This window comes from Zalophus californianus, chromosome 10, assembly GCF_009762305.2.
Source record: "Zalophus californianus isolate mZalCal1 chromosome 10, mZalCal1.pri.v2, whole genome shotgun sequence".
Classification (NCBI taxonomy): domain Eukaryota; kingdom Metazoa; phylum Chordata; class Mammalia; order Carnivora; family Otariidae; genus Zalophus; species Zalophus californianus.
The window spans coordinates 77,795,424-77,865,467 of NC_045604.1; the positions used below are offsets into that span (position 1 = coordinate 77,795,424).

The 70,044-nt window shown below is 39.2% G+C and overlaps 1 protein-coding gene across 3 annotated transcripts; it reads left to right on the top strand.

Moving 5' to 3' along the window:
- Positions 1-705: 705 nt before the first annotated feature.
- ATF7IP2 (activating transcription factor 7 interacting protein 2) lies at positions 706-59,750 on the top strand. 3 transcript variants are annotated; one of them, XM_027613673.2, is made up of 11 exons: positions 706-793; positions 15,331-16,187; positions 17,243-17,367; positions 21,294-21,428; positions 21,903-22,001; positions 26,097-26,257; positions 43,059-43,132; positions 44,231-44,301; positions 44,730-44,799; positions 57,348-57,433; positions 58,232-59,750. In XM_027613673.2, exons 2-11 carry the CDS (start codon positions 15,341-15,343, stop codon positions 58,643-58,645), a joined length of 2,082 nt encoding a protein of 693 aa, XP_027469474.2. In that variant the 5' UTR covers positions 706-793; positions 15,331-15,340; the 3' UTR covers positions 58,646-59,750. The 3 variants fall into 3 exon arrangements, with proteins under 3 accessions (XP_027469474.2, XP_027469473.2, XP_027469475.2); XM_027613672.2 differs by having other exon boundaries at positions 712-1,119; XM_027613674.2 differs by lacking the exon at positions 21,294-21,428 and having other exon boundaries at positions 712-1,119.
- The last annotated feature ends 10,294 nt before the right edge of the window (positions 59,751-70,044 follow it).

Consider the following 70,044-nt stretch of genomic DNA (forward strand, 5'->3'; position numbering starts at 1 on the left):
GTAGTTATTGTGTTCATGACCCAGCTTTCTGGAAGGTCTGGCCTTGTCTCGTTTCTTTTGCAGCCAGTAGCTATTACAAGGCCAGTAGCTCTCCCTTCAGCGATGAGAGGAGCTTTATCGCACAAATGACAGTTAAGTTCGTTCCCTGCCGTGAGCATAGAGGGGGCACTCAGAACTGACTGAACACACAGCAACCACAAGAAGGGCCATTATGTGCCTCACGAAATCTGACGCAGCCTAAAGGTGGCAGGATCCCAGGACAATATAAGAAACTTAAGAAAACACAGCTGGGCTCGGCCCACTTGCCTGGGTCGCAAAATTTAGGAGTCGTCCCAAAACTCCGTAATCCAGGTGAATGAGATTTTAAAGGCAATATTCTGAAAATTCAAGTCGGTTTCTGTAAACAAAGTTTCCCTGGTCACGACTTTCGGAAAACTTTCCACCGCGTCGCGTGAGTCCCTCAGAGCAACGGCCTGGCGTCCGGCGCCGCCACTCGGCGGCCACGGACGACAGCCAGACAGAGAGGCAGCGGCGCGGCGGGAGAGCTCTCGGCACCCCGCAGCCGACTTCCACTTCCCGGCCGCTTTTCCCCGCCCCCGCCCGGCCCACTCCAGCAGGGCGCCCCTGATTGGCTGGATCGCCGCATGTTCGCGCTGCCATTGGCCGGGAGTCCGGCTGGGGCGGGCGCGGGCAGACTTACCTCCACAGGTCCTGGCGGGAGCGTTATTGTGCTCGGCGGTTGCTGTTCGTTGAGCTTCTGTTGAGAGAAGCGGCCGGTGCGGCGCCGCCGGAGGTACGTTGGGGCCGGGCGAGAGCGCCGCGCGAGCGGCGGTTGGCCGAGTCGGCGGTTGCGCGGCGCCGCGCGTCTCTCTGAGGGCTGGCGCCGAAGCCCGGGGACGCCGCGCGAGCAGGGCGGTCGCAGTGGCGGGGCCGACCGAAAGGCGCCCGCAGAGTGGCCCCGGGGTTCCGGCCGGGAGGACAGCCGCGACGGGCGAGAGCACGCGTCCGCGGCGCTTCCCGAGGGGGCGGTGCGGGGAGCGGCGGCGGCTGCGTGCGCCCCGCGTGGGGGTCGTGGCTACGGACGGACACGGCGGCGGCCTCAGGGTTTTATCCTTCCGAGTAAGTACGGGATCGCGGCCCGGCCGGACTACTTTTAGCGGCGCCGGGGCAACTGGGGTCCCGCGCGGCGCTGGCTGGCTGGCTGAAGAAGCGGGGGGCCGGCGCGGCCGCACGGAGGCTCCCCGGGGGCGAGGAGGCTGTCATCGAGAAGTGTCGTGGCGCGGGGGGCCCGGGGACAGAGGGGCCCCCTGAAGTCCCGCGGCCCAGGTCTGGGGGGTCGGCGCGCACACGTGTGCCGGACACCTGTTGCGCTGAGCCGCGCTGGGGATGCTGTAGCCCAGTCGTCCTGGAGATGGCTTTTCCGCTGGCGCACAAGCTTGAAAATACGGGCGTATCTACTTATCAGAGACCATTTTCTCCTTCCGGCCCCCACCTGGCCGGCTTTCCCTCCCGTTTTGGCAAAGTTGGAGGATGTGTAGGGTGGACAGAGGAAGCATATTGTTTGCTTTTGTGTCTCTGACTCCAGTCCGACTGTTCTTGGAAAACTTGACTTCTTCCAGCTTTGCCTGATACGGGGCCTGAAGATGAAGCTGCTGACGTGGCGAGCCGGCATCTGTTGTGGGATCCAGGACGAACTAGCTTTCACTGCCCTAAAGACTTATGTGTGGTCAAGATCTAGAAGCAGTGTGCTCAGTAGCCCCTTGGAAGGAACACGTTGGACCGCTTTGCGTCCTGTCCACTTTAAACGGACTTTGGTTACTCCAGCCTGGGATCTCATACTCTTCCCATGAGGATTTTGTGTTGTGTTTATTTGTAGCCAGGAAACGATCCGCGACACAGGTATTTGCAAAAACATGATGAAGAACAGTCAAGACCAAGATAACATGTCACAGGAGAGCTACTGAAAATGCAAAAATGAAGCCTCTGAATCAAGGTTTAATTACATCAAGTCCAGCTTTTGTGAAGTATGCCTTCGTAGTTATCCTTCAGTTCGGTTTTTAGAGATGTTGAGTCTGACCCTAATCGAATTAATCTACTTAACTCTCAGTCTGATCTGCAGATTTGTACAGACCACATCCTAAGATTGACTTCTGCCTCAACAGAAATGCATGAAGAGTGTCGTATTGGAAATGATTTACGTCTTTTAAGAGCTGGTGTGTCTAGGTACATCTTGAATCTTCTGCTCTTTTTCTTAACGACTCTTGTACATCACCTCAGCTTTCAGTCCACTGTATTTCCTTGCTACTTAATATCTTGAATTCTGGTGTGAAAATAACGGTGTGACCCTCACATCTTTGTGCATATCCTGTAATTCTGTTTTAGTGGGTGTTTACAGATGTATTTCATTTCATGTAATCAAATTTTAAGTAATATATTGGGTAGTTGTTTACAAATAAAAATAAACTTTATAACTTTGAATGTGCAAGAGTGTTCTCATTAAGTTGAGTGAGATTATATTAAATATGAAAAAGGACTATCTTATTTCATCTCATATTATCATTTAAATACTCTGTTCTCTGAGCCATTTTTTTTTTAAAGATTTTAATTTTCAGAGAGAGAGCACGAGCAGGGGGAGGAGGAGGAAAGAGGGGGAGGGACAAGCAGACTCTCCACCTACCACTCCATCCCATGACCCTGAGATCATGACCTGAGCCAAACTCAGACACTTAACTGACTGAGCCACCCAGGCGCGCCTGTTCTCTGAGTCTTAAACCTTGACAGATACCTTTAAAATGCATTACTATAGACCCAGGTACCTAACTTCTCATCACTTTTCAGCTTTACCAATCTCATTAGGACAGAAAGTTTGTAGTCAGGTAATATTTGGAGAGAAATAACTGACTTTCTGGGTAGGGGAGATAATCAGATGTAGTTTGAATTTTTGAACTCCTGATTAAATTTCTTAGGATATAAGGGATGTTCATAGACAGATCTTACCACATTTAACCATTAATTATGTAGACACAGTCTACTAAATGCAGTACCATTAATGTACCTCCGTGTCATAAGTGTGTATAATGGCAAAAGTTGCTGAGGCCTGTTTTGGTACTTTAAGGAAAGAATGACCCTGGCTGGCTTTCCAGAACTTAATTTTTATAAGTTGAGTATACATTTAAGCCGGCATTTTATAAAGCGGCTTTATAAAGAAACTCCTCTTCCTGGGGTTGTAAAAGTAAAGACACATCTCTGCTCTCAAAGCTCATGACTAAAAATATATATTTGTAATGGGATATTCAGATAAGGAAGTCCTTTTCTTGGGGGAAGGCTTTTTTGAAGAGGTGATCTTTAAACATGACCTTGAAGGAGTTGGGAAAAAGGGGAAACATTGATAGATGACAAGTTGTGATGAATTTGAAAACAGTGAAAGATAGGTTTATAGGAAGTCAGTAGATTAAATTCATTATCTTCACGAAAAACAAAATATAGGAAAGATAATACAGTCATGATAGTCTGATTATGTAGAAAATACTTGCCTATAACAACTTTATTGATTTAGCTACTGATGTGATTAAAAGGTGCATAGGTATAGAAAAGAGCTAAATCTCATCTGTTAAGTATAGGAATTTGATAATGGTCAGAATTTGTAACAAGAAATAACTAGTGTGAACGTATTAAAAATACTGAGATATAAAAAAACAAATGGTTAGTTAAAATTAACTGTCACTGGGTGTTAAGGAGTGCTGACAGGCAACTACTTCATTTCATTATGAGCACTTTATACTGTTTCATTTTATGGTATTACATTGATAAGTTTTTAAAGTAAAAGCAAAATTGTACTAGCACTTAGAAGTTGGCTGATGCAGCTGGTCCATGGACCACACTTAGAGGAGTAAGGATTAGTTCATGCTCATGAGATTGTCACCTGGCACAAGTCGATCAAGTTTTGTCATTTTGTTGACCATTATATACCCCTGAAGATAACCCTGTCTCTTCATATTTGGAGAGAAATAACTGACTTTCTGGGTAGGGGAGGATTTGTACTTGTGATACAAGATTTCTTTGTGTCTTAAGATCCTGGATTTAAATGCTGGCTCCAAACTGTTTCCTGGAACAAGTTATATAACCTAGCTCAGGTTGGTTGGTTTTCAAGTTTCACTTTTTAGTAAAGGGAAGGTAAAGATTTGGTTCAGTGGATTTTTAAAAAATATAACAAGAATTGCCATTTATTTAGTGCTTACATGTATTAAGATACTGTCTCAACAAGAAGCATTATGAGAGATTTCATAATGAAGAAAACCAGTCCATCACCAGGAATAGAGAAACTCAAATCAGTATCTACGTGAAGCTTCAAACTATATAAAGAAAAAAGCAAAATGATTAAATAAGAAAAAAATAGACAAACCTACAATCAGTGTTTTTAATAGCTGGAAGATTGTGAACAGCACAACTAAAAAAATCTGAACTAGTAGGCATTTACGTATAATAACACCACACCCAACAGTGTTGGAAGACATGTTCTGCTCAAATATATCTGGAGCTTTTGGAAAAACTGACCATGAAGCTAGCCTCAACAAATAAAAGATTGAAATAATTTTGGAGAATATTCTCTGATTACAGTGTAATTAAGCTAACTTTCAACAAAAATATAAATAGGGAATCTGCAATTGCCTGGAAATTAATCAGTGTTTTAAATAATCCACAGATCATAGAAGTATGGAGATTGGAAAATATTTTGAACCAAGTATTAAAATTGAGGTAGGGTTTATCAAAATGTGTAGAATTCAACTAAAGCAGAACTAGAGGAAAATTTTATAGCTTTAAATGCAAAGTGAGAAGGGAAAGGAACTGAAAGTTAAAAATCTGAGTTTTCATCTCAAGCTAGAAAAAGAACAACAAATCAAGCCTGAAGAAAATGAAATTAATGCCAACAGGAAATGGTGAACACTACGTACAATAGAAAGTCAGAAAAGCCAGAAGTCAGTGCTTTGAAAATAGTGATTAAATGGATAAATTTTAGTAAGAATGATGAAGAAAAAAGAACTGTCACTAATATCAGAAACAGAATAAAAAGAGCATTACACCAGACTCAGTGAAGCCTGGCTGGCTACCAGGGCAAAGAAGGAGCAGTGGCAGAAACAACAGCTGACACAGTCCCTGTGCCAGGCAGCCATGGGCCAGAGTGAGTTCAGCCTGCTGGACCAGTGGGGCCAGGCTTGCTGCAAAACCAATCTCCAGGGCCAGTGGGTGTCAATATACTTAACTCACTGTCCTGACATCTGCCCAGATGCGCTAAGAAGCTGGTACAGGAGGCAAGACAGCGGGAGGCTGAGCCTGAGTGGAGCTGCCACCACCCCCATCCATTTTTTAAAAAAGAGAAGTACTACAGATCTTGCAAATGTTACAAATATAATTAGAATATAATGAATAACTTTATAAATTTGAAATTCTGTTGAAAGAGAAAAACAACTAAAGTTAACAAACAGATGTAGAAAATATGAATGGTCTTGTGTCTATTTTTAAAAATTCAGTTATAATTGAAAAGCTTTATCACTAAGTTAACTCCAAGTCCAGATGGCATTATGGTGAATTATTTCTAACATTTAAGGAAGAAGTAATGCCATTTGCAAACACAAACTAAAAATCGAAAAGACCTTGCAGTGTTATGAGGCCGCCGTATATACTCTCGCTGTCAAAACATGATAAAGGAAAATTACACTCTTCTCTTTCATAATATTGATAACAAGATTCCTGAGCAAAATGTTAGCAAACTTAATCCAGAACATGGGAGAATATCTAGGAATAAGCTAGATAAAATATTTTAAAATATCAACGTGATGCAAATTAATTGAAGAAATGAGATTATGTAATCCTCTAAATAGATATGAAAAGACATTTGATTAACTTGAAAACATACTCATGGTAAAATCTTAACTAGGAATGGAAGAGTAATTATTAAACCAATAAAGCATATCTCCAAAAATTATTACAAAAATCGTTTTTAGCGGTGATATAATGAAATGCCACACTTTGTCCAAGTTTGGTAATAAGAGAAGCATGTGCACTAACAGCATACCTATCACATCATACCGGAGGTTCTAAATGTAGGAAGACAAGAAAAGAAAAAAATAAGGATTAGCCAGAAAAAAATCATGACATTACCTACATAGAAAATTCAAACAAGTGAATCTAATGAATTGGGAGATGTGATCAAACACTGCTTATATTTCTCTGTAATAGGCAGAAATGTGAAATTTCAAAGACGTTTTTATTCATTTGAGAGAGCAAGTGAGAGTTCAAGTAGGGAGGGTCAGAGGGAGAGGAAGAAGCAGACTCTGTGCTGAGCAGGAATCTCAATGTGGTCCTCGATCCCAGGACCCCAGAATCATGACCTGAACCCAAAGCAGATGCTCAACCAACTGAGCCACCCAGGTACCCCATAAATGTGAAATTTTAAAATGCCACTTATAAAGCCTTTTAAGCTGATACCTAGGGCATTAAAGGAAGGAATAGAGAAGCAAAAGATGTGAGACATGTAAAATGGACACAAATTGAACTATTAATAATGTAAAATTGAATGGATTAAACAATCTAGTCATATAGAGATTTTCAGATTGGAGGAGAAACAGCATCCAAGTATATGCTGTCTACAGGAGATAACATCTTAGTTTGAAAGATACAAATATGTTGAAAGTAAAAGGATAGAAAAAGATCTATTGTACAAAGAGCAACTGTAGGAGTGGTTATACTGATTTCAGACAAAATAGACTTTAGAACAAAAATTTTACTAAAGGTAAAGAAGGATGTTTTATAAGAAAAGGACTAGTCCCTCAGGAAGTTATAACAATTATATATACATATGTGTGTATGTATGTATTATATACACCTAATAACAGCACCAAAATACATAAAACAAATATTGACAAGAATTGAAGGGAGAAGTAGACAATTCAATAATAATGATTGGTGACTTCAATACAGCACTTTCATAATGAATAGAAAACTAGGCAGGAGATCAATAAGACTTGAATAACACTACGAACCAAGTAGACCTTAGAGACCTCTTGTAAACAGTCAAAATAACAGCAGAAAGCACATTCTCATGTACCTAGAACATTCTCCAGTATAGACATACTGAGCCATAAAACAAACCTCAGCAAAGTTAAAAGAATTAAAATCAATGAAGTACACTCTGATTACAGTGGAATGAAATTAGGATTCAGTGCCGAGAAGAAATTTGAGAAATTCACAACTGTATGGTAATTAAACAACTCCTAATAACCTCTGGGTCAAAGAACTCCTCAAGGGAAATTAGAAAATACTTTCAAATGAATGAAAATGACGTAACATTCCAAAACTTTGAAGTGAAGTTAAAGCAATTCTTCGAATGAAATTTGTAGTCAGGGAGCCACGGTAGCTCAGTCAGTTGAACGTCCGACTCTTGGTTTCAGCTCAAGTCTTGATCTCAGGATCGTGAGATAGGGGCCTCACATCAGTCTCCACATTCAGCAGGGAGTCCGCTTGAGATGCTCTTTCTCCCTCTCCCCCACTTGTGCTCACTCACTCTCTCTCTCTCAGATATATATATATATTTTAAAGGAAATTTGTAGTGATGGACACCTATATTTAAAAAAAAGGGGGCGCCTGGGTGGCTCAGTCGGTTGGGCGGCTGCCTTCGGCTCAGATCATGATCCTGGAGTCCCCGGATCGAGTCCCGCATCGGGCTCCCTGCTCAGCGGGAAGTCTGCTTCTCTCTCTGACCCTCTTCCCTCTCCTGCTCTCTATCTCTCATTCTCTCTCTCTCTCTCTAATAAATAAATAAAATCTTTAAAAAAAATAAATTAAAAAAAAGTCTCGGGGCACCTGGGTGGTCAGTCGATTGAGTGTCCAACTCAATCTCAGCTCTGGTATTGACCTCACGGTTGTGAATTCAAGCCCCACATTGGGCTCCATGCTGGGTGTGGAGCCTTTTTTTTTTTTAAGGCAAAAAAAATAAAAAAGATCTCAAGTCAATAACCTGACTTTTACTCTTAATACAAAAAGAAGAGCAAACTAGACCTAAGTCAGAAGAATGAAGGAAATAATAAAGATTACAGCAGAAAGTAATAAAATTAAGAAAGAAAAAATAGAGAAAATCAAGGAAACCAAAAGTTATTTTTCAAAAAGACCAAAATGACAAACCTTTACCTAGACTGAAAAAGAGACTCAAATAACTGAAATCAGGAATGAAAGAGGGAGCATAAGTACCGACTTCCAGAAATTACAAAAAATGATGAGAATACTATAGAACAATTCACTTCTATGCCAATCAATTAAATGGTTGAAATAGACAAATTCCTAAAGAGACCCAAATGAACAAAACTGACTCAAGAAGAAATAGAAAATCTGAACAGGCCTATAACAAGTACAGGGACTGAATTAGAACACAGAAGAGGCCAGTATGAGATGGCTTTATTGTTGAATTCTATAAAACATATAAAAATACCAATTCTTTTCAAATTTTCTTAAGAAATAGAAGAGGAAGAAACACTTCCCTAATCATTCTGTGAGGCCAGGAGGCCAGTATTCTTCTGATAACAAAATCAGACAAAGACCTCACAAGAAAACTACAGAACGGTATCTCTTATGAATATAGATGCGAGAATCCTCAGCAAAATACTAAAAAATTCAATACAAAAAATTCAACCCAGAGAAAGGATTATACACCATGATCAAGTGCTAGTTATCCCAGGAATGCAAGGCTGGTTTCACATCCAAAAATATATTAATGTAATCTACCATATCAATATAATGGAAAACAAAGCCATACGATTATGTTAATAGATGCTAAAATATTTTCTAACAAAATACAATGCTCCTTTACAATAAAGCATTCAACAAAGTAGAGATAGTTGGGAAATTCCTTATCCTGATAAAGGGCATCTGAGAAAAATCCACAGCTAATGCCATATAGAATCTGGTTCAAGACTGAAGATTTTTCCCCTAAGTCAGACAAGACAAGGAGGTTAACTTTTGCAACTTCTGTTATTGTACTGGAGTTTCTAGTCGGAATAGGCAAGAAAATGAAATAGAAAGCATCAAGACCAGGAAAGAAGAAATAAAACTACCAACATAAGATAGGATCTTGTTTGTAGAAAAAACTAGAGATAAAAACAAGGTCAACAGTGTTGCAGGCAAAATCAATATACAGTATTCTGTTGAATTTCCACATACTTACAACGAATAATCCAAAAATGAAATTAAGAAAAATAGTTTCATTTAGAGCAGTATCAAAAGGAAGTGCAAAACTCTAAAAACTACAATATACCTTTGAATGAAATTAAATATCTAAGTAAATGGAAAGACTATCATGTTCATGGATCAGAGTACTTGATAAAATTGAGGTTGCCATACTCCCTAAATTGATCTGTCTAGGTTCACCACAATCCCTATCAAAGTCCAGTAAACTTCTTTGCAGAAATTGTTAATCTGATCCTGAAATTCATATACATATTCAAGGAACTCAGAATAGCGCAGACAATCCTCAAAAACAAAGATGAGGGCTCATATCTTAAATTTAAAACTTAACAGAAAACTACAGTAATTGAGACCTATATATCAGTGGGATAAAACTGAGAATCCTTAAATAAACCTTAAGATTTAAATTAATTGGTCTTGACAAGAGTGCCATAACAATTCGTTGGAGGAAAGAATGGCCTTTTCAAATGGTGCTGGAACAATAAGCAGCATCATTAACCGTCAAGGAAATGCAAATCAAAATGACAATGAGGTACCACATTACTCTCACCAAGATGACTCTACTGGAGAAGAGATAATGGTTGATGAAGAGATACTGAAACAAAATCCCTCATACACTACTGTTGTGAATGTAAATTGGTCCAGATGGTTTTGAAAACAGTCTGTTCCTCAGAAGGTTAAATATGGAGTTACAGTATGATTCAGCAGTTCCATATAGACATATAACCAAGAGAAATGAAAACGTGTCCGCACAGGAACTTACACATGAATGTTTATAGCAGATTTATTAATAATAGCCAGTTTTGGCTCTGAAGCAGAATGTAAATATCCAAAATTATTGTTGAAAGTATATATACCATAAAAGTAAGGTAAAATCTGGGATGTAAAGTTCGAATACTTTTTAAGTTTTGTTTATTTAAGTAATCTCTACACCCAATGTGGGGCTCCAACTCATGACCCAGAGATCGAGTCACATGCTTTTCCAATTGAACTAGCCAGGCACCCCTTGAATACTTTTAAGATAATATATATTTAAATAATATTGTTTTACTCTTTACTTCAATAGTTACTGAAACACTGGCTGAAATGCTTTTAGAGAACTTTTAAATATACTAGAATCCATGGAATCATGAAGCATGTGTAGACCTTATAAAATAAAAAGGACCTTTTCATGTTTGAGTATAATATGGAGATATCAAACAATAGAAAGTAAAATATAACAGCAAAAAGCTATGAAAATCAGAAGGCATAACACCAAGTGTAAGTTAAAGCTTTAGTGGCAATATTAAACGTAAATGGATTAAATTCTATTAAAAGATTCATTAGGCTAAATATTTTCAATAAGTTTTACAAAAGACATCTAAAACAAATTGATGGGATGTTCAGCAAGAGTTATATCATCAGATGAATGAAAGGTAACATTTTTAAAAGTTCAAAATTAACAGGATACTGTCCAATAATTAATTATACACCTGAGGACAAAATGAAATTAGATCCCTTCCTCTCAGTATATTCTAAAATCAATTCTAGATGGATTTAGGACTTAAATAATGAAAGACAGATCTTTAAAACTTGAGAAAATATAGATGACTTCTCTTTCCTACCTTGTCCTGCTGCTGCTGGACAGTACCATGATTTTAAAGATCTGTGTGAAATGTTGCTTATTTGACAGCAAAGGAGCTGGTTGCAGAGAGAAGTCCTGATGATGGCAGGGATCCCCAACTAGACTGTCTTTTATTTTTATTCTCCCAATAATAAATTTCACTAAACTTCTCTACAATATGTAAATTGTCATTTATCTTTTAGGCAGTCCCCAGTACTTAATTTCCCTGAGCCTTTTATTGGCAGTTTTACTTATTTTTCCCTAAGCATACTGATGCAGAGGTTTTCCAAGTGAAGTACGTCTCCACAGTGCCCTGAGTTTTATCGGCTAACAAGTTGCACACTGTTATGACCAATTTTCTCATGTTTATAAACTTTAAAAATAATTGTCTCTAAAGACAAGTATCATATGATCACACTGATATGAGGAATTCTTAATCTCAGGAAACAAACTGAGGGTTGCTGGAGTGGTTGGGGGTGGGATGGATGCGGTGGCTGGATGATGGACATTAGGGAGGGTAGGTGCTATGGTGAGTGCTATGAATTGTGCAAGACTGATGAATCACAGACCTGTACCTCTGAAACAAATAATACATTATATGTTTTTAAAAAAGAAGAAGATAGTAGGAAGGGAAAAATGAAGGGGGGAAAATTGGAGGGGGAGACGAACCATGAGAGACTATGGACTCTGAGAAACAAACTGAGGGTTCTAGAGGGGAGGGGGGTGGGGGGATGGGTTAGCCCAGTGATGGGCATTAAGGAGGGCACATACTGAATGGAGCGCTGGGTGTTATACGCAAACGATGAATCATGGAACACTACATCAAAAATTAATGATGTAATGTATGGTGACTAACATAATAAAATAAAATAAAATAAAAATAATTCTCTCTGAGCAGGTATTCCTGTTATATATTCACTCAGGTCTGCTTTTATATTATGTATTTTTATAATTGCACAGCCATGGTGCAGGTCTGTGTCCTGAGATAACTTAGATCAGAAGGCTTCTATACCACCAGTAGGCCTCACTGTTTCATGTATTACCTAGAGGTGGGGAAGGATTTCTCAAGAGAGATTAAACTTCAGCCATTAAAGAAAAAAAAGAAATGTGTATTAAAATTAGGAAGATCCAAAGACAAACCACAATTGAGAGAACATACTTGTAACTCATAAAACAAATGATTGACAGAGGATGATTATTCATAATATATTAAGTTCTCTTAAAAAACAAATGAGAAAAGACAGCCCAGTCAAAAACAAAATAAGCAAGATATAACCAGGAATTTTGCAGATAAGGAAATATGTATAGCCAATAAACATAGGAAGATGCTACTAATTAGGGAAATGCAAATTAAGACCATGAGATATATATCCATATCCAAGTAGACTGGTAAAAATTAAGTCTGGCAATACCAAAGGCTTGAGAGGATGTGGGTAGTGGTAACTCATACATTGCCTGTAGGGGTGTATATTGGTATACCTGCTTTGGAAAATAATTTGACTATCTTGAGAATTTGAACATTTGTATATCTTACTGCTACCCAACAAATCCACTCAAAAAATGTTTATAGACATGCACCTTGAAACAGTAGTCGTAGCAATAATGTTAGTAAGAAAAAGAAAACTGGAAATGACTCAAATATCCCTCATAGAGAACTAGATAAAGAAGTTTTGTTATATTGACCCAATGGATCATTATGATGCCATTAAAATGTATGAATTACTGCTATACACAGTTTCATGGATGAGTCTGGGGATATGCATGAAGAAACATGTTAGAAAACTCTATAGTCTGGGGTGCCTGGGTGGCTCAGTTGTTTGCCTTCAGCTCGGGTCATGATCCCAGGGCCCTGGGACTGGAGCCCCACATCAGTCTCTCTGCTCGGCAGGAAGCCTGCTTCTCCCTCTCCCATTTCCCCTGCTTGTGTTCCCTCTCTCGCTATCTCTGTCTCTGTCAAATAAATTAAAAAAAAAAAAACTATATAGTTTGGTCAAAAGTAAGTAGAATTAAACTATATTGTTTACACATCACATTTATAATGAAACTAACCTAAAAAGTAGAAGTATAAACTCAAAATGTAGGATACAAAATTACCTTAGGCTGGGGAAGAGGGGGGAGAGGCATGGTGTGGGAAACCTTGGATAGATGCAAGTTACTGGTGGTATTTGGCTGAATGGTGGGTGGTTCAAAGATACTCAGTATTTTCATACATTGTCATACTTCATAATTAATGGACATTACATGTCTTGTGTGTGCATCAAATGTAGAGGCATATTTACCGCAAAGTTTTCAGGGCTTTTCACTAGTCCGGGCCTTTTCTAAAGGCCCTGAGAAAGGACCATAGCAGTGTATTCACATGGTTGGTAGTTTCTGTAAGATTTATAAAATAAGATATTTCAACTATAATCATTTAAGACTACTGTCTCTCTTCATCTTGATTTCTCCTTACCTTTGTGTCACCTGGGAGTAGAATAGCTTCAGGCAGTTTGTGATTGGGAATATACTTAGTGTGGGTTTAATAGGATACATTTGTGGTTCATAGACACTTTTGAATGTAGGTAATTATTGCCTGTTGGCCTGATTGTGATGGTCTACAGTGCCTGGCCCCTGCAATATATGAGGCATGAAGAAGCCACGAATTGAAATTTATGAAGCCAGAAGGTAGTCAGGAGAAAATATTCCAATCACCTGATGTTTAAAAACATAAGTAGAGGATTTAGTTCTCATGGATTTCTAGTCGAAAGAACTTCTCTTTTTGTTAGAAAAATAATAGCATATTCAATTAAAAATTCACTGTACATTTTTTTCTTTTTTGATAGGAATTCTGTCTTTAAAATCAAGTAAGAATTTTTGTGTTTATAAGTCACATAGCTGTAGCAGTACCAACAAAAAGTATGTCTTCACATGAAGCTGATTATTTTATGCATCCTGATTATCAGTTAAAATTTAATCAACGATGCTAATGGGGCACCTGGGTGGTTTAGTTGGTTGAACATCCAACTCTTGATCTGGGCTCAGGTCTTGATCTCAGGGTCATGAATTCAAGCCCTGCATTGGGCTCCACACTTCTGGGCATGGAGCATACTTAAAAAGAAAAAAATTAAGCATGCTAGAAGAAAGATTTAGTTTGTTCATTCTCTCGATGGGAAATACTGCAAAAATTGTGTTCATGAAGAGGCAATCAAATATGTAGTCCTATAGGGAAAAACCTTATATTGAATCAGGCCTTTAACTAATGAAAGTATGCTATTTTTTTGGATTTTGTGATTTTTTTTTTTTTTTAAATACATGACAGGTCTGTTTTTGTGTTTTGGAGTTTTTGTTTCTTTGTTTTTTTGTTTTTTTGTTTTTTTAAGTAGGCTCCATGCCCAGTGTGGAGCCCAACACGGGGCTTGAACACATGACCTTGAGAGCAAGTGTCAATGCTTACTGGCTGAGTCACCCAGGCACCCCTATACGTGACAGACAGGTTTTTAAAATTTGAATTCATTGTGATTTTTTTTTTCTTGTTCTAAATACATATTCACCTCAAACTTAAGATCTCACAAATCCTGGAACTGTTCCTGATCAAATGATATGGTAAATTAAAAGGATATAATAAAGGAAAGCTTCAAGTAAGGTATAGTGATAAATGAAAAACTTATTCAGGTAGCTTTGACTGGGCTATTTGTGCCTTCAAAAGTCCTAGATTCTGTCTTTTCAGTTTAGTAAGTTCTCTATACTTTGTTAGATAACTGGCCTATCATGCCCATACATACATATTTTTCCTTTTTTTTGTTGTTTTTATTATGCCTTTGATTGCCTTGTAATTTCACAGTTATTTCCTTTAAACCATTTACCTACCGACCTACAGTTTAGATCAGACTTGATATGATATAGTGAGAGATAAACACTAAAATATTTTTCTCTGCTATGTAGATTTTTATTAAATTATGAAAAATAATTAAAAGCTAAATTGGCTTTCTTGTTTGAACTAGCATCATGTTGTGTATCTTTAGCACTCATTTTATACTCCTAACTTTTGGGAATTACTCCTGCAGTACCATTTATTTTGGAAACTTGAACATTAGGAAAGCTTTAAGATAGTGCCACTAGGTGTAGAAAATGGAAAATTCTTTGCAAAACATTGAGTTTTGTTTTTATGAAAAAAATGCAGTTTAATCTTTAGATTATATAAGGTATGGCCTGCTTGGATAATTGAAACCAGACTTCAGTGGTTATGGCAGTGAGGTGGTACAAAAAGTGGCCAGATAAAATTAACAGCCTTAGTATCAAGTAGAGGCTTACTGGCAATATAAAGTTTGAATTTATATAGTTTAGATTTATAGAAAAAAATTAAAATTACTTGTACATTTTCAGTGACAGATGAAAATGGATGTAACTTTCAAGAGAAATAATTATCTAAATCTCTAGAAATAGTCTGAACATTAATATTACAAATAAGCTTCTGTCTGCTAGAGAAGTGCATTTAAATATGGTATTTTAAATTCTAGGGTATGAAAGATGGCAAGTCCAGATAGAAGTAAGCGGAAGATACTAAAAGCCAAAAAAACAATGCCTGTGAGTTGCCGGAAGCAAGTAGAGATCCTGAATAAGTCAAAGAATGCCGAAGCACTGAAAACAGCAACTGGGAATAATGTGTCAAGTGGTAATCAGAATTCAAGTACTGGTGTCATAAATAGCAAATATGGACATTCTGAAAATGATGCTTCCTTATTGGACTCTAACAAAAATTCAGTATGCTCAGAGAAAAGTAAAGCATTTTCTCAGAATGTAATGAAACCACTAGAAATAGTTGATTCAGAAACAAGATTGGAATACATTGAAGAACAAGTTGTGTGCCCTTACCAAAAGCCAAGCAAAACAATAGAGTCTTCCAGGAAACTCTTTACACAAGAGGCAAAGGATTCACAGAACACTTCTGAAAACCATATTGAATGTCAGACAGATATAACAAGATCCTATTTTGAACAACATGAAGAAGATTGTAATCTGAAATCCATTTGTTGTCCATCCAGTGTATTGCCTGGTATGGTTCAAATGCCAAAAACTACAGTAAACAATACCTTGGATGATAAAAGAATCGACAAGATAGTTTCTTATTTAGAAACAAACTCCAATTCTGAGTCATGTGATAAAAGACAAGGTGACATTTTAATTTTAAGTTCAGATACCCGTTTTCTACCTGTTGATAAAATACCTAAGTTGGTGAATTCAGTCATTTCCAGTAACTGTGCTACTGAAATTTTGAAAAGTGAAGAATCTTGTAGAACCTGTCATTCCAGCATTTCAAATTTTGAAAGTATAGACTCAACACGGCTGTCGGCACTTGACACTGATAGTAATAACAGTAAGTGTATACTTATGCATCTTTTGGAGAAATTAAAATAGTCATAGTCACTTTCCTTTTGGGGGATTTTTTTTTAGCCTCAGATATAGAAACCATAGAGTGTCTATAGCCAGGAAAAAAGTAAATGATGGCAATAATCGTTTCAGAGTATCTTGTTTCTCAACCATTTAGGGTGAGGAGGGGGAAATGGTATCCTCCATATTTGAAGGGAAGTAAATTCTGGCAAAGAAGGAATCAGTCGCTTTCCCTTGAGAGTACAAAAAAAATCAAAAGGTGACTTATGGCAGTTGTTTGGTTTATTTCATCTACATCTCTTCTTATTTTGAAGTTTTATTTATTAGATTAATAAGGAGGCTAGTTGAAAGAGTTTTTTTAATCATTAGTGAACTCATTTCTTTCCATAGAATTGACCTGGCTGATAGATAATAGGTATATATACACATAAACATACATACGTGTATGTGTGGAATGACAGAGAAACATCAAATAGTTAACCAATGAAATTCTAGAGTTATAAAATTATTAAAATAGCAAAAATAAATTTCATTTGAAGTAGGATTTTTTTTGTAAGTTAATGAAATATAAGAAAAACATTTTGTAGGATAAATTTTGTAGGATAAATTTTGTGTTCTTGTCTAGGCTACATAGTGATCATTTAATAAGATGGATTTAAAATTACTTAAAAATAACAGGATCACCTATTAAAAATATGTAAGACTGCCTAAGTAACTGTATAAAAATAATGTAAGACCACTTAAGTAACTAGAGGATTTAAGTGCTATAATTTATTCAGTTCTTGTTAGTATTAAATAGGTATTAAATGAAGTTGAAAGGAAAGTGTATCTGAGACCAGAATCCTACCTAAGAACCTAAGATAATCATTTTTTTAAGGTTAGTTTATCACAATTTTTTAGACAATTACATTGTCTAAAAAATGCTGCCTTGGTCACATTTTAGTTTTTCTATTTCCTTAGACAGTCCCTGGATTAGAGAATTCCCTTGTTTCCTTCCTTAGAAGAAATATTTTTACTTCCTGATCTTTCCATTTCCCTAAGGCCATAATCAAAAGAAGAGGATGTTTTCAGAAAACAAAGAAAATGTTAAGCGCATGAAAACCTCAGAGCAAATTAATGAAAATATTTGTGTAGCCCTGGGAAAGCAAACAGCATTGCTGGAACAGGTAAAATATTGGGGCTTATATATTTGCTTCAGAAACTTCTGATTAGTAAAAAATGGTAAAAGTTAATTGATCTCCACGATGATTTAGTACAGAAGACTTTCACTTGGTGCAAAAGTTGTATATGAAAATGGAATCAACTGATGGACATATTAGGGAAAGATCATTGTTTACATTACCAAAACATGTAGAGTAACCTAGAGAATCATGTGTAGGTAGAGTGCTGTAGTAGAAAGAGAATGGACTTTTTAGTCAATATTATATTTAAATCTCTTAGAAAGTCAGACACTGCATGACCTTAAGCTTTGCTGAATAATTCAATGTCTTTTGTTCTGGTCTTTGGGTTCTCTGATCTGCAACTACAGCCATTTGTATACCTCATCACAACTGACCCCTACTTCATAGACTCAGACAACCCAGAAGTCCATCATAAAGTTCTGCTGCACTCAGGTTTACTTGCCCTAATTTCCAGGTTTACACAGATGTGTTGGATTTTCTGATACTTTGTTTTATAGCATCATCAAATGCACATTTTGCTTTCATTTTGCCCCATTTTATTTCATTGTACTACATTTTACTGTGTTTGATCAACTCTTCAGTTTAAGTGTAATGAACTTCAACTTTAATAGGTCCTGTAATGAAGACCTGTTTTAACCATCATGTTTTGCTATTTTACTACCACTAGAATTATTCAACTGAAAGTCATTATGTAGTAGATTAATGTCTGTCGGCTATAATGGACCGAAATGTCTGAAGCCAAACTATCCTGCTGTTTCAGAAACAAAAACACTACTGTTTTCTAAAACAGACCATTACAATTATATAGTTACATATTATATGCATATGTATTCACATAATAAATAAATGGAAACCTTTTTGAAAGATTCATGCAGAACCAGCATGAAAGGTGAATTAGCAGTTTTTCCCTTTCTACTTTGTCTTTTCTTCCAGGAAGACCAAAGGAAACACTAATAAAAAAATATGTAAATATTCTGTTATTTGCAGGAAAGAGGTGGCAAAATTATGGTGAGCATCGATCTAGCTTAAGAAAAAAGTTTGGGATTCCAGTCTTATTCCCGTTGATTAGTAGCTGAATTTAGAAATAAGTTCTGATAGGGACATATAAAGACAACATTTAATCTTTGAATATTTTGGTGTCGCTGGCATGGAAAAATCAGTTTTCATTCATTACAATTATCTGTCTCACAAAATACCTGGTCTGAGTTGACACAGAAAATGGTCCTTCCCAACGAGGTTTTGAGGAATGCAGTTTATTTTGTTTTCTCAACCACCACCACCCCCCTCCCTGAAGTTTCTTGCACATTCTTCAGAGACATCTTGGGTTTTAGCTAATTACTATCTTTTTACCTATCTCCAAATAGCTAGCTTTCCGTCATTTGATATTTTAATTCCTGTGCAAACAGTTAACTCTCTAAACCACATCTATTTGGGGGTTTTTTTAGTTTGAATCCCAGTGGAATAGGGCTAGCATTCTGACATTGTTCTTCCCTGAGAGAGTCCCAGAGCTGTTGACTCTTCTTTTTTGAGGTTTTTATAAGGATGTTGGCCTTGTTGATTCCAATTAAATTACAGAAGTGGAGCAGTTTTTCTTCTAAAGTCCAAGTTATTCACTCTACCCACCATCTTAGAAAGTTTAGGCAGATTGAAAATATATAATTGCTAGTCTTTCTCCAATCTTTAGGCTACTTTTTCTGCCATCTGCCAATTGTACCTAGGATTTCCATCAGATTCCATAATTTGGGACATATTACCATAAGCAGAAGGCATTTATGAGGTATTTGGTGGAGATTATTGTGTCTTCCTTTTTTATGAGTAACATCACCACTAAATGAGAAATGTCCACTCTAACCAAGAGTAACAATCCGTGGATGGGCATTTATTTAGTCCTTTTAAATAACCAAGTTTTAAGAATCTGCCTCCATCTGAATCACCAGGAGTACATACTTGTTTAAATTGTGGTTTATTGAGCTCCCTCATAGTTGAAGACTGTTGTTTTAGGCTACTCTTTTCTCAAACTTACCTAATAAGAATTACTGGAGGTGCCTGTTAATTAGACAGCTTTCCAGGCCTTTTTCCAGGAAATTCTGTTTGGTGAATCCAGGCTAGGGCCTAGGAATCTGTGTGTTACCAGGGAAGTTTCACAAAAACTGTGTGATCTCCGCTTGTTAGCAAAACAGTATTTCCACATTCAGAACATTTAGAAAGTTTCTCCAAGATTCATCTGAGTTTGAGCTTTACATATTGACCCAGCCACTGAACTGGCAGGGCTGTAGTAATCCATAAAAACCACACATGGGTGGTTTTCACTTGTCAGTAAAAATAGTGTGTTATTTTGAGCACTCATTAGTTGAATCAAATACTTAAAAGTTTGACAGTAAAAATGATAATCATGTCTAATGTTGAGAAATCATTGAAGAAATGTTAAGCATTACAGAAAAAAATCAAGTAGATGATAATGTTAAAGAGCAAGAACAATTGGAAATGAGAAGGAAAAACCTTGGGAATAATCAAAATTGTTGAATAACCCTAATCATCCCAGTGATACCAGTATAAAAGAGTTTAACATAGAAGCTTTGTGTTCCAATTTCAAACACCAAGAAGCAAGAATTTAGGGGAAAGATACAAATATTACTAATAAATACCTTGGGTGTATCATGACAGGTTTTGTTATTAAGAGACACTACCTACTCTGTTACGAAAGCAGCTTACAGGAGGATACAAATTCAGCAGAAAATTACAGTGGATATTTCCGAATATATGGCTGAGCAGAGCTATTCATATCAGTGGGCATTGAGATTAATTATGCTCCCTGAAAATAGGCCTGTCTGTTTTCTAAAAAACAGCCAGATAATGAAATGCATTAATGTTTCATGTGATAGCTACTGTTAGAATAGTGTGCATTATGCCAAATAGCATTAGTCACTGCCTAATTAGTCCTGACTTCTCTCCATTTTAACAATAGAAAGTCACCCCCTAAAAAACCTATGCAAGTAAAGTCGATTATCTTGCATATTTATTTCCTTTATGTCAATTCACTGTTTTCTATTTTATGGAGCTCTTTCACATATTTACCTTTTATACCCTTATAAAAATCCTATGAGCATCACACGTTCAACATTGTATTACCTACCCATATGTGGGCAAGGAAGATGAAGCTGAGAGGTGTTGTGACTTCCCAAAGGTCATATAGCTTTGTTAATGGCTGGGTCAAGGCTCAGACTTTCATAATTTGCTTCATATCCACTGTAGACCAACCAACCATTTTCACTGGGCTCTGGCTTTCAGATAAGTGGAGTTCCTTTTTATGGAATACTTGGTTTCAGTAATGCTCATTAAAAAATATAAATGCAATACAGGCTTTTACCATTCCTTTAATATGTATTATGGAATTCAGCTGAAACTGTAGGAAACAAAAATTAGCACTGGGAGAATAAATTTATGTTCTAACATATCCATATATTTAGATACTGGGTGTGTTTCGCTAAATTTGATATTCAAATTTCTGGTAATATTAGATACCGCGTGTGTTTTGCTAAATTTGAAGATTTTTTTTTTTTTTTGAGAGAGAGAATGAGATAGAGAGAGAGAGCATGAGACAGGGGAGGGTCAGAGGGAGAAGCAGACTCCCTGCTGAGCAGGGGAGCCCGATGCGGGACTCGATCCTGGGACTCCAGAATCATGACCTGAGCCGAAGGCAGTCGCTTAACCAACTGAGCCACCCAGGCGCCCTGTTTCGCTAAATTTGACAGTCAAACTTCGGGTAATGTAAACATAAAAATGTGAAAAATGTATATTTTATCAGTTACAATAAATCCAGAGAAGAACAAAGCTGTTTTTAAGGAGTAGAAAATAAAATTGCTTTTAAATTTGAAACATGGGGTGTTCTGGTTTTTATTTTAAAATTCTAGGTCAAACATTTGATTCAACAGGAGATCTATAGTATAAATTACAAACTGTTTGATAATAAGCTGAAAGAATTGACCGAACGCATTGGGAAGACACAGTGCAGGAATAAACATGAAGCGATAGCTGATGAACTCTTCGTAAGTTTCTGATTTCATTTGATTTCATTTGAAGTAGAATTTGGTGATATTTTACATATTAGGAAAGGAAAACAATAAAGCAGACCCAAATCTGATCCTTGACCACAAGCCTGGTGTACTGTACCATAGGTAATAGAGTTTATTAGCAATAGTGACCCTTACAAAATTGGAAATATTATTCTATGTTCTTCTGTTGTCAATTATTCTGTGTCAGTTGACAGGCTTAATATGTAGGCAGTTTCTTTTAATTCAAAATATATCCTGTATTAGAGCTGGTACAATGTGTTTGAAACTGTTTTGGGGTTTTTGTTTGCTTATATAAAGTAAATCTTTGCTTATATAAAAATTTCTCATTTATTTGGGTGGATGTCTAAGTCTTAACAAGACTCATTTGGCAGATACATAGTGTTCCCTCCATCTCTATATATTATTTAGTACTCTGGTTTTGTATTTGTTTTTCTCTTTTTCTTCTAGGCAAAAATATCAAAACTTCAAAGACGTATTAAAGCAGTATTGCAATCTCAAAAGAATTACTTGGAACCAAATGTATTAACCAGTAAAACAGCCTGTAAGGTTGGTATAAACACACATGAGTTTTAATTGCCTCATTGACCCACCGTTATAGGTAGTTGGATTTTAAGATATGAAATATATTTTTTCAAACTAAGAAGGCTTTAAAGAAAAATTTATATTTAGAATGTTCCTGTGATGTTATCTCTGGAGAAAATACCCTTAGGTGGCTAAACATAAATGCCACTTATATTTCTTGCATCAAGTGAGTAGAGAGGTGATTTGTGATCCCCACCACTTTATCAGGATAAAAAGTTTCAAACAGACACAACAGCAAAGTTGACAAACTTTTACAGTGAACATTTGTATATACAGCACCTGAATTCTACCTTTACTATTTTAATATGTTTATTTTTGTCATATATCTGTCAATCTGTTCATCTCCTAAGGCATCTTCATATCTGGTGCATTCATTAATGTATTTTTTTGTATCAAAATATACTTTGTAGCATACACTTCCAAAATATTTTGGCAGGGGTATCATTAGAGTTTGGTATCTGTTTATATTTTTCATATAAAATTCAAATACAGTCTTCAGCATATATTCACTGAATTTTTTTCTTGTAGTATCTTTATTTGCTTTGGTATCATATTTATGCTGGCTTCAGTAAATGAATTGGGAAGCATTCCCTCCCCCGTTTTCCAAAAGTCTGTGTAAGATTTTTTTACTTCCTTAAATGTTTGATAGAATCCATCTCTGAAGACTCTCTGGGCAAGGAGCTTTCTTTTTTTTTTTTTTTTTTAAGAGTTTATTTATTTGAGAGAGAGAATGAGAGAGAGAGCATGAGAGGGGGGAGGGTCAGAGGGAGAAGCAGACTCCCCGCTGAGCAGGGAGCCCGATGTGGGACTCGATCCCGGGACTCCAGGATCATGACCTGAGCCGAAGGCAGTCGCTTAACCAACTGAGCCACCCAGGCGCCCCAAGGAGCTTTCTTTGTAGGAGGACTTTTTCTTGAAATTCAATTCTTTAATAGGTAAGGGGCAATTCGGATTTTTCTATTTCCTCTCATATCAGTTTTGTAAGTTATCTTCACAAGGAATGTGTCCCTTTTATCTAAGTTGTTGAATCTGTTGACATAAATTATTAACAAAATTCTCCTGTCCTTTTAGTATTTGTAGATCTGTAATGATATACTGTTTCATTTTTGAAACCAATAATCTGTGTTTTCTTTTTTTTCTTGATCAGTCTTGACTAGGGTTTTAAAAATCTTACTCTCTCTTCCATGTCTCTTTTCTGTTTTTATAATTTCCTTCCTTTTACTTACATTGGATAGAATTTATTCTTTTTCCAGCTTCTTAAGAAAGAGCATTGGTTTTTAATCTTCTTTTCTACTAGAAAACATTTAAAGCTATGAATTTCCTTCTAAGCACTGCTTTTTCTAAGCATTTTCTAAGCATCTCAGTGATTAGATATTGCACTTTTTTTTTCTTTTTTTAGGATTTATTTATTTAGAGCAATGGTTAAGCGGCTGCCTTCGGCTCAGGTCATGATCCCAGGGATCATGATAGAGTTCATTTTAGTGGGGAGCCTGCTTCTCCCTCCACTTGCTCTACCTGCTGCTTCCCCTGCTTGTGCTCTTTCTCTGACAAATAAATAAATAAATAAAATCTTTAAAAATTTTCTTTATTTAGAGAGGATGCATGAGCATGTGTGAGTGGTGGGGAGGGCCAGAGGGAAAGCATCTCAAGCAGACTCCCCGGTGAACGTGGAGCCCAGTTCGGGGCTCAGTCTTACAACCTATGAGATCATGATCTGAGCTGAAACCAAGAGCCGGACAGTTAACCAACTGAGCCACTCAGGAGCACCCCTAGACATTGCACTTCTCACTACAGAGATTATAATCTTTGATGTACTGTATTTTTTTAAAAAGATTTTATTTATTTATTTGAGAGAGAGAGCCCAAGCAGGGGGAGGGGCGGGGGAGAGGGAGAACAAGACTCCTGCTGAGCCGGGAGCCCGACATGGGCTCAGTGACTTGAGCCCATGGGATCATGACTTGAGCCAAAGGCAGATGCTTAATGGACTGAGCCACCCAGGTGCCCATTTGGTTTTCTTCAGTTGAAAATAATTTATAACTTCCTTTGTGGTATTGTTCTTTGACTCATGGGTTATTTAGAAGTGTGTGTTTAATTTCCAAACATTTGAGGCCTTTCTAAGTATCTTATTTTTATTGATACCTAATTTAATTTTGTTTTGATCAGAGAACATACTGTGTAAAATTTCTGTCTTGAGAGTTATTGACACTTTATAGCCCAAGATATGCTTTTTCTTCCTTGGTGAATGTTCCACATACACCTGCATGTTGGATGTAATGTTGTATAAATGTCACTTTTGTGTTAATTTTGCCACAGTGGTTGATAGTGGTGAATAATGACCCCCAAAAGATATCCATGAATTAATCCCCAGAACCTGTGAGTATGTTACTTTATGTGTTAAAAGAAGCTCACAGATAGGGAGATTATCTTGGTGGGCTCAGTGTAATCACAAGGGTCCTTACAAAAAGGAGTCAGGAAGGTCAAAGGCAGAAAGAGATGGGACAATGGAAGCAGAGGTTGGAATGATTGCACTGAAGATGGAGGAAGGGGCTCTGAACCAAGGAATTCTGGTAGCTTCTAGAAGCTGGGAAAAAGGAAACACTCCTCTGAAGCCTCCAGAAAGAATGCAGCCCTGCCAACAACGCTGATGCTTCAGTAATCTTGTCCACAGCTTTCCCAAATGAGGGATGATGGTCCCACTGCTGTTTCAGGTGTGGGCTCCTGGGGTTCGATCCCTGGCTGGGCTTTGCCAGTACTGCTACTGCAGCTGGTTAGGCCCCCTGTTGCTCCAGTTGTCATGTGGGGACCGGGATGACACTAATGCTGCAGTGAATATGGCTGCTGATTTTGCAGGTGTGGAGTGAGGTTCAATCCCCCCTGCTCTAGGTTTGGCGAGAAGGATGGGTCCCTGACATTTGTGACACCTGTCGTGTAGGATATATGAATAAAAAGAAAACCGAGGGAACTCACTGTGGTTTCTCTCCGCAGTCTCAAGATCCTCAGGCAGTCTGCCCTTTTCTTTCCACCGTTCAGAGACATTTTACGATTATCTGTTGAATTATTTCCAGGGTTTTTCATTATGCTTAGATGAGAGTAGCAGGGATAAGTGAGCCACTTGCTCCTGGAACTGAAAGAATACCAAATATTTTTTGCTATCATTTTCCAATATTGTTTGAACCTATTTCTACATAGAGAATCTGCAAGCTTAATAACATTTCAGAAGTCTGCCTTTGTGTACAGGCATCTTAACCAACTGAGCCACCCAGGCGCCCATGTGTACAGGCATCTTTGTTCACGTTTTCCACCGAGGAAAAGCTCATGAGTTGGGCAATCAGTTTGACCCTTTTGTATTCTTTAATATACACATATTTTTTTTAAAGATTTTTATTTACTTATTTGACAGAGACATAGCGAGAGAGGGAACACAAGCAGGGGGAGTGGGAGAGGGAGAAGCAGGCTTCCCGCTCAGCAGGGAGCCCGATGCGGGGCTCGATCCCAGGCCCCTGGGATCATGACCTGAGCTGAAGGCAGACGCTTAACCATCTGAGCCACCCAGGCACCCCTACACATATTTTAAATACTGTACATTCTCAACCAAAGCATGGACTAAGTGCTTCAACTTCCAAGTTTTAAACAAAACTCAACTGGAAGAACAAGTTGGAAATTTGATTTATTTCTGGTCTTCTCTCATTATTAGGAGTACAATGAAAGTAAAAGTGTGCTTATTACAATCTAATGTTCCTGAGTTCCTAAAACATAGTCTAATAGGAATAAAATGTTGTCTTAGGTGTTTGTTTTTCCTTCCCACCCAAGCTTAGGAAGTTGATTTGTACTATCATTATTTTTATTTCTTGAAGTATTTTTTTTAATTTATTTTGGCAAAGACACTGTAAGCATTGTCATCAGCTATTGAAATACATATAATTTAACATACATTTTGCCATATGTATTCAAGAATATTTTGAGAACATTTTCCAAGTGCAATTTTACCTATCAATTTTGTGTGGAAGAATACAAGTGGTAACACTCCCTTTAACTGCTTTTTCTTCACCCAATTAACAGGTTACAAATTCAGAGACCATGAATTTGGATAAGAATCCAGAGTCAGTCAGTATTCCAGATGAAGGAAAGACTTCTGTGAGCTCTGAACCTTCTAACCCTTCAGAAAAAGCAAGTGAAAAGCTTAATTTATCACGGGATCATGATGAGGCTGTTTCAGAAAGGTAGGCATTTCTACAAAAATGCATAAAGTTACCTAACTATATGCTTGTAAACATACCGTTTCTCAGGTAAGAATGAAACAGTGTAAAGGTTCATATTCATTCTTGTCTCTTATGAAGGAATGGAATTGGTTATCCAGAGCTTTTATCATTGTTGTTTTAACAGTACTAAATAGGGGTGCCTGGCTGGGCAGTCCATAGAGCATGCAACTCCTTATCCACATTGGGGGTAGAGTGTACTTAAAAAAAAAAAAACAACACAGTACTAAATAAAATTTTGAATTGACTAGGGTATTGGGTTTTCTACTGTGGTGTGTTCCATCTTTGTTATGGTAATCAGAGTGATCACTTGATCATTCTCATGGTTTGTGTTCTACACGTGGAAAAGTCAAGGTCCTATAAAACGGTGGCTTACAAAAGTTAGAGGCTAGGAAAGTTAAGAGTAGGAAAAACATACCTAAAAGTATTCGATTCCTACAGGTTGAAAGCATTATCATGAATCATGATAACTTCAAATTACAGTAAACAGGTTAACTTGTCTAATTGTGTCAAAAAGCAGCCAAGACACCTAACCTCTGATCTAGTCTAAAAGATTCAGGGCAGGTAAGGAAGAAGTCATTTAGTTTACCAAAGAAATACGATTGGTGATTCCTGCCTGGATAAATGTTGGGGGAAGGGCATTTTAATGAATTCTTTTCTTTGGTCTGGTGATTTGCAAGTTTTGGAGCTTTATAGTATTATTTATTTATTCTTAACATTAACTCTGTAAAATGTCCTAAGGTTTTCCTTTTATATGTTATACTCCAGCTTTTAAAAAGAAAAATACATAACTAAAAATAAGGAATTAGTTGAAGAACACCACCCTTTCCCCAAATAGCTATGCATACCTAAGGAGGCCACAAAATGAAGGAGAAGCATTACCAATCTATACCATTTGCAGTAGATCCTTGGTTCTGGGGAATTTACATACAGTTTTGACTCTTCAGAAGAAACCCTAATATTGCATGATATTGAGTCCTGCATTTTAGTTTTGAACCAGGAAGCTGCTGTGAAGAAGGCATTTATTTAGTTTGTGAATGCAAGAGTCACATTTCAGTGAGTCTTTGTTGTTACCACTCTTAATGTGTGTGCTGAAACTCATAAAGTGACAAAAAAGAAAAACAAAATGCTAGTGATAAAAGTGAAAAAGTGAAGACCCCATTAAGATAGCATTTTATAGACTACTAATATGTCAAATTTATCAGTGGCTTCTATGATATGAACAATCTACCTTATGTTCTATAATGAAGGAAGAACATGCAGTTTATGAAACTTGTCCCAGGCAGCCATGCTAACAAGTGTATATAACTTGACCCTGATGGGTGGATTCAATGGTTTATTATTATTATTTTTAAAGATTTTATTTATTTATTTATTTGACAGAGAGAGAGACACAGCGAGAGAGGGAACACAATCAGGGGGAGTGGGAGAGGGAGAAGCAGGCTTCCCGCTGAGCAGGGAGCCCGAGGAGGGGCTCGAAACCAGGACCCTGGGATCATGACCTGAGCCGAAGCCAGAAGCTTAACGACTGAGCCACCCAGGTGCCCCAAGATTCAGTGGTTTAAAACACCAGTTTTAAACAAACTTCCAAAAAATAAAAAAAGAGGGAATATTTTTCAGTTTGTTTTATGAGAGTAGATACAAAAATCTTGTATAAATGTGAAATATTAAAATCAATTTTAACATTTTACAGAAATGGAAAATTATAGTCCATTTTTACCCATGGACTCTATTTAGAGGCAGATATCCTAAACAAGATACTAGTAAAGCCAAGTTCAACAATCTATAAAAGTGGAGTTTGTCTCAGGAATGCTGCTGGGTCAATAATAAAATACCAGTTAATGTAATTTGCCAGAACAAGAATCATCATGAACCACAATACAAGTAGGATTTGATAAAATAACCTGTTTATGATTAAAAACAAATTCTTTGCAAACTTGGAATAGGGAGGTAACTTCCTTAATCTGATAAAGAGTATCTACAAAACCCTAAAACAGATCTGATGGCCAAATATTGGAAGTATTTCCTTTGAGATACAAAATAGAAGGATGCCTGCTCTCACCACTTTAACATTATACTGGATCTCTTGGCTAATGAAAGAAAAAGAGGTCAATATAGAAAGGACTGAAAAAGAAGGAAGAAATATTATTACTATTCTTGGATGATTGGGGTAGGTATATAATGTAGGAAATCCAAAGTAACTTACAGATAAATTATTAGGATTAACAAGTTAACAAGATTGCCAATCTCAAACATACAAAAATTTATATTCTTGTATACCACATATAAACAATTAGGGAATTAAGATATTTTTTAAAAATATGATAACCATACAGTAGCACCAGACCTAGGAATACATTTAATAAGACATGTAATAGCTGAAGAAAATTATAAAACTTTGACAGATATTAAGGAATTCAGTGGAAAAATGAACTATGTTTATGGGTTGGACAATGCAGTATTTGTAGAATGTTTTCACTTTTGTTCAAATTAATTTATAGAATGCAATTTCAATCAGTTTTCCAGTGTGTAATTTTGTGGAATTTGACAAGCTGATTTGATTCTAAAATGTGTATGTAAATACAGTGGATTAAGAGACCAAGATATCCATCAACTAGAGAAACAAAGAGGAAGGAATTTGCCATCAGATGTCAGGACACTACAAACCGCAGAAATTTTAGAATGATGTGATATTATTCAATTTAAGTAATAGACAAATAGAGCAGCGTCACAGAGAATCCAGAAACCCATGCATATATGTATATGTGATATGTGATGGAGATTGTATGTCACATCACTTGAGAAATGTATGACTTTTAGTAAATAGTGCAGTTACTTTGCTATTCATGTTAAGGAAAATATGAAAGACATTGGATCTCTATGTCAGACTGCACACAAAAATCAATCTGTGGATTAAGGAACTCAATTATCTAAAGGAAAATTATAAAGCTTTTAGAAGGTAATATAGAACATCCTCATGAACTTAGGATAAAGAAGGATTTCTTAAGACACAGATACCTTCACAATAAAAAAAAATTGATCCGTTTTACCATATTAAAATTAAGAAACTTCTCTCAAGCTACTAATTTTAGTGAGAAGACAGGCCATCAAGTGGGAGAAGACGCAGCACATAGAACCTCTAGGGACCGACCTTTCCCTAGAGGGTATAGAAAGAGTGTATAGAAAGTACTTCAAATCAATGAGTAAAAGCCAGATAATACAAAATAAAAATGGGCAAAAAACTTGTACATCTATTTCACAAAAGAGGAATTCCAAATGACCGATAATAAACATGAAAAAGCGCTCATCTACATTAGTAATCAGGGAAATGCAAATTAAAGCCACAATGAGATACCTTTTCATATCAGGTAAAGTAAAACATTTTAAAATCTGACAATACCTGGTGTATTGGTGAGGTTTTGAAAAAAAGGGAATTGATTTTATTTAACATTTTTGTTGTTAGAAGAGTAAATTGGTATAATGCTTCAGAAAAAATTTGGCATTATCTAAAAATATTGAAGATCTTAATATCCTTTGACCTCACAGTCCCATCCTTTGATACATACCCTCTAAATGTTCAATAGGATATATGTAGAGGAATGTTTATTAGCATTTTCCATAATAGTCAAAAACTAGGACAAAAAGCCCATCTACAGTTGAAAAGAAGAATAAATTGCAGTAAATCCATACAGTGGAATTCTGTATATTAGTGGAAATGGAAGAACTGCAGTAACATGCAGCAGTACGAGTTACTCCCACAAAAATATTATGGAAAAGCAGACTCAAATAGTAGGATTCCATTCAAATAAAGGTCAAAAATAGCCAGAAAAGGGCTCTTGGGTAGCTCAGATGGTTAAGCGTCTGCCTTCGGCTCAGGTCATGATCCCAGGGTCCTGGGATCGAGTCCCGCATCAGGCTCCCTGCTCCTTGGGAGCCTGCTTCTCCCTCTGCCTCTCCCTCTCTCTCTCTCTCTCTGGCTCTCATGAATAAATAAATAAAATCTTTTAAAAAAAAAAGCCAGAAAAAAAAATTATGTAGGAAGTCAAGGGTAGATGGTAAATCTAAAGACTAAAACAAAGAAATTAGCACTACAAATGCTATTTATGGAGGAGATTTATGATATAGGATAGAGGCATATGGGTTTCTGAAGTGCTGGTCATATAAAATGTATTTACCTGAGTGGTGGCTGCATGATTAATAATTATTTATTAAACTACATGTGTTTTTAATCCAATTCAAAAATAGTTATCTATTTATTAGAAAATTTAGTTTATGTTTAATGTAATCCTACTGAAATATGTGGGTTCATAACTACAGTCTTTCTACTTGTTTTCTTTTATCCCATCTATTTTATGGGCCTTTTCCCCTATTTGGTCTGTGTGTCTCTATTTTAGCCTTCTTTTGGATCAGTCTTTTTTTTTTCTTTCCGCATTACCTTGTTCATTATATATCTTTCATTGTTTCTTTAGAAATTATCCTAAAAATCATGATTTGGATTCTTGACTCTAAGAATCCAATATGAATTACTACTTTTACCATTTTGTAGGTAACGCCTGACCTTAGAACCTTATAACTCCATTTACCACTCCCCCTCCTTCTTTTGTGTTTTCACACATTTTAATTTTACATTACAGTTGACCATTGAACAATGCAGCATTGACCCCATGCACAGTCAAAAATTCACACATAACTTTTGACTCCCCCCAAATTTAACTATTAATAGTCTACTGTTGACTGGAAGCCTTACTGATAACATAAACAGTCAATTAAACATTTTGTATATGCTGTATATTATTTACTGTATTTTATAATAACGTAACCTAGAGAAAAGAAAATAGTAAAAATTATGAGAAAATACACTAGAGTACTATACCTTATTTACTGAAGAAAATCCATGGGTAAGTGGACCTGTACAGTTCAAACCCTTGTTGGTCAAGGTCAGCTCTATTTTAAATCTCACAAGATGATATCACTGTCTTGTTACAGTCATTATTGATTTAGAGTTATCCACATACTTACCCCTCCTGTTGCTCTTCATTTCTTCCTGTATTTCCATCTTTCCACCTGGGAAAATTTTCCTTATGCCTGAAGAACTTTGTTACTTCCTTTTTTAGTTTTGCTTAAGATAAATTCTGTCGGGTTTTTTTGGTCTGGAAATAATTCCATTTTGTCTTTATTTTTAAAGGATATTTTAACATGAGTATTGTATCGTAGGTAGGTATTTCCTTTCGGAACTTTCAAGATGTCATTACATGTCTTTTGATTTCTGTAATTTCTGTTGAAAAGTTAGCTTCAGTCTTACTGTGGCTTCTTTGAAGAAAATGTATTTCTGGTTTTAAGATCTACTTCTTTTTGGTTTTCATTAGTATACTATATGATGCTAGTTGTGGGGGCTTGAGTTTAGTGTTTGTTTTTTAAGGTAGCTCACAGTTTTTCATGAATCTGGTTTTATGTCTTCCATTATCTTTGGAAAATTCTTGGCCATTATCTCTTCAGATATTCCTTCAGCACCATTCCATCGCTTCTCCCCTTCAGTATTCCAATTACATGCTTCTTGTACATACCATCCTTCAGTCTGGATATTTTCTACTCACCTATTTTCCAGTTTATGAATCCTCTCTTCAGCTGGATCAAAGTGGCTATTAAACCCATGTATCGCATTGTTAATTTCAGTTTGCTTAATTTTCAGTTCTCCCCTTTCCATTTTATTCTTTTTATTTGTTTTAGAGAGAAAGGGCGTGCACATGCATGAGCAGTGGGGGAGGGACAAAGGGAGAAGGGAAGAGGGAATCTTTTTTTTTTTTAAAGATTTTATTTATTTATTTGAGAGAGAGAGAATGAGAGATAGAGAGCACGAGAGAAGCAGACTCCCTGCTGAGCAGGGAGCCCGATGTGGGACTCGATCCCGGGACTCCAGGATCATGACCTGAGCCGAAGGCAGTCGCTTAACCAACTGAGCCACCCAGGCGCCCGGGAAGAGGGAATCTTAAGCAGGCTCCACACCCAGCGCTGAGCCTGACACTGGGTTCGATCTCACTTTTTCTTTATCTTGTTGTCCATGTGTTGAACATTTTAATCACTGTTATTTTCTGATCCATTTCTTATGGGTCACTTTGAGCTCTGTTTCTATTTGCTATTTTTTAATCTTTGTCCTGTTCCTTATTATAACTAATTTTTTGTTTGAATCTTGGACATTGTGTATTGAAAATCATAGAGATTCTAAATGATGTTATCTTCCATCAGAGTAGATTCACCCTACACTCTGGCAGGCAGCAGAGAGGGGGACATAGCCTCTGTTGATGGTTTTAAAATATAGGCACACATTCTTTGATATACTCTTCCTTTAAAAAAGTGGAGTCTAATTTTTGTCTTGGGCTATACTTAGTGACAGCAAATAGAATATGGCAAAAGTGGCAATATGTAACTAGATCATAAAAAGCATCATAGCTTCCTTTCTTTCTCTTGGATTGCTTGCTCTGAGGCGAGTTAACTACCATATTAACATGGCAACAAGCATAGTTTACTAGAGGACATCAAGCAGCCTGTGCAGAATCCCACATGGTGAGGCACCCTGCCAACAGCCATGTGAGTAAACCATTTTGGAAGCAGGACCTTCAGCCCTCGTTGAGCCTTCAGATGACTGCAGCTCCTGCCATCATCCTGAATGCAACCTCATGACAAATCCTGAGCCGAAACCCCCCAGCTATACTGCTCCATACTGCATTACCCACAGAAATTAAGATTATAAATGTTTATTTTTTAAGCCATTATGTTAAATAATATACTACAGTCTAATCAAGAATTGAGCAGAACTGAGGCTTATGTATGGTCTTTATAAGACTAGGTCTATTTTGGTTTTTACTCCATCTTATGGCATAGCCCTCTAAGACTTCTACCAGAAAGACTGGGGTGTTTCCTCTGGCTCCCTCTCTGTTGCTGGTTGTATATTCCAATTTTTCTCCCTGATACAGTCCACTATGATATCAGCCACCTTCTGCTTGGCTTCTCGGTATTCTTGAGTGGTTTTGTTGACAGATGCAGTAAGAGGGGCAAGTGTCTAAGCCTACTTGTGTATGCCCTATTTCTCTCTGGGATCTCAGTTCCTTAAGTCCTGGCTTCTACCACAGCTTTCTGATGTCTTCAAACAGATATATATGTATCAAACAAATACATATATATAAAGTTAAATTTCTTAAGATTTTTTTAAATAAGAGCTTCTGAAATTGTTCAAGTCTGGGGGTTCCATCATAGCTATTCTACATAGCAGTTTATGTACTTCCTTATACATATAATTTATTTAAAAATTTTCCAAAAAGTATTTAAGAAATAAAAGAACTTTAAAAAAGAAAGCAAAAACATGTTGTTCCCACTATTATTAAAACTCTAGAGAAAGCCAGGAGGTTTTATAATTGTTTTTTCTGTTAACCCCAGGTGTTAAAGGAATTAGTGCCACAACTAACTTTCTATGTCTGTGGTAATGGTTGGATTTAGAAGTTTAAACAATTTTCTTTTGAGAATGTGTAGGAAATGGGAAAGGCAGTAGCAGCTGAGCTGAAGATGCTCATAGAAGAGAAGGTTTATGGACCAGAACACTTTTGAATAAAAGGAACTTGCTTAAATAGGATGAAAATGCCTTTATGTGCAATCATTTCCAAAGATGAAAAGGAAGTATCAAGGTGTAAGGCACCCAGGAACAGACTATTTCACCAATGTTGATTGAATGACACATGAATTATGTCTAAAACCTAAGTCTGGCATTGAACTTCATGTGAAGAACTATTTGTAGAGATCAAAGGGGGGAAAGCAGTTACCAGCCACAATATTTTAAGAAATTTCCTACAGTGTTGCATGTGTTCCTTCCTACTCATTCTTCATTAATTTAATATTGTGAAACTTCTCCCTCTTTTATAGATAAAGAAACCAAGGCAGAGTTTCTTGCCCCTCACTCAGCTAGTAAGTGGCCCAGCCACTAAAGCCACCAGTGGATTTAGACCCAGATTTAGAGCCAGTTTGTCTCCAGAACACATGATCTTAAATTACTATATTATAACATTACCTGGAGAATTGTAATTACTAATTTTAGACACAAATTTTTCTCCAAGGTAAAATGCAAGTAGAAAACATAGGTTAGGTATATCCAGATGAACATGAAAATCATCAGTGTCTTCAATTTCCCTCCCAGATATGGTTCATTTAAAAAACAGCCATCACTGGGGCACTTGGGTGGCTCAGCTGGTTAAGCATCTGACTTGATTTTGGCTCAGTTCATGGTCTCAGGGTTGTGGGATCTAGCCCCCCCATCGGGCTCCAGGCTCAGCGGGGAATCTGCTTGAGCTTCTGTCTCTCTCCCTCTGTCCCCCTCCCCCGCTTGCTCTCTCTCTCAAATAAATAAATAAATCTTAAAAAAAAAAACAGCCATCGTTGGTAGCAATCAGTGGAACAGTTTTATAAAAGTAATGTATCATTAAATACTCACAGAATTTCAGTCTTTAGTTTGCAGATAGATTAATTTCTCGGGGTAAGTATTAATAATAAATATTAATAATGAATATTAATACACAAACAAGCCCCATATGTATACTATTTAAATAAAATTAATTGACATAATGCCCAGTGAAGACTGCACAAACAAAAAATGCATCGCTTGGCAATTTTGGCAAAGTAAACCCATTTTGTAAATATCTCCCAGATCAAATCAGTGGCATCCAGTCTGCCTCATGCCTCACCCCTAATCACTAATCCCACTCCTGCCACACCGACCTAAGTAACCACTATCTGTGGGAAACAGAATGCCACAACGACCACTGGTGCATGTTTGTTCAGACTCCGAGATCTCTGAGAAAACTCGAGATTGCAGGGTTAAAAATAACCCGAAAGGATCAGAGTGAAATGCCCTTGGGATGTGTGTGGTCTGTTCTAAAGTACCAGCAGAAGATGTTTTGCAGATGGGAAGCCAGCTGTAAAAAGCACACTGTGCATTCCCTTCTTTGTTCTCTTATCCTGTGTTAAGGTCTGAGTACAATGGTGTTTACAATTAATTGATCACAGCCAGTTACAGATTTCTTTATTCCTTCTCCACTCCCATTGCTTCACTTGACTAACCCTGTGTACGTGGAAGAATGTGCCTTATTAAGCCCCTGCTGTAAATCATTATAGATCTATATCATTGTAGAAGGTATATTAGATTATGGAAAATAAACCTCGGGACCTCGGGCTGTTCGCTTGGGGTCCCCTGTGCCTCGCTTTACTGTCGTCTCTTTTTCTCAGTTCCTTCGCTGCCCCAGGTGCACGACTCTCAGAGGTCGACAACTATCTTTTAACACCATAAGTTGTTTTTTTTGGTTTTCACGTTTATATAAATGGGGTCATACTTAGTGAACTCTTTGGTGTCTTGCCTCTTTTGCCCAACATTATGTGTTGTGAGGTCCATCTATGCTGTTGCTTAGCAGCAATAGTTTATTCATTCTTGTTGCTATATAGTGCTCATCACACGAATATACCTCAGTTTACTTATTCACAACTGTTAATGGGCGTCCGGGTTGTTTGCACATTGGGGAGATTATGAGTAGTGCTGCTTTGAACATTCCTTTTTATGTCTTTTGGTGAATGTACATACATTTCTGTTGGATATTTGCCTGTAAATGGAACTGGTAGGTCATAGAGTATATGTATTTTCAGGTTTAATAGATATTACCAAACACTTTACCGAGGAGGTCATAGCAAAGCTACATTCCCATTAGGAAGTATAATGAAGTTTTTGTTCTTCCATATCCTTGCCATCACTTGATAATACCTGCCTTTTTTGCTTTAGCTACACTGGTATGTTTATAGCATGTCTTGGTTTTAATTTGTATTTCCTACTAATGTAGTTAAGCACATTTTTATGTTAGTTAGCCATTTTGTTTTTTGTTTGTTTGTTTTTTTAAAGATTTTATTTATTTATTTAACAGAGAGAGACACAGCGAGAGAGGGAACACAAGCAGGGGGAGTGGGAGAGGGAGAAGCAGGCTTCCCGCGGAGGAGGGAGCCCAATGTGGGGCTCGATCCCAGGACCCTGGGATCATGACCTGAGCTGAAGGCAGACGCTTAACGACTGAGCCACCCAGGCGCCCCTAGTTAGCCATTTTGATACCTTTTATGAAGTTTCTCTTAAGACTTTTGCATGTTTTCCCTTTGAGTTGCCTGTCGTAAGTTTTTTTGTTAGATATGTTTACTATAAATATCTTTTTCCACTCCAAGTCTTTCCACTTTTGTAATAGTGTCTTTATATGAATTGACTTCTTAATTTCATTGTAGCCTTTTTTTCATAGTTTCTACTTTTCTGATCAGTGTTCCATCTGGTTTTAACTATATCCATCTTTCCTCAATATTCTTAAAAGTATTAATCATAATTCTTTTAGTGTCCTTGTTTTGTAACCCCAGCATCTGGATCATCTATATAGCTGTTTCTGTTGTTTTTGTCAGTTTCTGGTCATTTGGTTCTGTCTTTTGGCACGCTTGATAATTTCTGAAAAATTGGTGAGGCTCTGGAATAATATCATCTAACTGTACACAAGGTTTGTTCTCTCTGGCTGAGTAGGACCTGGTCACCTAATCTACTCAGGGAATGGTATAAATTGAGGCTTGTTAATGTGGTCAGGTCCTTCTACCTCTGGTTAGTTCACTGTGGCTTTTTAGACATAGACCTCTCTGGATTCCCAGCTGAGAGCTTGGAGTGTTCACTAGGGTCCCTCCACCTTGGTGGGACCCAAATTGTAATCTTCACCACCTCAGCCCAGTGAGAAAGCCAGAAATTCCACTCTGCTTTTTAAAGTCTTTCTGCTAGGTTTCTTAAACTCCTAAATAACACTATATTTGATGTACTATGGTAGCAAGGAGAAATACTTAAAATATTAGAAATATGGGGACACCTGGTTGGTCGCCTAGTTGGCTCAGTTGGAGGAGCATGTGACTTTTGATCTTGGAGTCATGAGTTCGAGCCCCACCTTGGGGGTAGAGGTTACTTAAATACATAAACTTTTTAAAAACAAAAAATTAGAAATATTTTAGAAATGTTAAATGAAGAATTTTGAGATTGATAAGAGATTTTGACTCTAGTGTATGAACATCTGAAAAGAATTGCTTATGGTTAAGCAATAAAATAAATATAGTTATCAATCTATGATGACTATTACTAGGAGAAAAAAATATATACAAAATAAACTTTCTAAGTTTTGTTAGAGACCAAAAACAGAAGAATGAAATATTCTTGATCAAATTTAGATCTGAACATTTGTTTTTGTTTACTGAACTTAGAAAGAATGGCTGTTAGAATCTCTTATTGATAAATTTGGGAAAAACTATTGAATTAAATCTGTTCTAAAATGTGCATGAAAACCAGTTGATTTCACAAAACTAAAAGGAATGTGTAGGAAATGTCTGCTTCTGCCCATGAAGTATTAATTGCTACAGGAATTGTTCTTTTGTTGTCAACAAGCAGAAAACCAAACTAAAAAAGAAAAAGAATTGTGTGCAGACATTGTTCAACAGGGAGCAATCTCCCTGGGAGAGGGAAACAGGTGAAATGTACCCTACCATTGTTCAAGCTTACTGCCTGGAGGCATTTTTCAGGTAAAGGGCAGAGTCAGGAGGAGCCCAAACAGCCTCTAGAGGTCTTGCTACATATACATCAGAGACTGGGGAGTCTGAGTTGGCTAGAATTTGTGAGGCAGAACAATGAAGAAAGCAAATCGTATAAAGATAGAGCTCTGATGATCTGCAGAATCTGCAGGGCTTGATCCTAAGACCCTGAGATCATGACCTGAGCCAAAGGTAGACACTTAACTGACTGAACCACCCAGGCACCCATGGTCCAGCACTCTTTGAAAGAATGAAACATCCATCATTCAACAGTGTGAATTCTACAATGTCTGACATCTAATCAAAAATTACCAGACATGCAAAGTAGCAAAAAACATAATTCATAGCAAGGAGAAGACCGAAATGCTAGAAACAGACCTAGAAACAATATGTTTGATGGACAACAACAACATAAAACAGCTATTATCAATTTAGTGTTCATGTCCCAACAATATAAAGGAAAATGTGAAAATGGCAGATGTTAAAAAAAACCCAAGTTGAACTAGAAATGAAAAAGATAATAACTGAAGTATGAAAAGTACATTGATTAGGATTAACAACAAAATAATTATTGATTTTAAAAAAGACAGTGGAATAACAATAGAAACTGTTCAAACAAAGGCATGGGAAGAAAAAAGACTTAACAAAGAAGATGAACAGAGCATCAGAGACCTTTGGAACAGTATCAAGCAGTCTAATATATATATCATTGAAGTTTCACCAGGCTGGGGGCAGGGGGAGGGAGGAAAGATGTAACATCTAAAATTTTTCCAAATTCGGTGAAAATTCAAAACCCAGAAATATTAAAAAAAAAAAAAAACAGTTGAGAAGCATAAAGGAAAACCACATCATAATCTAAAAGCAGCCAGAGAGAAAAGACTCATTACATAGAAAGGAACAAAAAAGATCAGGAGACCTCTTGCTGTGCACTATGCAAACTAAAAGACATCTCTAAAGTTTTGAAATGCAGAAGACATCTCTAAAATGTTGAAAGAAAAACTACCCATTAAAATTTCTACACTGTGTGAAAATATCTTTCAGGTATTAGGGGAAAACAGACATTTGCACACAAAAAAAAGCTGGGGGGTGGGCTGTGGAGAATACATCAGCAGTGGACCTGCACTGCAGAAAATGTTAAAGGAAATTTTATAGGCAGAAGGAAAATAAAACCAGATGGAAATTTGGATCTATGCAAAGGTGAAGAGATGAAGAGTACTGGATATTTTAAATATGTGGGTAATATAAAATATTTTTCTGTGCTTCTATATAGGGTATATATGTGTGTATATATCATACTGTTCCTCTATATTATGTGGTGTATATATATATATGTGTGTGTGTGTATAATATAAATTATACCATTTATGGTGTTTCTGTATACAGGCAACAAACAGTTGGAATTTCAAATTTCAAATCAATACTATTTACAGTATGTCAAAGAACATGATATACAAAGTGATAAGATTACCAAAATATCTGTAAGACCTAACTTCAGAACTACAAAGTAGATTTCAGATTTGTGATCTAGCACATAAGGAGTTATCACTCCATTCTAACAAGTAAAAAGCTCAATAAACTGGAAAAAAATAAACACCTCTTCTTAGATCCATTAGAAAAGTATGGTCACAGAACAAAATACTGCCCCCAAAATTGGAGCAACAAATGGGCAGAAATGGTAATCACAACATTTGGGAACTGGAGCAGAAACCCAGAAGCAGAAGCTTCCATGGGAACCAATGCCAGTTTAGGAAAACGTAAACTAATTGCTGGAGGTTCAGAATAGATAAATCAAGAGTTAAAAACTCCAGGGCGAGGCCCATAATTTTGTGTTTTACCTCCAAGAGCTCTACCAGGTCCTGACAGTGAATATTGAAGAAAAATCCCTTCATGCTTGCAGCAGCCAGTTGGCAAAAGGAACCTTTTGAAATATACCAGACCACTCTGTTCCTAACAAGGCCTGTCCTAGGGAGAAACTACTACTAGAACTTAACCTACCTGGGGGAATGAAATCCCCAACTCCTGCTCCCTCTAGCTTTCCATATGGAGGAAGTGAATACCCAACTCTAGCTGCTCCAGCCATCTGTCCCACCTAAAGGGGGTGGGTGACTAAGAAGTGCTAGTGAAGTTCACACTCCAGGGGCATAGACTTACTTAAAAGACTGAGAGCTAATCATAGGATTAGTAGAACCACTGCATTACCAAAGGCCTGTTTATCATAGGTCCTTTCATCCAGTACATCGGGTCCACCATTCAACAAAAAAATCACAAGACATACTAAATAAAAGGCAAGAAACATGATTTGAAGAGACTAAACAAGCATCAGAAGCAGAGTCAGCTATGACAGAAATGTCTAACTTACCAGACCAGGAATTTTGAAAAACTATTTGCTAAAGGCTTCAGTGAAAAAAAGTAGAAAAAATGCAGAAACAGGTGAATAAATAAGCAGAGAAATGGAAATGCTTGAGATCAAAACTAACAATGAAGAATGACTTTGATGGACTTATTGGTAGATTAGATACCTCTGAGGAAAGGATCACTGAGCTTGAGAGTCTGACAATAGGAACTTCAAAACAGAAAAGTAAAGAGAAGAAAAGACAACAACAAAAATATCCAAGAATGTGGGACAAACTACAAAGGGAATAACCTAAGCATAATGGGAACACCAGAAGGGTAAGGGAGGGGGTGTGCAGAGAAAAAGGAACAAAAACAGTGTTTGAAGCCATAATGACTAAGAATTTCCCCCAAATTAATGTTAAATACCAAGCTCAGAGAACACTAAGCAGGATAAATACCAAAAAACTACATTTAAGCATATAATATTTAAAATTCAGAAAATCAGAGATAAAATCTTGAAAGAAGCCAGAGGAAAAAACACCTTACCCATAGTGGAGCAAAGATGAGAACTGCATCCAATGTCTCCTTAGAAACTATGCAAGCAAGACGAGGGTGGAGTGAAATATTTTAAAGTATTCAGAGAACAAAACCACCAGCTTAAAATTCTGTACTCTGTGACACTGTCCTTCAAAAGTGAAGGAGAAATAACAGACTTTCTCAGACAAACAAAAATTTAGGGTATTTGTTGCCTGTAGACCTGCCTTCTAAGAAGTGTTAAAAATTCTTCACAAAGAAGGAAAATAAGCCAGAAAATCAGATCTGCACACAAGATCTTTGGAGAAGGAATGAGTGAAAGTAAAATAGAAATTTATTTCTCTTATTAATTGATTTGACAGTAGTTCAAAATAATAGCAACAGTGTATTTATGTGTTTGTGTGTGTGTGTGTGTTTAAATGAATAACAGCAATGACATAAGGAACAGGTAGGAGAAATTAGGAATATTTTGTTATTGTAAGGTAGTTCCACTACTTGTAAAGGAGTATAGTATTATTTGAAAGTGGACTTGGATTAGTTGTAAATATATATTGGAGACTTTAAGGGAACCACCTAAGAAAGAAGTATAATTGATAGGCTAAGAAAGGAGAGAAAATAGAATCATATACAATGCAGTTTTATTCATAATTGCCAGAATGTGGATGCAACTAAAATGTCCTTCAGTAGGTGAATGGATAAATAAATCATTACATTCAGACAATGGACGTTACTAAAAAAGAAATGAGCCTTCAAGCTATGAAAAAACACAGAGGAAACTTAAATGCATATTACTAATTGAAAGAAGTTAGTCTGAGAAGGTTGTATACTGTATGATTCTAACTACATTACATACTAGAAAAGGTGAAACAATGAAGACAGTAAAAAGATCAAATACTGCCAGAAGCTAATGAGGAGGGATGAATAGGCAGAGCTCAGGGATTTTTAGGGCAGTGAAACTATTCTGTATGCTACTGTAATGATGGATATGTATCATTATATATTTGTCAAAATGTGTGGAATGTATACCAGTAAGAGTGAACTCTATCATACTATGGACTTTGATCATGATAATCATGTGTCAGTGTAGGTTTATCCTTTGTAACAAGCATACCACTGTGCTATAGGATTTTGGTGGGGAGGCGTGGGTGGAGAGGTTGGTTAGGGACAGTAAGTATATGGGAAAATTCATTATTAATGTCACTTCACCCAAATCATTCTTTACATTTAATGCAATCGCAATCAAAATCCTGGCAGCCTTTTTTGTGGAAAGTAACAAGCTGATTGAAAACTTAGTGAAATGCAAAAGACCTAGACGATGAAAGCAGTGTTAGAAGAACAAAGTTGGAAGACATACACTAAGTTTAAGACTTCTATAAAGTTATAGTAATTAAGACAATGGTGTTGTCTTAGAATTAACCTATAAATTGGTGGCCACATTAGAGACTATTATATATTGTCCATTGGTTTTCAACAAAGAGGCCAAGGTAATTTATTGGAGAAAAGATAGTCAGCAGCTATTGCAGGAATAGCCAGAGGGGAAAAGTGAACCTCTCCTCTTACCTCACACCATATACAAAAATAATTTGAAATGCATCATAGACCTAAGTACAAAAGCTAAAACTTAAAAACGTCTGTAAGAAAGTAGTATAACTATGCATAGCAATTTTTATGGGCTTATTGAAATTTGTGTTACGATCTTAAAGATTCTGATTTAAATATCAAACTCATGAAAGTGGAGTCAGGGTCAAATGGGAGCAATAACCGTAATGAGTGTCATTTACCATCTCTCTTAGTTTAGTAAATGTGTGGTCAGTATTTCTACTATAGTGATATAATGTAGAATCGTGGCAGGACTAATTTTTTAATAGTCTTATTTGTCATAGTCCTATAGCTGTAAGAGTCAAAGTGTCTTACTGGGGTTTTTTTCAATTATACTTTTCATTTTCATCAAGGCAAGCATATGTACTTGCCTTGGTGACTTTTTTATATTTTGTACATTTATGTATATTGTATGCTTATAGGTTATGTATTTGGATTCATTGTAAATGGGTCTCTAGTAAGTTTTAAGGATCCATTATTGGACACTTTTGGTCATGTAACTGGCAACATACGGGTTTCTTGAGTATTTGGTTTTATCTCCAGTTCCCCACCACAATTGTTAGATTAAAATGTGTCAGTTATGAAATGTTAAGTCAGAAGAATTCTAACCATTGACTGCATGTTTCAGCCTGATGATGCATGTTTAGTTTATTTTTGTTTTTTAATTTTATCATTTTAGTAACAATGATGATGTTACGTTGATTTCTGTGGAAAGTCCTAATTTGACAACTCCAATTACATCAAATCCAACAGGTATCTTAAGTTGATTAAAATGATCTATGAAATTAGAAAGCCTCAAATCAGTATTTGCTGAAAATAGAAAATTGAATATTATCTTTCATTAAAATAAAAATTGTAATTCTTCTTTCAAAAGTGTTTTAATTTATATCCATCATTAATATTATCTGAGTAAATAAGTGATTCCTTCATATACTTGAGGTTTCTTTTTAACCTTGTGTTTATCAATTTATGGCCTTTTGTTTGTTTACTGTGTTTAATGGATTTGTAAGTTACAAAACTACTTAACCTTTCATATATTTCATTATTTTTCTGTGTTTGCTCTGGCCTGTGTTGGTGGTAGTGATTTGGTTTTGTCTGTCTTTTTGTTTAATCTTAAGATTTAAAGTTTGGCTATTCTTTAGCATCTTTGTTTTTTTTTTAACTTTCGGTTTTTTGAGAATACTTTGTTCCTCTTTAGAGTTTCTGTCTTATACTTATGTAGAAATCCTTACCCTCAGATTTCTAATGAAGTTCCTGTTTCTTAAAATGGCTATCTTGTTGGCCTATTAAGTTCTCATTCAAAATTCCCCATTTCCTTTTCATGTTTTACTATTTTAGAGTATTTGCCTCTTGATTTTAGAAAGCTTTGCCTTCACTTACATAGCCACTCAATTGCCCCCAAGGCTCAGACTTTTAAGATTGTGAATCAGATATTTACAAGGGATATTAAGCATTTATCTGAGTTTTCTCCTGGTTCTAGATAGAATGCTCCTCAGTCATCTCCAGAGTCTGGGTTAGAGATACTGTGAATAAAGAATGTGTACATTTCCAAGTCTGTTTCCTCAAATGCCATATCAATTTACAGATGGATTTTCAAAAAAGAGTTACTGATATAGTTGTAAAGTTACAGAAGGACAAAATCTTTTGAACCCAAATTAGATTTTTTTGTTTGTTTGAATTGGTTCCTTTGTCTTTGGAATAGGTAATGCCAATTGAATTTTTTGTGATTATGTAATAAATGGTTAATGAGCATCCTCATTGTGTTTCAGCATTCATATATTACAAAGTTCATAAATGTTTAATAGCTTAATAAATTTGTCAAATGTTGATATTTTAATAATTTTCTTTCAGATACTGGAAAAACTACATCAGGAAATTCCAACAATTCTAATAATTCACCTGGTGCTGAAACAGAAGTTACGGTAGGTAATAAATGTTGTCTCTCAATGTTGTTTATTTGAGTATGTTAGTTCTGTGACCTTTAGTGTCCCTAGCTGGGAGGTGACTTAGTTTTGTCATTCATTCTTTGGGAGATTCTTTCTCTGTGAAATTAATGCCTGACTAGTTAGCATACCCAGTTTCCAGCGTAGCTTAAACATTAAAACAGTGACAAACACACTTCACAACCATACTTATTTACCACACTAACTCAGACTTTTCTTAGTCATATTCTCAGAAACCATATAGTATTTCATGAGCTTCTCTCTCCTAATAGAGTTAAACGGTAAGGACTTACAGAATGTTCAGTCTCCAGCTTCTAAATGGCAATTTAGAATCTGTGTTTTCTTTTTTTTAAAATATTTTTTGCTGCTATTGAGGCAAAATCTTAGTTTTTTTAACAACTTTTCAGGCTGTAGAGAAGAAGAAATGTGATTCTGTGATTGATCTGACAAAAGAAGCCCTATCAAACTGCAGCACAGGTAAGAGATTTGTCTTTCCTTTTTAAGAAAGAGGGAAGGTAGCAGTTCAGAAAGTACTTGACCCATTTATAAAGTTTTAGTGTGTTAGTGTGTGTGTATATAGCTCTATGCAATCTTGTCATGTATAGATTCACATCATGGTCACCACAATCAACTTGCACAACTATCCGTGGGTGTTACATGATGATACAGTATGTGTCTTTTTGAGATTGACTTCTTTAACTTAGCATAATTCCCCCACAGGTCATCAGAGTTGCGTATCAGTAGTATTGCTTTTTAGTGTTGAGTAGTAGTCCATGGTGTAGATGTATAATAGCTTATGTGTTCACTCACTGAAAGATAGCTGGATTCTTTGGGGGCTATTATGAATCTCTTTTCTGGTGCACACCTTTTTTCTTTATATCAGTAGCACTGTGAGAGGGTACTAGGGTATAACATGAAAATATAGACGAGCGAATGACAACAGTGCCCTCTTTCTCAGATTTAAACAGGAAGAAGTAAAATACAGTTATCTGGGGCTAGTCATCAGTTATAAAGTTTCACCTCTTAATAACTGCACTTGAACGTTCTTGATACTCTTGATAAAATCTTAGAATATCACTTATTAGCATTAGAAAATTCTGTAATATTTAAAAATGGAGAGTAGCATAGGAAATATATAGCCAGTTCCTTCTCCCCTTTCAACTGTGGATCCAGACAAAGGTTAGAACCATGGGAATCTCCAGGTACCTCATGATAGAATTAAAAAACCCTTCAGTTTCCAGTTTCATGATGAAAATTAGAAGTATAAATTTGAGGGGTGGGGCGCCTGGGTGGCTCAGTCAGTTAAGTGGCTGCCTTCGGCTCAGGTCATGATCCCGGGGTTCTGGGATCCAGTCCCTCATCGGGCTCCCTGCTCAGCGGGAAGCCTGCTTCTCCCTCTCCCTCTGCCTGCCGCTCCCCCTGCTTGTACTGTCAAATAAATAAATAAAATCTTAAAAATAAATAAATAAATTTGAGGGGTGCCTGGGTGGCTCAGTCGGTTAAGCGTCTGCCCACAGCTCGGGTCATGATCCCAGGATCCCGGGATCGAGCCCTGCTTCCGGCTCCCTGCCCTGTGGGGAGCCTGCTTCTGTCTCTCTCTCTGCCTGCCACTCCCCCTGCTTGTGCTCTCTCTGTCAAATAAATACATAAAATCTTAAATATATATATATAAATTTGAAAAATGAATTGGGAATCTATAATTAGTTACTTTTTAATTAAGATTATTAAATCATTTCTAAACTATAGGGTACAAGATTTGAGATACAGTAAAATAAAAGGTATGAATACAGATTCATCAGTGCTTTCGAAAATCAATCAGACCTCTAAGTTGTGGGGGCCTTCAGTTTGAAATCTAGCAGTTGGACGGATAGATCATGCTAATTCATGCTGCTGACTCATGATAATGTGAGTCTGTTCATCTTGTAGAGTGTCCAGTTCTGAATAAAGGTATAGTTTGTCAGGTCAAACCTAGACTGTTTCCCATATTCCCAGGCTTAATGAACGGTTATCACCAGCTCACCCAGTTTCCCAAGCTAGACATGAGTCGCTTTTGACTCTTGCATCTGCCTCATTCCACTGTGTAGTGTTTCCAAGGCCATGAGTCCTGTCTCCTGAAAAGCTAACACGTCCAGTCCATGTATTTCCTTACTTCAAAATCCCATCACCTTTAGCCTGCTAAGCTGCCGTAACTTAGTAACCAGTGTTTCTGCCCTAACTTACTGCATCTGGTGAGTCTCCCAAGCTGCCACTAGAACACTACTTCCTGTATATAGACCTGGTTGTGTTTTTGTTCTGAGGATAAAATCCAAACTCCTTAGCAAGATAGACAAAATCCTTACTGACTTAGACCCTGAAAACTTTGCCAGTTTATGTTCTACAAACCCCTGACCTGTGCCTTAATAGTTTCTCAAAAGGTAACGCTTCTCCTCTCCTTACCGCCTATGCACGTGCGGTTCTCTCTGCCAGGAACGTGCCCCTCTGTCTCCGCAGGTGCGTCTGATGACCCCACGCTTCAGTCTTTCATATTCACTTTAGACACTTAGGCTGGACTGTTCCTTTCAGGCTCCCCTTACCATTGGTATTTAGTGCACACCTGTATTATAGTTACATTACATTGCTCTGTCATGGTTTCTTTACATATGTCTTCCTGAAAGGACTCAGTTCTTTTCAGTATCAGTGGCTTTATTAATCTGTAAGTTTCCATCCTTTTAGCACAACGCTTAGCACATAGTATACTTTTTCCAAAAAATACTGAATTAAGGCAGATTTTCCACTAAAGAGTTTTAAAGGAAATGTAAGTTTACATACTGTGAATGGGAGTGTAAATCTTTCTGGGAGACCTTTTGTCAACATCAGAAACTTTACAAATATGTAAGCCTTTGATCCCAAAATTCTTTGAATAGTTACCTAAAGAAATTAAAATTAAGTATATAGGGAAGTATAAAAATGTTCATCACAGTGCTGTTTGTGAAAAATAAAACTTTGGAAACTCTTAAATTTCTAGAAATAAAGGATTAATTGCACAAATTAGATTTATATGATACAACAGTATTCAGCCATTAAAAATAGTGTTGTAGAAGTACGTGTGTCAATATCAATGTGTTGTAGAAATACGTGTGTCGATATCAATGTGTCGATAGTAATGTAACAAGAAAAAAGTCATAAATGTATATGGAGAGAGTAGGATGGAGTAAAGGGCCCAGACTTAACTTTTCTGCCATCAACAACTAGAAACTAAGATGTAATAAAAAAATTTTCAGATATTGCAGTATAGGACTACAGTCCCTGAGAGAAGGGAATGAATGAGATGAGCTGTACAGAGTGCCCAGCTTTCCTCCTAGACTGCGGTGCAGTGGATGAACTCCCAAGCAGAGAATGGCTGTCTTGCTGAGGTGAGGAAACAGATTGATTCAGAGAGGTTGAGGCAACCAGAATGAAGGGAAAGAGTATAGTGTCAGAAGGAGGGAGCCATTCAGAGAAAGAGCTCCAGGAGGTTAGCATAGAGTCCTCTTGAATTCTTGCTGAAGTATTAAGCCACACATGCATAGAGTAAAATCCCATAAATCTTGGCAAAGAATGACCAAAGAGCTTTATGCTAAGAGGTGGGAAATGTTTCAGTTCTGACCAGCTGTAGTGGCAGATTCTTACTGAACATCTGGGTATAAACTCATCTGAGAACAAAGGCGACTGTAGCCTTACCCTAATAAAACCAAAAAACAAGCTTTGAAAGGATTGAGCTGAACTACATATAACTCGATAGCTTATCGCATAGCCCACTGTGTTCTGTTAAAAGAAGAGAATGGAATTCAACACACAACCATTTAAAATTTATAATATCCATCATCCAGTAAAAAAAAATCACTAGAGATACAGAGACCAAAAAATGGAATCCATAACCAGGAGAAAAATCAGTCAATAGAAACAAACTTAGAGATGACAGAGATGACAGAATTAACCGACAAGAACTTTGAAAGAGCTGATAGAAATATGCTCAAAAGGGCACCCAGCTGGTTCAGTCAGTAAAGCATGCAACTCTTGATCTTGAGGTTGTGAGTTTGAGCCCGACACTGGGGGCAGAGATTACATAAATATAATTTTAAAAGTTAAAAAAAATACATATATGCTCAAAGATAAAAAGTGAACAGGAACATAGTAAGAGAAATAAAAGATACAAAATAGAACCAAATTTAAAAAAAGAAAATACTTAAAGTTATGGATGGAATATAATCAGCATATTAGACAATGAAGAAGGAAAACAAATTGGTAAACTGGAAGAAATAGTACCTGACCAAATAGTTTGGAAAGAAACTATCCAAATTAAAGAAGGATTTAAAAGGGAAAAGGAAAAAGGCTGGAAAAAAGGAATCAGACTTTTAATGAACTGTGGGATAACATCAAGTGCTCCAACATACACGTATGGTCAGAAGTCTTCTAAATTTAAGGAAAAGTACAAACCTAAATTCCAAGCAGGATAAATACAAAGAAAACCGTATCAAGGTACATCATAATCCATTCCTGAAAACCAGTGATAAAAAGAAAAATCTTAAAAGCAAACAGAAAACAGAACAAAATTTTTTTTCAAGAAAAAAATGTTTTCATACCCTAAAACATAGAGAAGAACAAAGAATTCACAGTTTTCTCAATTGGAATGATATAAACCAAATGAAAGTCAAAAGACATCATTGAAAGGCTAGGGTAAAAAAAAAAATCCTTAACCTAAAATTCTATATTCACCAAGTATCTTTCAAAAGTGAAAGCAAAATTAAGACTTTTTCATATAGGGGCACCTGGGTGGCTCAGTTGGTCAAGCGACTGCCTTCGGCTCAGGTCATGATCCTGGAGTCCCGGGATCGGGTCCCGCATCGGGCTCCCTGCTCAGCAGGGAGTCTGATTCTCCCTCTGACTCTCCCCACTCTCATGTGCTCTCTCTCTCTCTCAAATAAATAAATAAAATCTTTAAAAAAAAAAAAGTCTTTTTCATATAGAATTTGCTGTCAGCAAACCTTAATTATCAAAAATAGAGGCACCTGGGTGGTACCGTTGGTTGAGCATCCAACTCTTGGCTTCAGCTCAAGTCATGATCTCAGGATCGTGAGATCAAGCCCCACGTGGGGCTCCGTGTTTGGCCGGAGTCTGCTTGAGATTCTCTATCCCTCTCCCTCTGCCCCTCCCACTCATGCTCTCTTTCTGTCTAGAATAAATCAATCTTCAAAAAAATAAAGGAAGTTCTTCAAGCAAAATGAACATGGTATCAGACAGAAAGTGGGTCTGCATGAAGGAATGTAACACCATAATGTAGAGCTTATAACATATAGAAGTTAACATGACAGCAGTGGTATGTAAGATGATCAGGGGAATGGACATATGCTGTCCGTGAGGGTCTCACATTATATGACTAGTATGTTATTTGAAGACAGACTCATAAGTTATTAAAGATACATATGGTAATGCCTAGAGCAATAATTTTTTTAAGTGGAAGTCTAGCTAATACTAGTGAAGGTAAAATGGAATTTTTTACATAATCCAAGAGAAGTCACAAGAAAATGCAAAGAACAAATGAGACTAATAGAGAACAAAAGACAAGACGGTAGATTTAAACCTTACCATATTGATAATTAGAATAAGCGTAAGTGGTCTAACATTAAAAAGCAGACATTGTTGGACTGGATAGAAAAAAAAAAAAAACAGGACCCAACTGCATGATAATTATATGATGCACTTTAAATATAAATATATGCATAGGTTAAAATTAAAAGGATGGAAGAAGACAACTAGGCAAAAGCATGCAAATACTAATCATGACAAAGCTGGAGGGACTGTGTTATTGTAAAAACACTTCAAAACAAGGAATATTACCAGAGATAAAGAAGACCATTTCAAGTGGCCAACAGACACATGAAAAAATGCTCAACATCACTTGGCATCAGGGAAATACAAATCAAAACCACAGTGAGATACCACGTCACACTGGTCAGAATAGCTAAAATTAACAAGTCAGGAAATAACAGATGTTGGCGAGGATATAGAGAAAGGGGAACCCTCTTACACTGTTGATGGAAATGCAAACTGCTGCAGCCACTCCGGAAAAAAGTTAAAAATACAGCTACCCTACAACCCAGCAATTGCACTACAGGGTATTTATCCAAAGGAAACAAACATAGTGATTCAAAGGGGGCACATGCCCACCAGTGTTCATAGCAGCAGTGTCCACAATAGCCAAACTATGGAAGGAGCTCAGATGTCCATCGACAGATGAATGGATAAAGAAGATGTGGTGTATATATACACAATGGAATATTACTCAGCCATCAGAAAGAACAAAATCGTACCATTTGCAACGATGTGGATGGAACTAGAGGGTGTTATGCTGAGTGAAATAAGTCAGTCAGAGAAAGAGAAATACCATATGATTTCACTTTTATGTGGAATTTAAGAAACAAAAACAGATGAACATAGGGGAAGGGAAGGAAAAATAAAATAAGAGGAAAATAGGGAGGCAAACCATAAGAGATGCTGAACTCTAGGAAACAAACCGAGGGTTGCTGGAGGGGTGGTGGGTGTGGGGAAGGGATAATTGGGTGATGGGCATTAAGGAGGGCACGTGATGTAATGAGCACTGGGTGTTATATTACAACTGATGGATCACTAAATTCTACTTCTGAAATTAATTTTTAAAAAATTTCATAATGATAAGTCATTTCATTAGGAAGACCCAAGGAAACCTACATGTGTATGCATGTAATTGTAAAATTTCAAAATTCCTGATGCAAAAACTGATAGGATGAAATGATAAATAGAAAAATAAACAATTATAATTGGAGGTTCCATCACTCCATTCTCAGTAATTGGTAGGGTATGCAGACAGAAACTGAAGTTATAAAACCTGAGCAACACTACCAACCCAACTTAACCTACTTGACATTTGTAGAGCACTCAATCCAACCACAGCAGAGTACACATTCTCATTAAATGCATATGAAACAAGCAGTAAGATAGGTTGGGTTCTGGACTGCAAAACTAGAGAGAGAGAGAGAGAGAGAGAGAGAGAGAGAGAGAGAGAGTGTGTGTGTGTGTGTGTGTGTGTGTGTGTGTGTGTGTGTGTGTTTAGAGCACAAGCAAGCCAGTGGTGGGGAAGGGCAAAGGGAAAGGAAGAGAATTTTAAGCAGGCTCCACAATCAGCACAGATCCTGATGCAGGGCTCGATCTCAGGACCCTGAGATCGTGCCCTAAGCCAAAAATCAAGAGTCAGACACTTAACCTACTGAGCTACCCAGGTGCCTCTAGTCTCAGTATATTTAAAAGGATTATTATCCTACAGAGTATGTTCTCTGATACAGCAGAATTAAATTAGTAATCAGTAATAGAAATAGCTGGGAGCAGAGGCTCCTGGAAAGATGGCAGAGTAGGACGTCCCTGGGCTGACCTCTTACCGCGTGGCCGCCTAGAGAGCACCCACGTCGGCATAAATAACCCAAAAAGCAGCCCAAAAACTGGCAGAACAGACTCCGCAGCCCGGCATAGACAAGAGGCCACAGCGAAGCAGATCCACCCTCTCTGATCACTTTTGGCAAGATCCCGTCAAAGCGGTACCACAAGCCTGGCAGTGTGTGCGTGGCCCAGACAAGGTCAGCACCGCTCCAGAGTGAGTCCTGCCCCCAGGGAGAGGGGAAGATAACCACACACCCATCTGACTGTGACCCCAGCAGTGGGCTGAGGGCAGGCAGCTGGTCTGACTGCAGGCCCCACCCACCAACAAAAGCTTCTCCAGGGACGACACAGGGACAGTGCCTGCAGTTTGGTGCTACTGCATCTCTGGCAAACACCTGGTCTGACTCGACTCAAGCCCGAGGCAGCCCCGGAGCAGCCCACTAACACCACGGGCACCAGACTCTGCCCACAACAGGCAGGGAGCCATCGCAGACAACAGGACTGAAGGCAAACACATCCCAGCCACAATGGTAGGACAGCCCCTGGAGCAACACACATAGGAGACACCCCCTGAAGCACCAGGTTCTGGGGAATAGACATTGCACTGCAGGACCTCTTCTTCATAGAGCCACTACTTTCAAGTGCAGGAGACGTAGCTGACTTTCCTAACACAGAAAAACAGACAACGCAAGAGACAGAATGAGGAGACAGAGGAATGTGTCCCAAATCAAAGGACAAAATCAGAGCAGGAGACCTAAGCGAAACGGAGATAAGTAATATGTCTGATAGCGAATTTAAAGCAACGCTCATAAAGATTCTCGCTGGAATTGAGGAAGGACTGCAGGACTTCCTTGAGACCCTCCACCAAGAGCTAGGAGACGTAAAAAAGAACCAGTTGGAGCTATTGGATTTACTAAATGGAAATAAAAATAGACCATCTGGAATAAATAGCAAGCAAGAGGAAGTAGAAGAAAGGACCAGCCACCTGGAGGACAGAGTCATGGAAAGCAATCAAGCTGAGCAGATGAGAGGGGGGGAAAAATACGCAAAATGAAAATAGACCCAGGGAACTGAGCAACGCTGTTAGGCCTAACGGTCAAATGATAGGGATCCCAGAAGGAGAAGAGCGAGGAAAGGGGGCAGAAGATTTGTCTGAAGAAATAATAGCTGAAAACATACTGAATCTGGGGAAGGAAAGAGAAATCCAGATCCAGGAGGCACAGAGAGCCCCCAACAAAACCAACCCAAAGAGGTGCACCAAGACACAAAGTAAATAAGACGGCCAAAAATAGTGAGAAAGAGAGAATTTTAAAAGCAGCAAGAGAAAGGAAAGCAGGTACATACAAAGGAAACCCCATATGGCTATCAGTGGGTTTTTCAGCAGAAACTCTGCAGGCCAGAAGAAAGTAGCATGATAGATTCCAACTGCTAAAAGGAAAAAATCTACAGCCAAGAATACTCTATCCAGCAAGGCTTTCATTTAGAATAGAGGGAGAGATCAAGTTTCCCAGAAAAACAAAAATTAAAAGCAAAACCAGCCACGTCCCTGTCACACACGATGCCATCGGCCTGTGGGTCCAAAATTCACAGTCCAGCCGCCCTCCTGCCCGAGTCAGTGTGCACGGCGTTCCACCTGCTAAATGCCAAGTCAACACACCTTCACCTCAGATTGCCAAGGGCTCAAATTGACACTGTTCCCCTCAAATTTCAGCCCTTGTACCCAAGTTTGTGCACAAAAGTGGGAATTATTATAACAGCAGAATGAAGCAACCCAAACATCTATTTCTGTGGAATACAGAATGGATAAAAGGAGTGTGCTAGGCTGAGAACATCTCCAAAAAGCACATGAACAATACATACAGCATGATTCTGGTTAGTTAAAAAAAAAAAAACAAAAACCTGGGAGGAATAAAACAAGATGAAACCAGAGAGAGAGACAAACCATAAGAGACTTCTTAAGCATAGGAAAGAAACAGGCTTGCTGGAGGGGAGGTGGGGGGGGGATGGGGTGACTGGGTGGTGGGCATGAAGGAGGGCACGTGATGGAATGAGCACGGGTGTTGTATGCACTGATGAATCACTGAACTCTAAAACTAATAATACACTATATTGTTAATTAATTCAACTTAAAATTTAAAAAAAGGAAACCCCCCCCCAAAAAAGAAATAGCTGGAAAATCCCCAGGTATTTGGAGGCTAAACACATTTCTAAATAACCCATGAGCCAAAGCAATCAACAGGGAAACTTAAAAATATTTTTAACTGAATAAAAATGGAAACACAGCAACATTTGAGGGATGTAGATAAAGCAGTGCTTAGAGGGAAATGACTAGCATTATATGTTTATAGTAGAAAAAAACAAATCTAAAATTAACAATCAAAGCTTCTATCTTAAGATGCTAGGAAAAAAGAGCAAATTAAACCCAAAGCAAGTAGATGACACTTTGCCGTAGAAGATGTGGGGACGGCAAATAGGCACAAGAAAACATCCTCATCATTGTCGCTCACTGGGGAAATGAAGGCCATAATGAGACCCCATATAGCTATCAGGAACGGCTAGAAATGAAAAGAACTGAAAATACACAGTGTTGGCAGGATGTGGAGCAATTCTCATGCTTTGGTGGTAGGAATGTAAAGTGGTACAACCACTTCTGAAGTGGCTCAACCGTTCCTCAAAACATTAACTATACCCTTACCATAGGACACTGTCATTCCCATCTTAGGTATTTACCCAAGAGAACTGAAAACCTGTATCTACACAGACTTCTACACCACTGTTTATGGCAACTTTATTCATAACGGCCCCAAACTGGAAAAAGTACAAAATGTCCATCAGCCGACAAATGGATAAATTGGTTGTGGCATATCTGTAACCGCTAAATATTACTCAGCAATAAACATCAGCACAATATGGGGTGCCTGGCTGGCTCAGTCGGGGGAACATGTGGCTCCTGATCTCGGGGTCATGAGTTCCAGCCCCACAATGGGCATGGAGCTTACTTTAGAAAAATGAACAGGGGCGCCTGGGTGGCTCAAGTCAGTTAAGCATCTGCCTTCGGCTCAGGTCATGATCCTGGGGTCCTGGGATCGAGTCCTGCATTGGGCTCCCTGCTCAGCAAGGAGCCTGCTTCTCCCTCTCCCTCTGCCTGCTGCTCCCCTGCTTGTACTCTGTCAAAGAAATAAATAAAATCTTTTAAAAATAATAGATAAAAAAGAATGAACAAAATGTTTTTATATGCAATATGGATGCATCTCAGAAACATTATGCTGGGCCAAAGAATTCTATATACTGTATGATTTGATTTATATGAAATTCTAGAAAAGTCGGATCTAGTCTTTAGTGACAGTAGACCTGTGGTTTCACGGGGCCAGGGGTGAGAGAGATCCACCGGGGAGGGACACTGAAGGACTTGTGGGCTGATGGTAACATTCTGTGTCTTGATTTTGGTGATGGTTTCACAGGGGTACATTTGTCAAAACTCAGAATCGCACATTTAGAATGGGTACATTTTTACTGTATATAAATTATATCTAGATAGTTCATTTAAAAATCCAAATTTTAAAAACCACTTTTATATTATACATATGTACATGGTGACTCTTTGTGTCTACGTAAGCATATACATGCAGCAGAGGATCTGGAAGGTCGAACATCAGAAAATTGAGTTGAAACCAGAGGCTGCAGTTGTCACCTAGCAGTCGAATGAGCAACCCTAAAATGATGGGGACCTGGCTACTCCTGCTTTGAATATTCAAAGCCCTGAAGAAATCCTTCTTCGTTTGTAGACAGATGAGGGTAAAGGCAGAGAGTGCTTACAAGGTGCTGGCTCTGAGGACACACAGGAGATAAACAGGAACTGGTTTGGGACCAAAGTCCTGTGTTGCCTCCTCTTATCCTCAAGTCGCATTCCTGTCTTTCCCTATTTTAAGGGCCAGCTGACTTACCACCTTGAGAGAAGCAGTGTTATAGGGGCTTCTGTCTGTTGGAATGTTTGTGTGTCATTCACTGGAGGTTATCTGTGTCCGCTCTCCTGTGGTGATGAACCTGACAGTTACGATCTCGCAGACCTAGCTCTAGTGAAGTAAACCAGTTAGAAAGCCTGTTACAGACTCCCTTAAAGTTAAAACCGGAAGGTCATTACAACTCAAACAGGTTTTTTACCACCGGTAAATAAATTGACTAATGAATTAACTTTGAAACACAATGCAGAATCTTGATTATCTTTGTGAGTCAGAAGAAAAATACAAATAAAAGAAATTTTGTTTGGGGAGATTCAGAATTATATTAAACAGTTCTGTCATTGCACACATAGTAGATCAAGATGGTTTTGACGCTTATTAGATGCATTCAGACTTGTGAAGTTTTTAGCTCCTTGGCCCTACTGCTTTCCAACAGGAGGCCCCGTTTCTTACCACCCCCCCAGGTAGCCTCTCCCCAGTTGTTTTCAGACCATTCTTACACCTACTTCAACCCTCTTCCTCCGCCTTAGCCCACATTTTCTCTTTTTCCCTTTCCTTTCTTCCCCTCACCATCTCTCTCCCATTCTCCCGTTTGGCCCTCCTCCCTCCCCTCTCCCTTACCACAGTCCACAATTTAAAGTTGACCCTCAACAACATGGGGGTTAGGGAGACCAACCCCACATGCAGTTGAAAATCTGCCTATAACTATCAATTCCCCCAAAACTTAACTACTAACAGCCAACTGTTGACCAGAAACCTTACCAATAACCTAAACAGTCCATTAACATCTGTTTTGTATGTTATACATATTATATACTGTTTTCTTACAATAAAGTAAGCTAGAGAAAAAATGTTCTTAAAATCATGAGGAAGAAAAAAGAGATTAACAGTACTGTACCGCATTTAGTGAAAAACATCCATGTATAAGTGGACCCACGCAGTTCAAGCCAGTGTTGTTCAAGGTCAGCTGGATATCTGATTGCCTGGAGGCTAACACACCCTCAGCAGCAGAGCTTCCTTTAACCCCCAGACTGCCTGATATTTAGTTTGAATTCCCAGGACTTGCGTGTGTCACATATTTATACTGGATTGTAAATGGCTCTGTGTTTGCAAGCATCCTGTTGACCTAAGAGAGCATAAGGCACCTCTAAGAATGCTGAGCAAGGATCCCTCTCCCGTGTATAATTTTTCCTAGTTCCAGGTGACGTAATGACTTAAGTGTTTATCTTAAGAGGGCAATTTTTGTCACATTGAAAGGAAATTATATTTGGTACCTTTGGGTCCTGAACTTTTTTTTTTAAGATTTTATTTATTTTGACAGAGCAAGCACACAAGCAGAGGGAGGGGTAGAGAGGGAGGGACAAGCAGGCCCCCGGCTGAGCAAGGAAGGAGCCTGATAATGGTACTTGATCCCAGGACCCTGGGATCATGACCTGAGCTGAAGGCAGACGCTTCACCGACTGAGCCACCCAGGTGTCCTAGGTCTTGAACTTTTATCAAAAGTGTATCATCTTATTTTACAGTTTTATAATTTTAGTTCATATTTAATTACCACCTAAGATGTAAACTAGTTTTGCTTAAAGGCTATGGAATTGATGATTGCAGTTAAATTTTACTTCTCAAACCTTGTGTTCACAGAAAGTTCAGCATCCTCCATCAAGTCACCTACAAACACTGCTTTGATCTCAAAAGAGACAACCCCAGTGGCACAGAATGCAGCCCAGGTATGGATCAGAAATGCTCTGTCAAAGGATATGCATTCTCAATTAAGTGGAAGTACCCATTGTACTTACCCAGAAACATTTGGGTCACATTTCAGCTTGTACTTTTTAAAAATGTGGTATTATGTATCTACTTATTTATGGAATCAAAATAGTTTGACTTTTCCAGAAACTCTGGAGGTTAAATATGTATATTTTTTTTACCCAACAAAAGATTTTTAAGAGTAGTAGCCATTGTTGATGAAGGTGGAGGGAAATGGGTATTCTTGTACACTCACACTTTTCGTGAAAATCAGCAAAATGTTTGGGGACACAATTTGGAAATGAGATGGAATATCCAGAGTGTCTGGGACCTAATCCATTCTGGATTAGTGGTATTCCAGAGTGTAGAAATCTTAATGCCAAAAGCAGCTTATGCTTAAAAAGACTGGATCCAGGGCGCCTGGGTGGCTCAGTTGGTTAAGCGACTGCCTTCGGCTCAGGTCATGATCCTGGAGTCCCGGGATCGAGTCCCACATCGGGCTTCCTGCTCAGCAGGGAGTCTGCTTCTCCCTCTGACCCTCTTCCCTCTCATGCTTTCTATCTCTCATTCTCTCTCTCTCTGAAATAAATAAATAAAATCTTTAAAAAAAAAAAAAAAAAAAAAAGACTGGATCCAGCCCCACATATTCCTGAAACATCCTTTTGTTCTTAAAATTTTGATAAATGGATCAAAGAACCGGAAGTTTATTTAGACTGCAGTTGAGCACTTTAATCAAACCTGCCAGTCCAGCTTGCTAAACTTTATAAATGTCTTTCTAGGTTCTTGAGTCCTTTGAACACTTGCCACCTCTCCCAGAGCCACCACCACTACTACCTGAACTGGTAGACAAAATCCGAGACACACTTCCTCCCCAGAAGCCTGAGCTCAAAGTGAAACGGGTGCTGAGACCCAGGGGCATTGCCCTGACTTGGAACATCACCAAAATCAATCCCAAGTGCGCTCCCGTGGAAAGCTATCACCTCTTCCTCTGCCATGAGAACCCGAACAATAAGTTGATTTGGAAGAAAATTGGAGAAATTAAAGCTTTGCCACTCCCAATGGCCTGTACTTTATCTCAATTTTTAGCTTCCAACAAATACTATTTTACTGTCCGATCAAAAGACATTTTTGGGCGATATGGACCATTTTGTGACATAAAATCTATCCCTGGGTTTTCTGAAAATCTTACCTAAAAGTCTTGAGTAATTAGATATTGTACAGCACTGTTTCGTTTTCATATTTGAGTTGTTGGTTTACAACGTTCTCTAACACTGTTTGCCATCTTAAAGGGCCAGTTGAGATTGTGAACCCTTTGTACAGGGACAGTTCTCTTCCCTATGTTGTCAGAGGCCTCTCATTTTCATGAATTTCTGATTTGCGTTCAGTAAGTACTTCCAGCGGCTATGTTCTACAGCCTACGCTCTGGCGGACCCGGGTCACAGAGCAGTGCTGTGCACAGTACCGCTGCTGACTGGGGGTCTGCTGCGCACTTCCATCCAGAGCCCTAGTGTGGAAGCCGCCGCCCTTCCCTCTGCCGGCAATCCGCAGTTGGTGGTGGGTGCAGGTCGGTGAAAAATCCGCTCTTTAGGAGGCAGGCTCATCCCAGGGGTGCATCTCACCAAGATCTTATGTAAATAAGTGTCTTCTCATTCCGTTCAAAATCTAAGTGTCTTCTCATTCCGTTCAAAATCTAATTAATTTGCCCTCTCCCTTATTTTTCTTTTTTGGTTATAGTCACTTGGGGAAAGAGTCTGGAGGTTTTCCCTAAATCTGTTTGTATATTTAGATATATATAATAAAATTAAACATTGTGTGCTATGTACACAAAGCGTAGAGAATCTCTTATAAAAGCATTATCCAACCCACTGTTTCTGCTCCAGAAAATGGAGTTGTCTGCCTTAGGCTTTGGCTTTTATTGGTTGATTCTTTGGTGCTACTCTGTTCATCGCCCGGCTGCCGTGGTTCCTCGGAGGAGCCTTGAAGGACCCCGAGAGGGGAGTGCCGGGCACACCCCTGTCTGAGGGGCACTGAGGTGAAGCTGTGGCTAGCACAGGTCGCCCAAGAAGCTCAACGAGCGGGCGCGCTGGAGAAGCGTGAGTCGGCCCAGTGCGATGCTGAGAAAACAAACGTAACTGTTAGTGTGAAGAACAGTCTGCCCGCCAGAGGCGTTCTTTCCTGGTACGTGGTGTATGTTCAGTCCTAGAGGCTCTGAGATTTCAAAAATTGAACAAGGAGGGGTTTTCTTTGGCATTTTACAAATGTCTTCACATCTTTGGTCATAAATAAAGCTATTATTTTTCAGTCTCCTGTGTCTTTATCTTCTAAAACATTACCACTGGAGGGGCGCCTGGGTGGCTCAGTCGTTTTAGGCATCTGCCTTCGGCTCAGGTCATGACCCCAGGGTCCTGGGATCGAGCCCTGCATCGGGCTCTCTGCTTGGCGGGAAGCCTGCTTCTCCCTCTCCCACTCCCCCTGCTTGTGTTCCCTCTCTCGCTGTGTCTCTCTCTGTCAAATAAATACATAAAATCTTTAAAAATAAATAAATAAATAAATAAAACATTACCACTGGAAAAGCCAGATCTGAACTGAATTTGAGATGAGCTGCCCTCTGTGAGGCCCGGTTTCAGGCTCAGAGCAATGGTGAGCATCCTGCGGCACAGGACAGGGGCTTCATTTAGAGGACCATTACACCGTTGCAGGGAGGATGCAGACTAGACATTCATGTATGAGCCAAGCGAAGCCCGAAGACTTGACACCATAAACAAGATTTAGGTGTGCATCACCAAAGTGAAACTGCATCCCCAACCAGCACATCTTCTGGAATGTTGGTGGCTGCACAGGGCTTGAAAGCAAGAGCTTTCAAAATAATAGGATGAGTGAGGAAGACTGATAGTAAGCATCTTAGGGCTGGTGTCTCAAGAAGCATTAATGTTTCTTGCCTTTTGGAAAGTGCAAGAATCTCAACTGTTATCCATGGCACCACAAGAGAGACAGCCTAAGGACAAGAAAGATCTAGTACACAGTACAGATGGAAATGGATGCCCTGATTTTAGGCAGAAAGGCTGAAAGCAAAGAGGTCTTCCTGTGCCCACTGTTTCTCAGTGGCCTTTGGCTCAACACCATCCTTATGCCCGAGGAGCATATTTGGGTTTCCTTCATGGATAGAAGTATCAGGTAGTTGCATCTCTCCCCCGACAGAAATCTCATACGAGGCCAAAAGATAGGAACTGATGGAATTGGATTTTAGGGCTGCATTATCAGACTTTTTTTTAATTCAATTTTACTCCACCCTCTGGATTTGTGGTAATGGGTAATATGTAAAAGTGTCAATCTCTGAATTTCTGTCACTTCAGCCTCTAAAGATTGCAGGAAGTTGATTCAATAAGGCTGATCTCAAGGGACACAGCTGTAGATGCTGTTACCAATCACTGGGGCAGGGACCCATGTCGAAGTTCTTTTCCTTCGATGGAGGGAAATAACATCTGATCTGTGAAGATAATATTTCTATACTCAAGACTTACAGTTAAGACTATTTCCAACCCAATTCTATTCCCCTGGATTTGGGGGGAGTCTAGTGTGTACAGTTGGACAGGTTGAATGGAATGGATTTAGCCAAGATAACACAAGAAACAGAGGATACTTGATTTTTGCAATATAATAGAGTTTTAACTCTTTGGATGCAAGGGAATACTCAGCTTGGGGGGAAAGAGTACCTAATGGTAGGAGCGATCTGTGCGACTGGTGTCCAGAGTGCCTTGAAGAAAGTGTACATATACAGCACAGGGGGTGGAAGCCACACATGGGGGTAATTACTTGGGGTCATGAGTATTTTCTGGCCTGTCTGCAAATGAACCTGATCATCACAGCTTGAGGTCAGCTCCCATTGGGCAAACTATGCTTCTCTCTCCATGAAAAAGAAATCGTCCCATAGCTAGGGACACCCATCTCTTGCTCACCCATCTCTTGCTCACAGATAGGGACCCACAAGTGGCAAGCAGAGATATTTGGGTAATTCAGCAGTAGGATATGGGACCTTGTTTCAGCCAAATGGGCTCTGTATAAAACCAGTTTGGTAAATTTATGGGCAGGGCTTATTCCTCTGAGCAAAATAGAGGCCAGGCGTGCGTAGGCTGGGTTATAGCCCAAGACAGAGGAGAAATACTTAGCAGTTGTGCCAAGAGGTTTATGACATGGGAAAGGTTTGGGACATGAAGCTCAGCCAACCCAAAATTGTTTTCACCAATTCATTAAATTTTCCCAGTGGAATATTCATGTATTCATTCATCAAGGAGTTATTGAACATGTGCCATATGCCAGACACCAGGCCAGGGGCTAACATGGAGAACAAGAGTAGATACCAGGGTGCCTGCCTGGCTCAGTCAGTGGGCGTCTGCCTTCGGCTCAGGTCATGGTCTCAGGGTCCTGGGATCGAGCCCCACATCGGGCTCCTTGCTCAGCAGTGAGTCTGCTTCTCCCTCTCTCTTTCTGCCCCTCCTCTCAGCTCGTGCTCCCTCTCTCTCTCGCTCGCTCGCTCAGCTGCTTTCACTCTCAAATAAATAATAAACAAAATCTTTAAAAAAAAAAAAAAGTAGATACTGTCCCTGCCTTTTTGGAACTGACCTAAGGACATTAACAAGTAAAAAGTAAACACACAGGATTTTCAGAGAGCGACACAATGATCCACGAGGAAACTGAGCAGGGAGATATGGTGGAGCATGATGGTGAGGCTACGTGAGACAGGCTTCTCATGGAGAGCTTCTTGGAGGGGGAGGCACTTAGGCTTGAAGGATGAGAAGGAGCAAGACATAAGGATGTCAGCTGGAAGGGTTAGTGCCAGGTCAAGGGGTTTAACCCACACTCAAGAAAGTCCTCTAAAGGAATAGGATTTGGGTCTAAGGGGATCCCATGAGCCAATGAAATGCAGTGCATGATTCTTAGTGGATCCTGGATTTAGAAAAACTGCTCTAGAGGACATCATTTGGACAACTGGCAAAGTCCCAACTATAGACTATATAGGTAATAGGTTTGTGTTCATGTTAAAGATGCACATTTAACTCCATGCCTTGATGTCTGCAACTAACAAATGGTTTAAAATATTTACACACACACAGAAAGTTCAAAGCAAATATGACCGCAAGGTTAACAGTTGGTGAATCTAAATGGAAAGTGTATGGCTGTCATGTTATTCTTGCAACATTTCTGTAGGTTGAAACTTTTCAAAATAAAAAGTTGGGGGACAAAACAATGGATCGCTGAACTCTTCCAGTCCATGGAGGGTCTGGAAATCCTGATTTAGCTGAGATCTGCAAAACAGGTAGAGCTCACCAGGTTAAGAGCACAGAGAAGAACATTTGCAAGAGGCAGGTCGTTCAGGGTAGTTCAGGGAGGCCTACAGAGGTTGGCAGGGGCTAGAGCATGGACAGCCAAGTGTCGAGGACCTCCCATGCCACCTGGTCTCCTGCAGCACGGCCTTGCCTCCCCGCCATCCAGAAAGACAGTCTGTCTCTCCATCTCCTTGACTCTGGGCAGGTCTAGGACTGCTTTGACCAATGGAACACAGCAGAAGCGATACTAGGGCACCTCTCGGAGCTGGCCTGGCAGCTTCTACTTCCTGCTTCTTGGAAGCCAGCCACTGTCTAAAAAGTGCAACGACCCCAAGATCACCTTGCTGCAAGAAGCCCATTCAGGAGACCTTTGAGGACAAGATGCCACATGGTGGCGGGGGGAGGCCCGTGAGTGAAGAAGCCATCTTTGAAGCAGATCCTGGGTTTCAAACGCCCCAGCTGAAGTCATGGGAATCAGACAAATAGTTCAGCTGAGCCCCACTCAAATTCCTGACCCACAGTACAGCAAAACAAAAGCTGTCTAAGCCTCTAAATTTGGGGCTTGTTTATGAGGCAGCAGCAGGACCTGGGACGCTGTTAGAGACTGGTAGTCCATGTTAGGAAGTTGGGTCATTATTGTATATAATGCTGCTATAAACATAGGGGTGCATGTATCCCTTTGAATTAGTGTTTGTATTTTGGGGGTAAATACCCAGTAGTGCGACTACTGGATTCTAGGTAGTTCTATTTTTAACTTTTTGAGGAACCTCCATACTATCTCAGCATTATTTACAACAGCCGAACTATGGAAACAGCCCAAGTGTTCCATCGACTGATGAATGGATAAAGAAGAGGTGGTACAGATATATAGTGGAATATTATTCAGCCATAAAAAGGAATGAAATCTTGCCATTTGCAATGACATGGAGGGAGGTAGAGAGTGGAATGCTAAGTGAAATAAATCATCCTGAGAAAGACAAATACCAAATGATTTCACTCATGTGCAATTTAAGAAACAAGTGAGCAAAGGGAAAAAAAAAGAGACACAAATCAAGAAACAGACCCTTCACTATAGAGAACAAACTGATGGTTACTGGAGGGGAGGGGGTGGTGGGGTGGGTGATGGGGATGAAGGAGGGCACTTGTGACGAGCACTGTGTCATGTATGGAACTGTTGAATCACTATATTGTACACCTGAAACTAATATGACATTGTATGTTAACTGTACCAGAATTAAAATAAAAACTTAAAAAAGGAAAGCTGGGTCATTATCTTGGGAGTCATGGAGCGCCAATGAAGATTTCAATCAAGATGGCAATAGGATCAGAGAAGGTTGAGGAGATCTCTCTGTTTGCCGTGTAGAAACTAAACTGGAGAATGGGTGAGGGTGGTGGGTAGACCAGGGAACCAGGGTGACTAATTACAAGTCTATTGCAATGGTCAGAACACGAGGATAGCCGCTGGGCTGGGGTCGTGGAAGTGATGTCCAGGGGCAGGAGAATCAAGAACGCTTTCCAGGGAACCTTCGATGCATATGCCAGGCAGACCTCCAGATCCAGTTACTCTGCCCTGAGGCCAGTAAGGAGGGCAGAATAAATGTGCACACAGTCCTTCCTCCAGGAAGAATAACTTGGCAGAGGAAACTGTCGAATGACCGTGAAAGAAATCACTGGAATCGTTCTCTTCTTTGGGGAGTATCTGATTTAAAAAAGAGAACTTTTACCGGACCAAACCAAATTGTTTTGGTTCATAATTGAGATTTTAGTTGAATATAGAGATGCATCTATCCCAGGTCAAGAGCCAAATGTCCAGGGCATTGGCAGGTTTGCATTTCACCTCTTACGTTCAAGGTCACAAATTTCTTCCCTAGAAGTCCGGAGCGAACGATTCGGAAAATTGGCCACCAGGTGGCAGTATGCCTCTTCCCCACCTTTCTGAAATTGATTTGAAACCTTTTTGTCCTTTTCGTGTTGAAGCCAATTGTCACAACACTACAAGATAATATATTTGAAATATGGCACCAGTGTGGCAAGTCTGTTACCCTAATATCTTAGCTACAACATGGTCCTTGCCTCCCAGACCTCCACATTGATTCTGAAGAGGTTCAGAACGAGTCTCCCCAAAAATGCACCCCTTGGCCATGTCGATTATTTTGAGCTGAAGGCCATCCAGACCCAGCAGACTCCAGAAAAACTTTTACCTCTTCCTTAAACTACCTAGAAGAATTTAGATAGGGGGCCTGGCCCAGAAAGAGAGCTATTACCAAGAGAGAGCTTTTTAATCTGAATGACCTATTTGTACAGCAAGTCAGACATCTAATTACCGAACATTCGCTCTTCTTGTCCTGTGAGTCACCCTCCTCCGCTTCGAAGCCCCAGGACCCTATCTCATTCCTTAGCTCAAGATGACATGTGAGCCTCAATTGCCTGGGTTGTCCTTGGGTCTCCCTGTCTTTGTGGGGTCCCAGTATGTACTCATTAAATTTGTTTTTCTCCTGTTCATCTGTCCTATGTTCATTTGATTATTGGACCAGTCAAAAAAAAAAAAAAAAAAAGCCTAGAAAGGCAGAGGAAAAATGCTTTCTTTCTGGCTATTTTCAGTTGATTTCGATTTTGAACTTGATTCACAAATTATAACTGGAATTGTCACAGAAGTCAGTTGGCTTTTCAAAAGCCCTTCCCGGACTGACCGCTCTCGATTTCAGAGCTTCCGTTCCACTTAGAAACGAAGCCTTTGCAGGTGGGTTTTACCATCTTTCCTCCCCATTCCTCCCCTTCCTTCTTCCATGCCCTTGTCACGTTAGTGTTGATTGACATAGATTAAAGTCAATTACTTTAAGCTGAATCCAACACAAAGGGAAGAAGACTCATCTCGGTAAGATTCTAGAAGCAACGTTCTCTATGTTGTCTGCCATGAAAACGTGAAGCTTTTCGGGCGGACTCAGTTGAATGTGGCAGATGAACTGCACAGCCCTGACTCCCATTATCATCCCCACTTCAGCTCTGCCCCATTCCCACAACAAAAACGAAGCAAGGCTTTTCAGAACTTTGCAGCAGCATGCAGATACAGATAATGAGAGACCTTCAGAGTTGTCAAGCAGAGCAGAACTTAAGGAGCAGGGGGATCTGAGAGAGAGAGAGAGACCTACAGTGGCTCACACAACTGTGGGGTCTATAAGGGAAGGCTCAGAAGGGGGCAAAGATAAGATGCACCTGCTTCAGGGAATAAATGCCAACAGGGCTTTCCACCCTCGCGGAGCCTAGGAGGGTTTAAGAAAGAAAGGTTGATTAGTCTGGCTTGCGTTACATGCTACAGGACGCCTGACTGACCTGCCCATCAGATTGCCCACAGGGAGGGAGAGATGATTCTCCAAAAGGAATCTGGGGTGTTGACACCAAAGCAAGGGGGACTGCAAATTAGCCACCAAAAGAAAGCAATAAATATCCACATGGTTAACAGATATGATGACAATCAGCAGACCACGTGTAGGAGAAGAGATTTCCTTTTTTTTTTTTAATTTCTCAGTTTTGGTCGGACTACCCTGAAGCCCCGCCACCATCCTTCCATCCGAATCCCTGAGAGCTTGCTAAGATGGCAGATTCCCGGGCCCCAGGCCTTGGAGGGACGGACTCGAAAAGCCTGGGGTGCAGCCAAGGAATCTGCAGCTCAGCATGCCCTCCCCGCTCCCCCCAGGGAATTGCAAGGTAGCGAGGCTACGGACCCTTTAAGGAACCCTTTTCTCCCAACAGCAATTATAAAGACTTTTTCACATACAAAGATACAGACATTAGGCCAAACTGCTGGCACCATCTGGCCAATCACACATTTTGCCACATTTTGCCCCATCTTGCCCCCTGGGCTTCTCTGCCTCCCTTGCCAGAAAACCAGACGAGCAAGGTGGAGGCTGGAAGGCAAGGCTGAGTCATCATCCTTCATAGATACTCTGGTTACTGTGTCAACTCACCCAGGGGTGGAGAGGCCTTGCTACGCGTATGGAGCAGGCAACTCCTTGGAGCTCCGAAGTCTGCGGTTCATGCCGAAGGCTCCAGATCCCTGCTTGGCGCTCCCAGCAGCCCGCGGCTCCCATTATCCCCTGGGAAGCTTCCACTCCCTGGCGCCTCTCCTCCCAGAAGGTCCCATCTCCGTGGGCAGCTCAGCCACCACCTCCTCCAGGAAGCCCCTTCTGATTCATTCAGTCTGGCTCTTCGGGGGCCCTGCCCACTCTGGAGACTTCAGCACTTCTTTGAACCACCCAATTTTTTAATTGTGGTGAAAAATAAAACATAGGAGATCTACCTCCTTAAAGTTTTGAGTGTCTGCTATCCTTCACCCTAAGCACACTGGTGTGCAGGAGATCTCTAGGACATTTTCAAAGCTGCATGAGCAGAAGTCTGTACCCCTGAACCCCAGGTCCCCCTCTCCCTTCCCCCCGCTGCTGGCAACCCACATTCTATTTTCTGTTCCTGAGTCTGAGTCCTTGAGGTCAAGTGGTATCAGGTGGTAACAAACTAAAGGCCCATCAACGGTGCCCAACAGATAAAGAAAAGACAGTGTGTACGTGCAATGGAGTATAATTTGGGCACAAAGAAGAAGGAATCTGGGCACATGCTGCACTGTGGATGAACCTGGAGGACGTTATGCTAAGTGACACAAGCCAAAGAAGGTCAAATACTCTATGATCCCGACTTACTGGATCGCACCTGAGTTACAACGTGGCCGGGAGACAGGTTCTCCGCCCCGGGCTACCCGTTAGGATCACCTGGAGAACTTGAACAACTTCCACACCCAGGCTGCTCCCCAGACCAGTAAATGACCACCTCTGTGGGACCTGGGCTTCAGAAGCATCCCAGGGGGCTCCGGCACGTGGCAAGGGTAAGAACCCGGGATCGGACAATCTAACTTCAAGCCTTGAATCGACCACGTACTGGGTAGGTGGCCTTGGCAATAATGAGATTAACAGCCCTCACTGAGCACCGACTGTATGCCCCCTGCAGTTGCTGCCACCGCCAGTCGCATTTTATAGGAAGCAGAGGTCTAGAGAAATCCAGCAGTTGGCTGCTGGGCGCACAGCACCAAACTGCTGGGACCCGATTGGAACGGAGGCGGCCAGCTCAGCAGGGTCATCAGCCCTGGACAGGCAGGCCTCCTTGGTCCCAGGGAGCTGCTTCCTCATGATTTGGATGTCACACCTTATTCTGAAAACGGATAAGGGGCTTTCAGGATCCTTTCTTCTGGACCAAAGTCCACCCATCCCAGGCTGCCGTGGGAGGACAGAGGATGACAAAGAGGAAGAAGGGAGGTGGCTGCTCTTCAGGCCGAGCTCTGGTCTCCAGCAGCTCCCTCAGCCGTCACCCCCTCCTGGACGAGGCAGCGGGCTGTCCTGGCAATGGAACTTCTCCTTCTGGAAAAAATGAAAAAAATCTGTTACTCAAGGTAACCCCACACCTCCCTTTGCTCGCGTGTGTCCAAGCCCCTGGTGAAATTAGGCTATTAACCTACAAACACGGAGTAGCAATTTCTTCCTGGTTCCTCCTGTCTCTGTTTGTTGCAGCTGATGGCAAACACTGAGCAAATGCGCAGTTTCAGCTTGGGGACCAAGAACATCCTGTGCTGTTCTTCCGTGGGTTCAGACATGCCAAGGGCCACGGTGGGACAGGCTGTCGTTGGCTTTGCCCTGTACTCCCGCAAGGATGTGAGCAGCGTGGGGCCAGCCACCGTCAGAATTTCCAGCAGCACCCTTGCAGCCTCTCAGAGGATCGCCCCATCACCGTATTTCCTGGTATATAAAACCCCATGGCTGTAGTTCCCATCTGAGGACAGTTTTGCTTCCACTCCCCAGGGAACATTTGGCAAGGTCTGGAGACCTTTTTTGCTGCCACAGTTTGGTGTGTGGGGGAACCATCTACCGGCTTCTACTGGGTGGAAGCCAGGGATGCTGCTAAATGCCTGATAAGCGTTAAGACAGCCCCCCGCAACGGATACTTATCTGGTCCCAAATGTCTGCCGTGCCAACGCTGAGAAACTTTGGGTCTACACTAGGGAGCTCTTACAAGTACAGATTTTGAAAGAAAACACTCACAGGTACTTTTCATAACACAGTTATTTAAAGGGACCTCAAAGTGGTTCTGCACCAGAAAGATATTCTTGTCTCATGTAAGAATAGTTAAGTTCTATACTGACACCCAGGTGTAAGCGGCAAATGTGTCTCAATGCAGTAATATTCTACCAACTGAAAACAAGACTACAAAAATCACATGGCTAAAAATATGGAAAGAGCCCAGATGTCCATGGACAGAGGAATGGCTAAAGAAGAGCTGATATATATATATACATACAATGGAATACCACTCAGCTAGCAAAAAAATGAAATCTTGCCATTTGCAATGAAGTGGATGGAACCGGAGGGTATTATGTTCAGCGAAATAAGACAATTATACGATCTCACTCGTATGTGGGAATTTAAGAAACAGAACAGAGTTGCATAGGGGAGGGAAAAATAAAACAAGACGAAATCAGAGAGGGAGACAAACCGTAAGAGACTCTTAATCATAGGAAGCAGACTGAGGGTTGCTGGAAGGGAGGTGGGTGTGGGGATGGGGTAACCGGGTGATGGGCATTAAGGAGCGCACGTGATGGAATGAGCGCTGGGTGTTATATAAGACTGATGAATCACTGACGTCTACCTCTGAAACTAATAATACATTATCTGTTAATTAATTGAATTTAAATTAAAAAAATCACATGGCTAAAAATTAATAAATTGAGCTAACGAAAATCGGTACATAGCAATGTTCTGGTAGTATATAGATTTAACTGTACGGTAAGGAGCAATAACTCACATTAGCTTTGATGAGCTGTGTCGGATTTGGCTCAACTAGAGGCCAAAGGATCTGTCTTTGCTCCTGGGGCTTTATTGCTATGTTATGTGGGCCACTCACCACTAGGAGGTGGTAGTAGTACCTGCTCTTTCACTTTCCAGCCACTGGGCCTCCCGAAGTCCGAAGTCGGTAAAGCAAATGCACTGGAAGCAGGATAATTTTGGGATACATATTCTTTGGAGGGGTGGAGGAGATACGCATCTACATGTTCTAGTGTTTACCTCCAAATGTAAAATTAAAACTCATCCGATTTCTGGACCTAGGTCTGATCCCTGAAAATGATGATCTGCAAACGAAGGGATCATCCGAAAAACCTGAAAGTCATAAAATTCAGATACTGGGTCAGTCTCTTCGAGATTTAACAGGTCTGGAATCTGCATTTTCACAAG

What these genes read in the sequence shown, in the direction of transcription:
- ATF7IP2 (XM_027613673.2), top strand. Translation starts at nt 15,341, where the DNA reads ATGGCAAGTCCAGATAGAAGTAAGCGGAAGATACTAAAAGCCAAAAAA. An exon ending in TGACACTGATAGTAATAACA is followed by an intron (nt 16,188 to 17,242) that starts GTAAGTGTATAC and finishes CATTTCCCTAAG; the next exon opens with GCCATAATCAAAAGAAGAGG. An exon ending in AATTACATCAAATCCAACAG is followed by an intron (nt 43,133 to 44,230) that starts GTATCTTAAGTT and finishes ATTTTCTTTCAG; the next exon opens with ATACTGGAAAAACTACATCA.